The sequence below is a fragment of the Triticum aestivum genome, chromosome 3D, assembly GCF_018294505.1.
Source record: "Triticum aestivum cultivar Chinese Spring chromosome 3D, IWGSC CS RefSeq v2.1, whole genome shotgun sequence".
Classification (NCBI taxonomy): domain Eukaryota; kingdom Viridiplantae; phylum Streptophyta; class Magnoliopsida; order Poales; family Poaceae; genus Triticum; species Triticum aestivum.
The window spans coordinates 8906901-8978833 of record NC_057802.1 but is presented as its reverse complement, the minus strand read 5'-3'; the positions used below and the strand labels follow the sequence as shown (position 1 = coordinate 8978833).

General features: G+C 47.1%; 4 protein-coding genes across 5 annotated transcripts in view; 2 read left to right on the top strand and 2 right to left on the bottom strand.

The window, feature by feature from the left end:
* The first annotated feature begins 25181 nt into the window (after positions 1–25181).
* Positions 25182–29078, top strand: LOC123076846 (fructose-bisphosphate aldolase 1, chloroplastic). Its single transcript, XM_044498992.1, has 6 exons — positions 25182–25444; positions 26682–26951; positions 27061–27170; positions 27256–27346; positions 28022–28291; positions 28587–29078. Exons 1-6 carry the CDS (start codon positions 25301–25303, stop codon positions 28863–28865), a joined length of 1164 nt encoding a protein of 387 aa, XP_044354927.1. The 5' UTR covers positions 25182–25300; the 3' UTR covers positions 28866–29078.
* Positions 29079–29313: 235 nt separating this feature from the next.
* Positions 29314–34340, top strand: LOC123076845 (zinc finger BED domain-containing protein RICESLEEPER 2). Of its 2 annotated transcripts, none has more exons than XM_044498990.1 (5): positions 29314–29550; positions 30757–30896; positions 31003–33076; positions 33156–33209; positions 33831–34340. In XM_044498990.1, exons 2-3 carry the CDS (start codon positions 30761–30763, stop codon positions 32424–32426), a joined length of 1560 nt encoding a protein of 519 aa, XP_044354925.1. In that variant the 5' UTR covers positions 29314–29550; positions 30757–30760; the 3' UTR covers positions 32427–33076; positions 33156–33209; positions 33831–34340. The 2 variants fall into 2 exon arrangements, with proteins under 2 accessions (XP_044354925.1, XP_044354924.1); XM_044498989.1 differs by having other exon boundaries at positions 31000–33076.
* Positions 34341–62754: 28414 nt separating this feature from the next.
* On the bottom strand, positions 62755–64710 carry LOC123073700 (xyloglucan galactosyltransferase KATAMARI1 homolog). The gene has a single exon (XM_044496754.1). It carries the CDS (start codon positions 64698–64700, stop codon positions 62940–62942), a length of 1761 nt encoding a protein of 586 aa, XP_044352689.1. The 5' UTR covers positions 64701–64710; the 3' UTR covers positions 62755–62939.
* A 6417-nt stretch (positions 64711–71127) lies between these two features.
* Positions 71128–71933, bottom strand: part of LOC123073699 (xyloglucan galactosyltransferase KATAMARI1 homolog) — a 1930-nt gene continuing 1124 nt past the window's right edge. The window contains exon 1 of the mRNA XM_044496753.1: positions 71128–71933. This exon is cut by the window's right edge and continues 1124 nt beyond it. Within this exon, the coding sequence (XP_044352688.1) occupies positions 71386–71933 (548 nt within the window). The 3' untranslated portion in view covers positions 71128–71385.

Genomic DNA, 71933 nt, shown 5'->3' with positions numbered 1-71933 from the left:
CCGTGGGTAGATGCAGAGGTAGCGTGCCGACGGCGATCACATCGACCTTGGAACCATTCCCGACGCGCATCGTCACCTCGTCTTTTGCCAGTCTCCGTTTATTCCGTAGTTCCTGATTTGAGTTACAAATATGAGCAACCGCACCGGTATCAAATACCCAGGAGCTACTACGAGTACTGGTAAGGTACACATCAATTACTTGTATATCACATATACCTTGGGTGTTGCCGGCCTTCTTCTTGTCCGCTAAATATTTGGGGCAGTTCCGCTTCCAGTGACCACTTCCCTTGCAATAAAAGCACTCAGTCTCGGGCTTGGGTCCATTCTTTGACTTCTTCCCGGTAACTGGCTTACCGGGCGCGGCAATTCCCTTGCCGTCCTTCTTGAAGTTCTTCTTACCCTTGCCCTTCTTGAACTTAGTGGTTTTATTCACCATCAACACTTGATGTTCCTTTTTGATCTCCCCTTCCGCTGATTTTAGCATTGAATATACCTCGGGAATGGTCTTTTCCATCCCCTGCATATTGTAGTTCATCACAAAGCTCTTGTAGCTTGGTGGAAGCGACTGGAGGATTCTGTCAATGACCGCGTCATCCGGGAGATTAACTCCCAGCTGAGACAAGCGGTTGTGCAACCCAGACATTCTGAGTATGTGCTCACTAACAGAACTGTTCTCCTCCATTTTACAGCTGAAGAACTTGTCGGAGACATCATATCTCTCGACCCGGGCATGAGCTTGAAAAACCAGTTTCAGCTCCTCGAACATCTCGTATGCTCCATGTTTCTCAAAACGCTTTTGGAGACCCGGTTCTAAGCTGTAAAGCATGCCGCACTGAACGAGGGAGTAATCATCAGCACGCTGCTGCCAAGCGTTCATAACGTCTTGGTTCTCAGGGATTGGTGCTTCACCTAGCGGTGCTTCTAAGACATAATCTTTCTTGGCAACTATGAGGATGAGCCTCAGGTTCCGGACCCAGTCCGTATAGTTGCTGCCATCATCTTTCAGCTTGGTTTTCTCTAGGAACGCGTTGAAATTGAGGACAACGTGGGCCATTTGATCTACAATACATAGTGTAAAGATTTTTAGACTAAGTTCATGATAATTAAGTTCATATAATCAAATTATTTAATGAACTCCCACTCAGATAGACATCCCTCTAGTTATCTAAGTGAAACATGATCCGAACTCAACTAGGCCGTGTCCGATCATCACGTGAGACGGACTAGTCAAGATCGGTGAACATCTCCATGTTGATCGTATCTTCTATACGACTCATGCTCGACCTTTCGGTCCTCCGTGTTCCGAGGCCATGTCTGTACATGCTAGGCTCGTCAAGTCAACCTAAGTGTATTGCGTGTGTTCCGAGGCCATGTCTGTACATGCTAGGCTCGTCAACACCCGTTGTATGCGAACGTAAGAATCTATCACACCCGATCATCACGTGGTGCTTCGAAACGACGAACCTTCGCAACGGTGCACAGTTAGGGTGAACACTTTCTTGAAATTATTATAAGGGATCATCCTACTTGCTACCGTCGTACTAAGCAAATAAGATGCAAAAACATGATAAACATCACATGCAATCAAACAGTGACATGATATGGCCAATATCATCATGCTCCTTTGATCTCCATCTTCGGGGCACCATGATCATCTTCGTCACCGGCATGACACCATGATCTCCATCATCATGATCTCCATCATTGTGTCTTCATGAAGTTGTCACGCCAACGATTACTTCTACTTCTATGGCTAACCGTTTAGCAACAAAGTAAAGTAAATTACATGGCGTTATTCAATGACACGCAGGTCATGCAAAATAATAAAGACAACTCCTATGGCTCCTGCCGGTTGTCATACTCATCGACATGCAAGTCGTGATTCCTATTACAAGAATATGATCAATCTCATACATCACATATATCATTCATCACATCTTCTGGCCATATCATATCACATATATCACTTGCTGCAAAAACAAGTTAGACGTCCTCTAATTGTTGTTGCAAGTTTTTACGTGGTTTGTAGGTTTCTAGCAAGAACGATTTCTTACCTACGTATGACCACAACGTGATTTGCCAATTTCTATTTACCCTTCATAAGGACCCTTTTCATCGAATCCGTTCCGACTAAAGTAGGAGAGACAGACACCCGCTAGCCACCTTATGCAACTAGTGCATGTCAGTCGGTGGAACCTGTCTCACGTAAGCGTACGTGTAAGGTCGGTCCGGGCCGCTTCATCCTACAATGCCGCCGAAACAAGAAACGACTAGTAGCGGCAAGAAGAATTGGCAACATCAACGCCCACAACTTCTTTGTGTTCTACTCGTGCATAGTAACTACGCATAGGCCTGGCTCATGATGCCACTGTTGGGAATCGTAGCATAATTTAAAATTTTCCTACGCTCACCAAGATGCATCTATGGAGTCTACTAGCAACGAGGGGAAAGGAGTGGATCTACATACCCTTGTAGATCGCGAGCGGAAGCGTTCCAATGAACGTGGATGACGGAGTCGTACTCGCCGTGATCCAAATCACCGATGACCGAGTGCCGAACGGACGGCACCTCCGCGTTCAACACACGTACGGTGCAGCGACGTCTCCTCCTTTCTTGATCCAGCAAGGGGGGAGGAGAGGTTGATGGAGATCCAACAGCACGACGGCGTGGTGGTGGATGTAGCGGCTCTCCGGCAAGGCTTCGCCGAGCTTCTGCGCGCGAGAGAGAGGTGTTGCAGGGGAGGAGGGAGGCGCCAAAGGCTGTTGTGTGCTGCCCTCCCTCCCCCCCCCCCTTTATATAGGCCCCCAAGGGGGGGTGCGCAGCCCTTGGAGATGGGATCTCCAAGGGGGGGGCGGCGGCCAAGGGGGAAGGGGTTGCCTTGCCCCCCAAGGCAAGGGGAAACTCCCCCCCCCCCCTAGGGTTCCCAACCCTAGGCGCATGGGGGGGAGGCCCAAAGTGGCGCCCCAGCCCATTAGGGGCTGGTTCCCCTCCACTTTCAGCCCACGGGGCCCTCCGGGACAGGTGGCCCCACCCGGTGGACCCCCGGGACCCTTCCGGTGGTCCCGGTACAATACCGATAACCCCCGAAACTTTCCCGGTGGCCAAAACTGGACTTCCTATATATAATTCTTCACCTCCGGACCATTCCGGAACCTCTCGTGATTTCCGGGATCTCATCCGGGACTCCGAACAACTTTCGGGTTTCCGCATACATATATCTCTACAACCCTAGCGTCACCGGACCTTAAGTGTGTAGACCCTACGGGTTCGGGAGACATGCAGACATGACCGAGACGCCTCTCCGGTCAATAACCAACAACGGGATCTGGATACCCATGTTGGCTCCCACATGTTCCACGATGATATCATCGGGTGAACCACGGTGTCGAGGATTCAATCAATCCGTATGCAATTCCCTTTGTCAATCGGTATGTTACTTGCCCGAGATTCGATCGTCGGTATCCCAATACCTTGTTCAATCTCGTTACCGGCAAGTCTCTTTACTCGTACCGCAATGCATGATCCCGTGACTAACGCCTTAGTCACATTGAGCTCATTATGATGATGCATTACCGAGTGGGCCCAGAGATACCTCTCCGTTTACACGGAGTGACAAATCCCAGTCTCGATCCGTGCCAACCCAACAGACACTTTCGGAGATACCCGTAATGCACCTTTATAGTCACCCAGTTACGTTGTGACGTTTGGCACACCCAAAGCACTCCTACGGTATCCGGGAGTTGCACGATCTCATGGTCTAAGGAAAAGATACTTGACATTGGAAAAGCTCTAGCAAACGAAACTACACGATCTTTTATGCTATGCTTAAGTTGGGTCTTGTCCATCACATCATTCTCCTAATGATGTGATCCCGTTATCAATGACATCCTATGTCCATAGTCAGGAAACCATGACTATCTGTTGATCAACGAGCTAGTCAACTAGAGGCTTACTAGGGACAGGTTGTGGTCTATGTATTCACACATGTATTACGATTTCCGGACAATACAATTATAGCATGAATAATAGACTATTATCATGAACACAGAAATATAATAATAACCATTTATTATTGCCTCTAGGGCATATTTCCAACAGTGAGTTAGTGATGATGTGGATGCCATGGATCATTCAAGCAAAGAACGGCAAGGGCGGCGCCAGGGGCCCCCGATCCGGCGCCGCTAGCCCCTCCCCACTCCTACATCCCCAGCCGCTGCTACCGCCGGCAAGGGCCGTGTGGCGGCGGGCCCTGCACCGCAGATTCAGGGCGGGTGGTCACCGGGGCAGATCTGGTGAGGTGGAGGCGGCGTTTCACGTGGGGAGGCCGGGGTGGCAGTGAGGGCGGCGCCCTTGCCGCGCGGCGGTGATGGATCCTACATGGCCAGCGGTGTGGCGGCCGCGGGCACATGGGTGGCTCCGATGGCTGTGGATCTGGCGTCCTGTCCAGATCTGTCTCGGTACGGTCTTGGCTAGCCGGTGGCGCGAGGAGGACTGGTGAGGAGCGGCTGCAGGCTCCCTACCGGCGTGCCGATGGCGGACCTCGTCTCCACGGCGAGGCTCCGTTTGGTTCCAGCCAGCTGTGAGGTTGGGGGGACACGACTTCCGGTGAAAATTGTGCCGACTTCGGTCATGGCGGACGATGGCGGCGTCTATGACGGCGTTCCCTTCTCGATGCATCGTTGTTGCAGGCTGTGGCACCCCACTCGTTATGAACCCTAGATCTGGATCTACCGGATCGGACGATGATGGTACCTTTGATGCCGTTGTCCCTCTCGAGGGCATCGTTTTGGAGCAAGTGCTAGTTGGACCGGACAAGCGGAAGAGCGGTGTCTCATCCACCGCAAGGCCGACGGCGGATCCCGGTGGGCATGGTGCCGCGGAGGTTCGGCAACGGGCGCGTGTAGACGGACTCGTGAAGGATGGTGGAGTTTTCTGGCGTCGTGGTGGCGTCGACGGCAGGCCAGGCAAGGTCGATGGGTCAGTTGCTGCTCTGGAGATGGACCGGTGGAAGATGGCGGCGGCAGCCTCTGAGAGTCTGTCTGGTATGGGACCCAGTCCCGGTGTGTGGCTGGGCTGGGGCATCCGGCTTTAGATGTTAGGGTTTGGTGCGATGTCCGTTTGGTATTAGGCCCGGATATTCGGCACACCTTCATTAATGGGATAGGAGTAGCAACAGGTGTTGCCTAGATGGTGGCTTCAGGCTCACTGATGTATTACTTTGTCCGGTCTTTGTGAATAATTAATATGCATCGTGCAGATGCAGAGGCCGGGGTTTATCCTCCTTTTCAAAAAAAAGCAAAGAACGGCAAGAGTGTTAGATGACCATCACCGTGAGAGTGCTAGTGACGATGTGGATGCTGGAGGTCGGGATGGCGTTTTGAGGATTGTACTTGTAGATGATCTCTTTCCATGCATCTCTTACCAAGCGACCACGGTCGGTGTTTGTTGCTTTGAGCAGGATTTGTCGAGCTTACACAAACGGCTCTTGGCATCATCCAATTTAACCAGAGGGTTGGTTAAAAAACATGAATCTATAACAACTCAATTAGGACATAACAATAAAATGAAATAACATAGAAATGTAAAATGTACATAAAGTTGCGAGAAGGAATGCTTGCACATCATCTTGATACAGAGGGTTGGAAACCAACTAAAGTCTTGTAGAATCATATCTAGTTACTTGGTGTTTCTGTTGCGTTGTTGTAGTCTTAATCATTGTTGAAGTACCAACATCTTGGCGTTCCTTCACTACGAAAAAGGGTTTCCCCCCGCTTTATATATATAAAGCAATCAACACCGCAACATCCGAGAACACCGATACAAACACACGCCACCACCACACAAACACACACACAAACCAAGATATAAGGGTGCCGGACACCGACACACAACCCCAACGACTACGAAGCACACTACAAATAAGCAAAGAAGAACCGCTTTGAGCCAACGGAGACCATCATAAGTGCGATCCATCGAGGAGAGGTGATACGGCCAATGTCGGAGCGGGGACTCGAAAACGGTGCCTCCAAGAAGGGCATGACCACGGATAGCCGCCACCGTCTGATCCTCGCGGATCAAGCTTTTGCCCGGAGCAACACGAAGGGAGTAGAAGCACCGTGACGGAGCCTGCAAGGAGGAAACGACGACCGCAGTCGCCGCTGCCATCGGCCAGTCCAAGGACCGGGCACGTGATGGACCGCATTGCTCTGACCCATCCGACGCAACCCCTCTTCGACAACCACCTGCAACCATGCCGCCCGAGCGGCCATCTTTGCTCGCCCACAACCGAGTCGCACCCTGCACCCAGGCCGCCGCCCTGCACCCAGGCCGCCCTAACACCATCAAAGGGGAAGGCTTTGGACAGCTCCACCAAACCCAACCACCGCCGGAACCGGCAGCGACTGTCCCGCCTCAAGCATCGCAGGAAAGCAAACAGAAATACACCATGTCGGGGAAGGAGGAAGGGGGAGGAGCGGCACACGGCCACGACCGGCACCCCCTGTGCCGACGTCGGGCAGCTTGACCACATCGGAACCACACATCCCTCCTACCAGCCTTCCCATCGAAGCACCCTGCCTCGCCCCAACAAAGGTACTGGCACTGACCGACGAGAGACCACCAACAGCCGCCCGTCCGCCAAAGAAGGATGGTAGATCGGCCGCCACCGCCACCAAGGACGGGCCCAAGCAAGCCCTCCCGTGCCGCACGCCGTCGTCCAGGACAAGGAGCCCAGCCAGACGCCAAGACGCACACGCACCTCCACCATCGCAGCCACGCCACCAGCACCGCCAAACGATCCACAGCAGCACCGGTCACCCGTGGCCCCTGCTGGCCTCAGCCCTTGCCGCTGGACGGGCCACCGGCAGCTGATCCGGCCGGATCTGACCGGGCCGTCACCTGCGAACCACCCGAAGCAGATGTCCCCATCACCACCTTGGACCACTGCCCCAGTAGCCAACGCGCCGCAACCAAGCCGCCTGGAGAGGCCGCGCCGCCACCGGACGGAGCCACTGCTCCTGCGCGAGACCGACGCCGCACCGCTGAACACCGCCATAGCTCAGCGCCCCCGGCGGCCAGCCGTCCTGCACCGGCTAGGGGTTCCGCGCAGAGGGGAAAGGCGAAGCCCGGCGGCGCCTCTAGGAGGCGGCGAGGGAGGGGGCCGAGGAGAGGGACTGGGAGGCGGCGGCCGCAGGTTCCCCCGTCCGCTCGCGGGAGCGGCTCGGGGGAAGGGGAAAAGGTTCGAGTCCTGGTTAGCCCGACACCGGCGTTCCTTCACTAGGAGGAAGAACGCACCGCTTAGAGGTTCTGGTGTTCATGTCAAATGCCCACGGCGTACATTGCCCGCAATCTATCCAGTAGACAGAGTTGGGTATTACTCCCAAGGTGGCCTCAGCCTGCACCACCGTCGTGTTGTTCTTGCCGATGAACACGGAGTAGCCTCCCAAATCCTTCACCACATCCCAGCATGGCCATCGGTCTGGATAGTATCTGAGAACAAGTATCTCATCAGTAGACATGATGAATGCACTGCCTCCACGTACCTGAAACTTGATGGGGCCCCTTGTGTTCTGCCAAACTTGGAATAGGGTACCCATAAAGAAGAACAGGCGCTTGAAAGATATTATTTTGGCCAAGATGTCATAAGGCGGGTCGAAGGCGGCGGCAGCGGCGGAGCGGGGAGCCGGCAAGGGCTCGATGGTGTGTTCCTGCGTGCAGCCGCCTAAGGGGATGTGGAGAACTTGCACGTCCCCACGTTCATCAAGGCAGTAGTATACGTTGCTGCATCCGGCATCATATGCCAGATCAACCAGCTTTGCTCCATACACGTTGGTGACCGTCCATCCCGTGTCCCCGCTTCTCAGGAAGGCAACCTTGGTGCCATAGACATAATAGTGATTATAGTCCCAGATGGCCACAACGGTGTATTTATCGGGCCTAGGGTTCGGCCCAAGCAGGAGTCTGCGTGGCGGGTAGCCATCGTCCGGTAGAGGAAGGAGATCGATCTCATCGGCTGTGACGGAGTTTAGGAGCCCAGGACGCCGGTCTTTGACATCATTGGTGATGGTGATGTAGCTGGTGCTCGAGCCGGTGATGCAGCTGCTGTGGCACGGGAGCATGGAGAGGGGGAACGCCCGCTGCATCGGGATCGATAGGGCGTACGCATGGGTACTGTCGCGAAGGTGGTCATCGGGATGCACAAAGTTGTCGAGGACGAGGAGGTACGGGGACTGAGGGCCGGGAGGCAGCGCGGACCGCCACGCGGTGCAGACGCCGCGGACGGCGATGCAGTCTCTCAGCGATTCCAGGCGGTCCACAATGGGGAGGAAGAGATCGGCGAGAAGATCCGCCCAAGCCCTGAACGGCGGCGCCATGATGATGTATGTCCGTAACGCTTCGAGGCTAGCAGATCTACCCTGAAGGAGGAAAGGATGTGATTATTTCTGTACCCGTATGGCCGTATAAGAGCATCTCCAGCCGTTGTGCCCCCAGGAGGCGTTTTTTCCGCCTCCTGGGGTTGCCCTGGCGGAAAATTTGCACTGGGTAGGAAAAAAAATCCAATCGTCCCCCCACCCAGCCGGCACCATCGCGGCCGCGTGGGCGCAGCGAGGAGGCATGGCAGGCAGCAACGAGACGGCCCGGGTCAAGCCGGCCGCCGCAAACTCCGCCGCGGCCTCGATCACCAGCTCGTCGGGGGCCTCGCCGTCGGTGATGGGGTGGAGCGCGGAGCCGACGCCGCCGCCCGGGGCGGGGCCGTCGTGGTCGCAGTCGCTGGCGATCCGGCGTACCTCGTCGCACCGATTCCTGCAATTCTAGCAGGAGCTCAAGGCCGGCGCGCCCGTCCGCCCACCGAAGCCGCCCTCGCTGGTCGCCTCCTGGAGCTGCGGGAGCACGAGCGAGAGCCCCGGCGGCGAGGAGGCGGGGAGGAAGCAGAGCGCGCGCTGGTGTCCGGCCACGCAGGCGGGCGGGTGCGGGCGAGCTCCGCCACGCACAGGCGGGCGGGCGCGGGCGCGGGCCGCCCCGACCACAACGTGGGCGGACGGGCGCGGACGAGCTCCGGCTCGGCCACGCAGGCGGGCGGGCGTGGGCGAGCTCCGCCACGCATAGGCAGACGCGGGCGCGGGCGAGCTCCGCCCTGGCCACGCGCAGCGAGTGCAAGCTCCGGCCACGGCTCCTCCCCGTGCAGCTCCGCGTGCAGATGAGAGGAGAGAGGGGGTGGGCAAAAGGAAAAAGAAAAGAGAGGAGAGAGAGGAGGAGATGAGAGGAGAGAGAGGGGGTGGGTGGCTGACATGGGGCAATCAGATTGGTTAAGCAAAAGCGCCGGTGCTTCCAGATGCCCCCCGATGGCCTAGGTGTGGGCTGGGCTTGCCGGCTGTATTTTCGTCTAATCCTGCGAAAAGTGAGGTCCTGGGAGCTTGAGTGGGGCGTTTTTTGCTCGCTGGCACCCAAAAAGTGGTATGGGGGCATCTTGGGGCGCTACTGGAGATGCTCTAAGAACCATGGCCGTGAATCACAATTTTTTTTCTGACAAACAATCCACGATCCTTGTCATGGTGGTACCAGCCAATAGCAGCTTATCATTATTCCCATGCTCATCCGTGTCACCATCCAATCCAACGGTTTGGAATATCTCTGTTGATTATAACTCCATAAAGATGCAGATCAATCTCTCAATCTAGCACCAATTATGGAAGAGTACTCACGAAGGAATTAATCAAGTACTTTCTCCGTTTCTAAATATTTGTCTTTCTAGGCATTTCAAATGGACACAACATACAGATGTATATAGACATATTTTAGAATATAGATTCACTTATTTTGCTTCGTATGTAATCACTTGTTGAAATCTCTAGAAAGACAAAAATTTGGAAACGGAGTGAGTAGATCCAATTCGCCAAGCTTAAGTCGGTTTGGGTCCCTCTTGGGATGGCCTATAAGTACCTATATCCCGAGTCCTTTTTGCACACAAGGACAGGGATCCATCAAGCCGAGAATTCATAGCTTCACAAATCACAGAGGTGCAAGGCAAGGCATAAATCTCAAGCAGTAAATAATTTACATCCATCATATTCCGATTCCGAGCTTTGTAGGCCACTTCTTCTTCGATACAACCCCTCTAATTACAATAACAGTCCAGATCGTCCCGTACCCTTTCATTAAAAGGGCAGGATCGTGCAGGCACTTAAAAAGTCACCGCGCGTGTGACGGGTGCTGTACATATGTCGGGCGGGTGTATACGGCTGACAGGTGTTGTACGTACGTCAGGCTCGCGTGGAGGATAGGTCCATGCCCGTGTGGGGTCAGGCCCGTGTGGGGTCCGTCGATGCGAGACATGTCGCCAGGCCCGCGTCGTGCTGTCGGTGAAAGCAAGACGCGTCATGCGGTCGGTCAAGCGATGGTTCCCGATGCCGCCGTGCCGTCTTCTGAGGCCGATTAATGCCGGCATTACTTTGGCGCGCCCCAGCCCAACCCTCCCCGCCACCCTCTAGTGGACAAAAAACGTCCCGGCCGGCCCTCTCTCTCCCCGACACCTGCTCTTTCCCTCCCTTGACGCCCTCCTCCACCTTGACGCAGTTCTCCTCCACCCCAAAGAAGATGGCCTCAAGCGGCGCCGGCAGTAGTGGCGGCCCTCCGCCGGGCGGCAAGTGGCCGACGAGCTTGGGCGCGCCAGAGACGGACGAACTCATCCGCCTCAAGCTCCTGGTGCCGTCGGGCTGTCGGCTGCCGAAGGTCTTCAAGATCACGGCCGACGGGTACCCGACAAGGGGGGCCGGCGCGACGCCGGAGGAGCTCCGCCGCCACAGCGGCGGCCCCTGGAACCCAGTCGGCCGGCATGCCTTCTGGGACGGCAAAGACTTCTAGGACGTCGTCGCCGAGCGCTGGCGGGCGGCAAGGCGGCGGGGTCCGGCAACCGCGCCGGCCGCTGTCTCCCTCCCACCGTGGAGATCCCGGCCGAGCAGGTCGTCCTGCCCGAGGAAGGTGACACCGACGAAACCCCCGGCTACCTCCTTAGCCTTGCGGGCATCGCAGGCGGAGGTGGCCGTGGCGGCGACGGCGGCGAGGGAGGCCCCAGATCTGCAGTGGCGGTGGCGGCTGCAGCAGCAATGGCGACGGAGGATGCTCAGCGGCAATGGCGGTGGAGAACAGCGACAACGGCGACGCGGGCGACGACGGTGACGGCGATGCGGGCGACGGCGGTATGGACTGGTGGCGGCGTCGGGCCGACCCGTATGTTTTTTTTTCAAACGTGGGGGCCTACAGCAGGGGGCAAGCGCACGTGGATGGGCTACAGCAGCGGGCGGGCGTACGCGGGCGGGCGGACGCGACCGCCCCGTACGTCGGGCGGGTATGCCATACGCCTTGTGAAATGACCCCCTGCCCTTTATACATTTTGGGGACCGAAGCGCATGTCTTTGTAGCCATGCATGCTTCAATAGCTTTTTTTCGAAAAACTTTCGATCTATTCATCTTTAATCATGGCAGTACAACGAACACCAGAAATAATAAAAATTACATCCAGGTCCGTAGACCACCTAGCGACGACTAGAAGCACTGAAGCGAGTCAAAGGCGCGCCGCTGTCATCGCCCCTCCTTTGCCGGAGTCGGGCACAACTTGTTGTAGTAGACAGTCGGGAAGTCGTCGTGCTAAGGCCCCATAGGACCAGCCCACTAGAACAGCAACCGCCGCCGATGAAGGATAACATAGATCGAAACGATCCAATCCGGCGACACACGAACATAGACGAAAAACAACCAGATCCAAGCAAATCCACCGAGGATAGATCCGCCGGAGACACACCTCCACACGCCCACCAATGATGCTAGCACTAGTAGAAAATAGGGCTTTGGTTCGGCCAAAAAAGAGCATTAATCCCGGTTGCATTACGAACCGGGACTAATGTGAGCATTAGTCCCGGTTCGAGCGGCTAGGGCACCATACAGGCATTAGTCCCGGTTCAAATGGGACCTTTAGTCCCGGTTGGTGCCACGAACCAGGACTAAAGGGTGTGATGCCCATTAGTACCAGTTTGTGGCACCAACCGGTACTAAAGGTTAGACCTTTAGTCCCGGTTCGAGCCACCAACCGGTACTAATGGGGTTTGAGGCATTAGTACCGGTTCATGGCACGAATCGGTACTAAAGGTCCCATTTTCAAACTCTACCCCCCCCCCCCCCCGATCGCCTTTTCAGTTTTGTAACGGGGGCTAGGCGGAGAGACCTTTATTCCATCTTCAGAGAGCCGCCGCCGTCTCGTCTTCCTGAGCAGGACACAAACCCTAACAAATTTGAAAGGAACGACTAACAACGGAGCCCTCTCGCCGGCCCTTGCCAGGATCCACCTCGCCTCCATGGCCATCGGAGACGAGGCAGACCTGTGACGGAGCCGGCGAGAGGCACAAACCCTGGCTTTTTTGGTGGAGGAGGAGGAGGCGGCTGCGTTGGCCTTGTTCTATGCTTCAATAGCTAGCTTCTAGCTAGCCATGTGTATGATAAAATCGTGGTTTTGATGGTAAACATGAATGCCTCGGCATGTGTAGTGTATGTCTTGAGTATGCAATTGCATTTCTAGTTGGGAGTAGGCCTTTATTTTGTATTTCATGTAAGATTACAAGGACATCCGTGTATTCGATAAAATCCATTATCATTGAACTTTTGTATCGGTGTATTCTTCGAATGGCTCGCACTAAGGTGACGGCTCGGACATCCACTGGAGGAAAAACCCCTCGGAAGCAACTTGCTAAAATGATTGTACACGTAATGCATTGCACATTGTTCGTCATTCCTTTCAATGGCTTCCACTAGGAAGCACGGAAATTTAGTTCCTTGTACGAATTTTCTGATCACAGCAGAATTAATTTAGTTCCTTGATTTGATTGGATATGGAATTACCTATGGTCTTCAATAGTTTGTGTGAATGCTTTTATGTTGCAAGAAAGTCAGCATTTGATGATGAATGTTCAACTATCTATGGGATACTCAGTTAAACTAGCATATCTATTCGCCTTATGCATATTTATTAACAACTTAGTGAATGCCCACATTGTAGATGCAACCATATCCGATAGTAAGTAGCATAGTATATACTTCACGGTGGCCAAATGTTGCCTCCCCCGATGACTCCATCATTCTGCTCGCAATGCCCTCACACAGTTCTTGGCACTGACACCTTTTTTGCAGAAAAACTTCTGATCTATTCATCAAAAATCATGGTAGTACAAAGAACAGAAGAAGCAATAGAAATGATGTCGATGTCCCTAGACCACCTAGAGACAACTACAAACACTGTAGCGAGCCGAAGGCGCACCACCGTCATTGCACCTCCTTCTTCATCAAAGCCAGAAAAACCTTGTTGTAGTACATAGTCGGGAAGTCGTCGTGCTATGCCATAAGAAACAACGCACCAGAATGACAACCGTCGCCGTTGAAAAGAAGCGTAAATCGGAAGGATCCAACCTGTAGACACATGAACAGAGACAAACCAATATCGGATCCAAACAAGTTCACCGAAGACAACCACCAACCTAATCCAGCAAGATCCGTGTATCAAGATTGATTTTCGCTTACGTAGTCAAGTCAAGCGTCGAGCCGGCGGCTGTTTATGACGGCTTGCTCGGACGAGGTGTTTGCGGCGGAGATTTATACATATTGTTAATATGTTCTACTGAGTGAGAAAATTGTTCCTTATTCACTTTATGTGTCGTTTAAGGACAACGTCCTCACATTTGCGAGGGCCGCTGAGTTAATGCAGAATAGTATGATCCGAGAACCTCCAACCATGAATACTAGTTATTTGTTGTCTGCATATATACCGCTCCATCTAAATCCAATAGTTGGACCGAACATCTAAAACGCTCCGCACTCGTGACAGGACTAGATGGGTGGCTTAAAAACATAAATTGAAACAAATTAATTAGAACTTTACAATAAAACTAAAACTTAGAAGTGTGAAATACACATAAAGCGGGGAGAAGGGAACATGAGAGTAATCGATTTAGAAGTCCTCCAGACTCATGTCTCGTTATACAGCATTTCATTCTGTTATTTGTAGTCGATACTAGTTATCTTAGGCAGCACTAAAATACCAACATCTTGCCGTTCCTACACTAGTAGGAGGGAAAACGCATCGTTTGGAGGTTCTGGTGCTCATGTCAAACACCCACGGCGTGCATTGCCTGCAATCGATCCAATAGATACAGTTGGGCCTTACTCCAAGGGCGGCCTCAGCCCGCAGCACCGCCGTGTCGTTCTTGCCGATGAACACTGAGTAGCCTCCCAAATCCTTCACCACATCCCAGCACAGCCATCGCTCTGGGTAGTACTTGAGAACAAGTATCTCGTCCGTGAACATGGTGAATACACCGCCTGCCGGTAAATGAAACGAGATGTTGTCCCCGATGTTCTGCCAGATCTGGTATAGAGTACCCTCGCACAAGAACAGGCGCCTGAAGTATATTTTCCTTGTCACGGTGTCGTAAGGCGGGGTGAGGGTGTTGAAGCACGCACCGATGACACGCTCAACCAGCAGCAAGGGCTCAACGGTCTGCGTTTGGCCGTGTCGGGGGATGCGGTGCACTTGCACGTCCCCACGTTCATTGAGGCAATATGCGTGGCCGCGTTCGGCATCGTAGACAAGATCGACCAGCTTCGTTCAATCCACGCCGACGATCTTCCACCCCGCGTCCCTGTTGGTCAAGTAGGCGACCTTGGTGGCGTGCTCGTAATCGCAGATGGCCACGGCAGTGTAGCGACCAGGCCTTGGGTTGGGCCCAAGCACGACTCTGCGTGCGTAGGGGTAGCGGTCACCTTGGGTGCTGCCGCTGTATTGCACTTGCTTATATAGGTACATGTACAGAGAGCGCATGAGAGCGCGGGCGACGTGCATGGAGATCGTGTGATCATGCATGACGTGCGAGAGAGAGAGGGAGAGAGTGGGCTAACTGCAGACTACTAACACCCCGCCGCAGTTGGAGCGTCCGGTGGACGGACGCATAAACTGGACCGGAATTCTTCGAACGCCGCCGTAGGCAACCCCTTGGTGAGCACGTCCGCGAACTGCTGGGTCGTAGGGACATGCAACACGCGCAGCTGCCCGAGAGCCACCTTCTCACGGACGAAATGTATGTCGAGCTCGATGTGTTTCGTCCGGCGATGATGGACGGGATTGGCCGCCATGTACACGGAGGAGATGTTGTCGCAGAAGACCACGGTGGCGCGAGGGAGTGTGATGGAGAGCTCGCCGAGGAGTTGTCGAAGCCAGCAGCTTTCAGCACCGCATTGGCGACCGCGCGGTACTCAGCCTCCGCGCTGGACCGGGACACCGTGACCTGTCGTTTGGACGACCAGGAGACGAGGGAATCGCCGAGGAAGACGGCGTAGCCGGACGTCGAACGGCGCGTGTCGGGGCAGCCCGCCCAGTCCGCGTCGGAGTAGGCGACGAGGTCCAGCGTGAGTGAGCGGCGTAGATGGAGACCATGTGTCGAGGTGCCGCGGAGGTATCGCAGGACACGCTTGGCCAGCGCGAGGTGGGATGTGCGTGGGTCGTGCATGACGAGACAACACTGCTGGACGGCATAAGCGATGTCGGGGCGTGTCATGGTCATGTACTGGAGCGCGCCGACGATGCTTCTGTACTCGGAGGCGTCGGAGACAGGAGCGCCGTCATTGGCTGACAGCTTCGAGCGCGAGTCCACCAGCGTCGTCGCCGGCTTGCACGTCTGCATGTTGGCTCGTTCGAGGAGCTCCTCCGCGTACTTGGTCTGAGAGAGGAAGAAGCCGTCCACGGTGCGAGTGACGGCGATGCCGAGGAAGTAGTGTAGCGGGCCGAGATCTTTCATGGAGAACTCGGCGAACAGGAGCTGTTGGAGGTGGCGAAGTAGCGTGGTCGACGACGCAGCGAGGACGATGTCGTCCACGTACAGCAAGAGGTAGGCGGTCCCGGCGCTGGTGGAGAAGATGAAGAGCGACGGGTCTGCCCGAGAGCTGCGGAAGCCGATGTTGCAGACGAACGTGGCGAACCTCGCGAACCAGGCGCGCGGGGCTTGTTTTAGTCCGTATAGCGACTTGTCGAGGAGGCACACATGATCAGGGTGGTCGGCGTCGACGAAGCCAGCAGGCTGTTGGCAGTACACCTGCTCGGCGAGACAGCCGTGGAGGAAGGCATTGTTCACGTCCATCTGGTGGACAGGCCACTGGCGCGAGGCGGCGATCGTGAGGACGACCCGGATCGTGGCGGCCTTGACAACGGGCGAGAAGGTTTCGTCGAAGTCCACGCCGGGACGTTGAGAGAAACCACGAAGCACCCAGCGGGCCTTGTAGCGTTCCAGGCTGCCGTCGGAGTTGAGCTTGTGGCGGAACAACCATTTGCCGGTGACGATGTTGGCGTTCCGAGGGCGCGGCACGAGTGTCCACGTCCGGTTCTCCATGAGCGCCCTGTATTCCACCTGCATTGCAGCAAGCCAACATGGATCCCGCAAGGCCGTACGCACACTTTTTGGAATGGGTGAGATTGGCGTGGTAGTGGAGACGGAGAGGTTCTGCTCATATTTAGGGTTTGGGAAGAACTTGCCAGCTTGGCCGCGTGTGCGCATGGGGTGGGTGGGGGCGGGTGGTGGAGGACGTCGTGGAGGGGAGGCAATGACCTGGTGTGCGGGGCTCGGTTGCTGGGGGGGCGAGACGATCGTGGGGGAGCTGATCTCGCCGGTAGGGGACGGTGCAGACCTCGCAGGAGAGGAATCGGTGGTCACGGCAGTGTTTTGGGTGGAAGGGGAGGCGGGAGGCGTTTGGTCTGCCATGGCAGCTGGTGTAGCTGTGGTGACACGAGCAGTTGGGCGAAGGTGTGGCTGTGGGGGAATGGGTGGTAGGTCGTCAGCGAGATCGTTGATGGGAGGTGTGGCCTGTTTGTCGGTGCGAAAGGGGAAGGTTTGCTCGTCGAAGATGACATGACGTGAGATAATGACACGGCCCGTGGTGCGGTTTAAACAACGGTATACTTTGTGGTCAGTAGAATACCCGAGAAAAACACACTGCGCAGACCCGGGCGCTAGTTTGTGAGGGGCTGTTGCGGCTAGGTTGGGAAAGCATGAGCAGCCGAAGACGTGCAACGCTGCATAGCTAGGGTGCACGCCGTGGAGTAGGAGGAAGGGGGTCTGATCGTGGCGAGGACGACAGGGCCTGCGGTTCAGCAGGAAGGTAGCTGTTTGGAGAGCCTCAACCCAATACGGAAGAGGCATATGGGCATGGATGAGAAGTGAGCGCGAGATGTCATTCAGTGTGCGGAGCACACGTTCGGCGCGCCCGTTCTGGGGTGAGGTGTATGGGCAGGACATGCGCAAGGTGATGCCGAGGGACGCGAAGAACTGCCTCGAGGCATTGTTGTCAAATTCTCTACCGTTGTCAGATTGGATAGTTAGGATGGGGAGGTGAAAGTGATTCTGCACAAAGGCAGAGAACGTGCGCAGTGTAGGCAAAACCTCGGATTTGTGACGTAGTGGGAATGTCCAAGTAAAATGGCTATAATCATCAAGCAACACAAGGTAGTACTGATAACCTGAAATGCTAGCGATCGGAGATGTCCATACATCACAGTGAACAAGCTGAAATGGAAAGTACGATACATGTTCGGACGAGCTAAAGGGTAGACGAACACTTTTGCCTAACTGACACGACGAACAGAAACTGGAAGATGCGCTGGTGTGGGCGAGCGAGGACGACCGGAGTGTGCGTTCCAGAGCTTCGTCGCCGAGGTGACCAAGGCGTTGATGCCACAGATCGCGAGAGGCCGCGGCGGTGAGGGCATGATGAGTGCGTGTGGGGGACGACGGGGACAGCGGGAAGAGCTCATCGTCATCGGAGTTACATCAGAGGATCACCCTCCTCGTTCTTCGATCCTTGACAGAAAAACCAAAGTCATCAAACTCCACATTTACAGGGTTATCACGTGCAAGCTTTTTGACGGAAATGAGGTTTTTGATGAGGTGAGGGGAGACGAGTACGTTGTTGAGGGAGAGAGATGATGTGGTGGTCGGAATGCTGGTGTGGCCAGTGTGTGTGGCAGGGAGCGAGGAGCCATCGCCTACTACAATGTTAGTGAAATGACAGGGGCGGGAGGAGGAGAGCATACCGGAAGAGGACGCCATGTGCGAGGTGGCACCACTGTCGAGGTACCAGGTGGAGCTCGGCGCCGTGGGCTGCTGCTGCTGCTGCAGGGTCATGGCATTGAGAGCGTGCACAAGCGCGCTCTCGTCCCATGCCGACGTGTTGGAGCTGGGGCCGCCAACGGGAGGTGCCTCGTAGAGAGGATGGGGCGGCACGACGCCGGGCTGCCAGACGGTGGGCGGCCCGTAGGGGTGCGGGTGAGGTGCGCCAGCGTGGTGAGTGGCCACCCCGGCGAATGGTGATGGCGCGCCGGGGCGGGGGCCGAGGATGCCGCTGCCGGGGGCATGTGGGCGCCACGGCATAGGCCATGCATGCACCATGCCCGTCCACGGGGCCGGCGCAGGAGCGGGTGGACGGGGCACGGCCACCCCGCTGGTGTGCGACGAGCTCCCCCCGCCGTTGTGCCAGGTCTGTCCGCCACCGCCACCAGAAGCCTTGCCCTTGCCCTTGTTGCGCCCGCCCCCGCGGGAGTTGCGGTCGCCACCGCCGTTGTTGGAGTTGGCAGGCACGCGGCTGACGTTGAGTGCTGTCTTGGTGGAGCGCTCGTCGGATTGCCGGCTCTCCTCGATCAAGAGAAAAGCGCGACAACGGAGGAACTAGGGAAATGGAGTCTGCATGGTGAGGATGGGCACAGCATAGCGATAGCGTGGATGAAGACCATGGAGCATGTTTAGAACCTGATCGCGGTCGCCGACCGGTGCGCCGAGGTCGGCAAGGCGATCGGCACACTCCTTGAGCCGGGCGAAGTAGGCGATGATCGAGGAAGAGCCCTGCTCGATCCGGCGAAACTCCGTGGAGAGAAGCACCTGCTGGTGCTCGCGATTCTCTAGGAACAGCGAGCAGATGGACGCCCAGACGTCGGCGGTGGTGGCGCCGCGCTGATGGATGAGGCCGAAGATCTCCGCGTTGACGCGGTTGTAGAGCCAAGTGACGACGTGCGCATCATCTTGGAGCCAGACGGGATCAGCTGGGCGAGGTGATCCGGCAAGGTGGTCGGTGACGGCGTACTTCTGAAACATCACCTCAAACAGAGTGCGCCACTGGGAGAAGTTTGGTGGATTGAGGGAGAGAACCAGGGGCACATGCTGGTTGATGAAAACGCCGGAGAGAGGTGAGAAAGTGGGAGCCGCCGAGGACGAGGCGCTGAAGTCCGGGAGGAGGAGAGGACCAGTGCGAGCGAAGGCGGAGGGCGTGAGCAGTGACTGTGTCTGCTGAGGGCGGGCCGGCGTCGCCGGTGAGCCAGTGCCGGGGCCGGCAGGGTTGGGAGGTGGAGGGGGTGGAGGAGGTGGGGGTGGAGGGGGTTGAGGTGCAGCCATGGCGAGGTGGGGAGAGGGAGGAGTGCAGCGGAAGGGAGGGTCACAGACGGGGAAGGTAACCGGCGTCTGATACCATGTGATTTGGGGAAAATGAATGGCTATCACACATTGGGTGCTGCCGCTGTATTGCACTTGCTTATATAGGTACATGTACAGAGAGCGCATGAGAGCGCGGGCGACGTGCATGGAGATCGTGTGATCATGCATGACGTGCGAGAGAGAGAGGGAGAGAGTGGGCTAACTGCAGACTACTAACAGTATGGCAGAGGAAGGAGCCTGATCTGCTCGCCGCTGACGGGGTTCAAGAACAAGACCCGACGACAACCGGCATCGACATCGGCGACGGTGAGGTAGCCCTGGGTGGAGCCGGTGACGCAGCTGCTTCGGCACCCGAGCATGGGGAGGTCGAACCTACACTGCATGGGGATGGATAGGGCGTAGGTTCGGGTGTTAAAACAAGGGAAGCCAAGGCGCCGCACCGGTGTTGAACTTGAAACGGGAGGCTGCAAGTCGTGGAGGAGGAGGAGGCACGGCGACGCGGAAGATTAGCTAGCGGCGGCGGCTTAGGAGCAAGCGGCCGGGCGAGGACGCTAGATTAGGTCGAGGTAGGCTAATACCATGTAGAGATTATGGTGTAACGATACATCGGGTGCATATGCACGTACAAATATATAGCTACAATGGGTTAGCCATGTCCTCAACTATACATGACAGGAGGAGGGCTTGTTGTACAAGTAATAGACATGCAATATACATACTGTTGCTTTGAGCAGGATTTGCCAAGCTAACTCAAACAGCTTGGTATCATCCAATTTAGCAAGAGGGTTGGTTAAAAAACATAAATACATAGCAACTTAATTAGGACATTACAATTTAGCCAGAGGATTGTTTAAGAAACATAAATCCATATCAACTTAACCAGGACATTATAATTAAATTAAATAACTTAGAAATGTACAATATGCATAAAGTGGGGAGAAGGGATGCATGCACATCATCTTGATGCAGAGGGCTGAAAATAACCAAAGTCTTGTAAGAGACCAAGAAATAATACTTTAGACATGCAAATAACATGAGAATAACTGATTTTATGTCTTCGTGATTCATATCGTTGCTCGGTGTTTCTGTTGTGTTGCTGTAGTCTCAGTCATTGTTAAAGTACCAACATCTTGGCCTTCCTACGCTAGGAGGAAGAACGCACCGCTTAGAGGTTCTCGTGCTCATCTCAAACACCCAGGGCGTGCATTGCATGCAATCTATCCAATAGACACAGTTGGGCCTTACTCCCAGCACGGCCTCAGCCTGCACCAATGCCGTGTTGTTATGGCCGATGAACACAGAGTAGCCTCCTAGATCCTTCACTGCATCCCAATATGGCCATTGCTCTGGGTAGTACCTTAGGACGAGTATCTCGTCCGTGGACATTGTGAATACACCGCCAGCCGGTAACCGAAACCGCATGGTCACCCCGGTGTTCTGCCACACCTGGTATAGAGCGCCCTCGCAAAAGAAGAGGCGCATGAAAGATATTTTGCTGGACACGGCTTGGTAAGGTGGGGCGAAGGTAGGACCGACACGGTCCGCCAGCAAGGGCGTGACGGTGTGTTCCTGCATTCGGCCGCATTGGGGGATGTGGAGAACTTGCACGTCCCCATGTTCATCGAGGCAATATACACGGCAGCGTTCGGCATTGTAGATCAGATCGACCAGCTTCGCTCCATTCACGCCAACTTTGGCGATCGTCCACTCCGCGTCCCCGCTGGTCACGTAGGCGACCTTGGTGGCGTACTCATGGTAGAAGATGGCCACGGCGGTGTAGCAACCAGGCCTTGGGTTCGGCCCAAGCACGACTCTGCGCGGGTAGGGGTAGTGCTTGTACGGCAGAGGAAGGAGCTCGATCTGTTCGCCGGTGACGGGGTTCAGTAACAAGACCCCAGGACGACGCCGGTCGACGCCACTGGCGATGATGAGGTAGCCTCTGCTGGAGCCGATGACGCTGCTGCTGTGCCACCGGAGCATGGGTAGGTGGAACGTGCGCTGCATGGGGATGGATAGGGCATATGCACGGGTGTTGTAAAGAGGGAAGCCAAGGCACTGCACCGGTGTTGGAACGGGAGGCTGCAAGTCGTCGAGGACGAGGACGCACGGCGACGCGGAAGGCAGCGCGGACCGCCATTCGGCGCAGACGCCGCGGACGGAGACGTAGTCCCTCAGCGATCGTAGGTGGTCCACGATGGCGGTGAAGAGATCGGCGTGGAGATCCGCCCAAGGCCTCAACGGCGGCGCCATGAAGGTCAGGTTTCGAGCTCCTTCGGAGAAGACGGGATTACGTATGGGTTTGTTTTTACATACCCGAAACATACGGGATTTATTTTGGCTTACCGTGCATTGCCCAAGAAGTTGTTCTCTGGGATACCAGGGGCCACGCCAGGTTTTGGGCCAGCCTTAACAAAGCCCGGTCTAAAATGCCTAGCCCAGCCCAAAATGGATGATCAGCGATTTTTCTATTTAATTTAATTGTTTTTTATTTTTAAATACATCATTATACTTTCAGGTCGGGATTCAGATTTTTCTTTTTGAGAAATGAAACACGCTTAGAATGGCGAATCCACTTAGAAAGTAGCGAAGGGAGGATGGTTTCAGCGCCAAATAGGACCTGGCACAAGATGAAGTTGTTCTCCAAGCTCCTGTTACAATCACTCCGTCAAACAATCGAGCATACACACAGAGGCCCTCCCATTGGTCGGCCATGTAGCCAGCAGCACATTACAGCGAACCAATACACACGCAAGTACGCAACAACCGTACACTGTAGATGATTATTTTCTTATTTGAGAAAATGATTATTTTCTTAAAGCACACCCTTTTCAAATACGAACATTTTTTGAACCTTTTGGACATCATTGGAATGTTTTTTAGTTCCAAATAATTTTTTTTGAAATTGGAAACATTTCTTGAAAATTCCTAAATTTTTAAAAAATATGAAATTTTCTGGAATACCCGAACATTATTTAATTTGTTAAGAAATTGGAAAACTAGAACATTCTTTGGAAATCCAAATAATATTTGAAATTTTTTACATTTCTTAAATGCAAACATATTTGGAAATTCCAAAAACAATTGACAATTTTAAAAATAGAAAAGGTTCTAACTGGAAATAAAAGCAGGGCAAAAAAAGAAACCATAAAAAGAAATAACAAGAAAAGAACACACAAAAAAGGGAGTTGAACCAGACAGAAACCTTATAAAAGTTTCCCAAAACCGAGATTTGTAGAACGTAAAACGGGCTTGCCCAAATAAGTCGATCCTACGTCAGCTCTGTGCGGTAAGGTGGCAGTTTGCCGCACAAAAGCGGAAATTAGAATTTGTCATTGTTCTCACGCTCAGAATTGTACCCGAGGCTAAGCTGAAATGGAATGATTCAACTCTAGAAGAACCTAACTGAGGATCTCTCTTGAATTGATTGTTTAGAAGGTATAATACTTTGCAAATCTTAAAGTACATTATATCATGGTTATGGTTACTCTGTGCTATATTGAGATCGATCATTGTCATGGTCGAGCAAAGCATGCTCGCGCAATGTGTGCTAACAAGTCAATTGGGATCGGTGACGCGGTGCTTAAGCTCATGCTCTTGCACAAGCTTATTCTCTGATTGGATGTCGCTCAAGGGCGGCAGCTTCCTGGGGCCTAGCTCCGCCTAGCCTCGCTTGATAGCACCATCTCCCGCCATTCACATGGGTCAAGGACTATGGGTCCAACAGACTGTTCTTCCACCTCCAGCGTCGTGTCGCAAGTAGTAAAAAAAAACATAATCATTCACTCCTCGTGGGTCAATCACCTCCCGCTTGTGGGCCAGCCCAATAACACACTTTCATGTTGTTTTCGGAAGCTTCTATGGACTGGTTTTAGAAGCTTCCACGTGGTTTTTATTTCTGTGTACTTTCCCCATCATATTTTTTCATATATTTTTACTTTTGTGTGTGTTTTTTCTCTTGGTTTTCTTCATCTTTCGAATAGATGTCGATTTTTTTAATACATGTCGAACATTTTTTGTATATAGGTTGAACATTTTTTGTATATAGGTTGAACATTTTTGATACACATTAAACACTTTTTAAATACATCATAAATCATTATCTGAAATACAGAATGCACACTGAACATTGAACATTTTTCAAGACCTAGTGAACATTTCTAAACACATGTTGCACATTGTTTTTAAATTTCATGAACGTTTTCTGCAAAACATGTGAACGGTTGTTAAATGTTTAGGACCAAATTATTAAATGACACAATCATTTTTATATGTTATGAACATTTTTTGAAACTTATGTGAACATTTTTGTTATTAATTTACATTACAAGTTAAGTGGACTTCAATTATTACTCGATTGTGTCCGTGCTATCTATTCTCTACATGGGAAATTTAACATGCATTATGTATATATAACTTCAGCAGCATATTTCAAAAGCCCGTGACAACGCACGTGCATTCTACTAGTAACAACAATATCCGGGACATGCCTAAGGGAGGTACTAACCACATCAGACATCACCAGTCACCAATCAATATCAGGGACAAGCCAAAGGAAGTTATTTAAATTATAACACAATACCATGAAAATTCTAAAAGTGTCCACATATTTAAATAAATATTAACATAACTTTTGTAAAATGGTTATGTGTATTAAAATAAATTTTCCATGTATTTGATAAAGTAGATGTATTATATAAGAGTGTTCATGCTTTAGTAAAATGGTTATGTTGTTTTAAAAGCGTTCATCTGTTTTACACAAAAAATAAAATAAAAAAATAGGAGGTATGGAAAAATACATACAAGCCTAGTGTGTGCCTTGAGATTTTACATCCTCAAATGAATACATGAATATTTTATAAAACAATATTTTTTAGAAAATATATTTAATTATAAACATTTAAACTACACTAATATTTTTATTAAAATGTGAACACTTTTTAAAATTCTAAAAGGTAACCAACATGTTTCTTTTCTTTAATCTAAAAAAAGAACTATGATGTGAAAATGGGCCACAGTGGAGTGGCTAGCTCGGCTATGCCACCTTGTTAGGAGACATTAGGAGGAGGTATTTTTTCTTACGGGGTGACATCAGAAGGAGGGTGCGTGTTCGGGTTTGTTTAGTTTTTTGATTCCGTTTTTCATTTGTGCTGTGTGCTGACAGATGTGTCCTGACGGTAAGCTTTGTCTTGCAAATGCAAAAACAATAAAGTATGAGTTTCCTTTATATTTTTGCGAAAAGCGTTGCGACCGCGCGGGTATGGCCGCCGATAGTGGCCCCATGTCGCGCTTCACGCCTCATCAAAGTCTTGGGCATACACACAAACGAGACACTAAAGTGAACATCGACGACAACTTCAAGCACCACTGGTGCAATTACCTCCATATTTGAAGGAATTCCATCAGCCTAATATATACAATCTGGTGAATGGAGGTAGTAGGAAGAGAAGGGGCGTTGTCGTGAGTCCGGGAGAAAAGGAGGGGCGTTCTCGTGATTTCCAACGTGGGCATCTCATCTGGCCTCGGCGGATCCGCCCAGCGGCGGAGAGATCCACGGCCAACATAAAAAAACGAAACTATCTCACTCTGGCCCCTCACCTATTGCCGTATCACGCCAGCCACCTCGGTCCGTCGAGAAGAGGGTTGGTCAGGGGCTCCGTTGAACATACTTAGCAAATGGAGGGCCAGGATGCATAAAACCGCGGTCGTACTTCCTCCGCCAGCCACCAACCCACTCCCTCTCCCTATTTCTCGCCGTCGCGTCCAAACGCAGAACGCATCGACCGATCGAACCAATGGCGATGGTGACGGCGAAGCTCAGCTCCCCGGCCGCCGCCCGGCTCGCCCCCGTCCGGTCCGCGCAGCCCGCCCGCCGCGCCTCGCTCGTCCGCGTCCGCGCCTCCGGCGGCTCCTACGCCGACGAGCTCGTCTCCACCGCGGTGAGCGCCCCCGCCGACCAACCCTACGCCTCCCCCCCTCTCCGACCCCCGTAGCCTCGCCTAGGTCTAGGAGCCGGTGGCCCGCGGGAGGATCTCGCCTTGGGGCGTTGCATGCGGCGATCTGTGGTGGTGGCTCTGTTTGTTTGTTTAGTTTGGGTTGGCGTCTAGCGATCCGTGATGGGGACTGCTGTGTGGGGTTGGGGAAAACGGGGCCGTCGCGTGTGATTTTCCCAGCGAATTAAATTTCGATCGGGAACGAACCTTTTCTGCATGCATCAGGAGCGAGGAGGTCACAATCTCTTCCGTGCAATCGAATTTGGGCCGCTAGATGTGTGTATATATGCCGTGTCCATGGATTTCTTCTGTTATTTTAGATAGGGATAGCAGGTTTCACGATCTCAGTTACTCTGTTGCGTCTGGTACTTGCATCGGTCCCAGATCAGGCCACGGTAAATCTGGCGGTACATTTGGCTGTCTTTGTTAGGGTTGACTTGTAAATTGAGTCGCAAGACGATTGTCCCAGTAGCTATGGAAGTTGGCCATGTGATGCTGGTGTTGCTCTGAAGATAAACTCTCGCTTCCAAATACCATCGAATTGTTTCTAGGCAGTGTGGCCTTCTGTTACTAGTAGCTTGATGGGTTGATCTTCTGACGTACGATTTCTCTGCAATAATTGCCTGCGCGGAAAGCCTACTAGCAGTAGCAGTTTTAAGTTATGGTTTTGTTAGGATTTAATCTTGGCTCTTCAGCTTCGGTGAAAAGGATTTGCTTGTTTTCACGTTGGCATGATGGGTGGACTTGCTGACGTACGATTGTTCTGTAATAATTGCCTGTGCTTAAAACCAACTAGCAGCATTTTAAGTTCTTGTTTTTGTTAGAATTAATCTTGGCTTTTCCGCTTCGATGAAAACGATTTGCTTGCTTTCACGCTATCTGCTCTGCGTCATGTGTATATTAGATTTTATTTTGTTTCAACTGTAATGTTCTGTTGAACTGTTGATTTGCCAATTAGTGTGAAGCATGCCCTCATGCAAATGAACCATGCCTTTAGGTTTTGAACCACCGCAAGTCTAAAACTAACACTGATGATCGTATTAATTGTTTGATGTTGGGTATGCCAAACTGGTCTTGTAAGCTATTTCCTGTTTATTTTTCTTCAGTGTTCCTTCCTTCACAGCTGCAATGCATTCTCTGTTATGTTTCATGACTGCAAATCTAATAGTTCGTCCCATTGCAGAAAACTGTTGCTTCCCCTGGCCGTGGGATCCTTGCGATCGACGAGTCGAGTGCAACATGTGGAAAGAGATTGGCATCCATTGGTTTGGACAACACGGAAGTTAACCGCCAGGCTTACAGGCAGCTGTTGCTGACCACTGCTGGTCTTGGTGAATATATCTCTGGTGCTATTCTTTTTGAGGAAACTCTCTACCAGTCCACTACAGATGGCAAGACCTTTGTGGACGTCTTGAAGGACCAGAATATCATGCCTGGTATCAAGGTTGACAAGGTATGCATGCCATGATCTGACAACCGTTGATTTATCGTGATGTTGTAGTCAGCAAGACAGCTCTAGCATTCTAATCTTATTACTTGATTTATTTTTTTCTGCCCAAAAGGGTTTGGTTCCATTGCCCGGATCCAACAATGAATCCTGGTGCCAAGGTCTTGATGGTTTGGCCTCAAGGTGTGCTGAGTACTACAAGCAGGGTGCACGCTTCGCGAAGTGGTCAGTTCATACCCTTGTGCATTTTCTGACTTGTTTTATTCTCCTGTCCTTTCTAAACTTGCTATGCTATATTGATCTTCTATAGGCGGACTGTTGTTAGCATCCCTTGTGGTCCTACTGCATTAGCTGTCAAGGAAGCGGCATGGGGACTTGCTCGCTATGCTGCTATTGCTCAGGTAATACATGCTCTCAACTGCTGAACATTTTGGAATGAAGAAGTGATCCTTTATTTAGTTTGATATTTTACTCATGGAGAGTTGATGAACAGCATAATCATTTTTATGCTCATATTTGATATCTTATTCCTAGAAACCTGTGCGATGACATAACCTATCCTACAGTATAATCATCCATTGAACACTATCTCATAGCAAGTAGGGAGAACTAATTAATACGTAGAAAAAGTAAATATCTGTATGCTTGTGTAGGTATGCTGTTATTGAAATCATATATACCAATGAACACTAGCATGGTGGTTCTGTTCTGACACCACCAATCGGAACATTTTTCCCTTTGAAATTTCCAAATCAGGTTCTTCTTCGTAAGCTGATACTAGAATTTGATGAAATGAATGCAAAAATAGTACTCCCTCTGTTCGCAAACATAAGATGTTCTAACTTTTTTCTGAATCGGATGTATATAGACACGTTTTAGTGTATGGTGAAAGATTTAGTCCATATCTCAGTCCGTATGTAGTCCAATTGAAATACCCAAAACATCTTATATTTGTGAATGGAGGTAGTGTACATTATATGATTCAATAAAATTTATGCAACCTACACTATAATCTCTACTATTTTGGGCCCCTCTTTATCTTTACTTATCTTGTTTCGAACTTGAATAATCTGCAGGACAATGGTTTAGTGCCAATTGTGGAGCCAGAGATCCTTCTGGACGGTGACCATGGCATCGAGAGAACTCTTGAGGTGGCAGAGAAGGTGTGGTCAGAGGTGTTCTTCTACCTGGCCGAAAACAATGTTCTGTTTGAGGGCATCCTGCTGAAACCCAGCATGGTTACCCCTGGTGCTGAGCACAAGGAGAAGGCTTCTCCAGAAGCCATTGCGAAGAACACCCTCACAATGCTGAGGAGGAGAGTACCGCCCGCGGTCCCTGGAATCATGGTATGGTCTTCAACCTCTGAACCATTTTAGCTTCTGCTGATTATTTTTCTTCAGTCCATTTCCGGTGGACATATACTCCCTCCGTTCCTAAATATAAGTCTTTGTAGACATTTCAAATGGAATATAATATACGGATGCATGTAGACATATTTTAGTGTGTAGATTCACTCATTTTGCTCCGTATGTAGTCACCTGTTGAAATCTCTAGAAAGACTTATATTTGGGAACGGAGGGAGTACATAATAAACAGAGTAAGAAACAGTAGCAATAACCCCGATCGTCCCTTTCCCTTCAGTTCCTTTCCGGCGGACAGTCCGAGCTGGAGGCAACCATGAACCTGAACGCGATGAACCAGTCCGCCAACCCGTGGCACGTGTCCTTCTCGTACGCCCGGGCCCTCCAGAACTCGGTGCTGAAGACGTGGCAGGGGCAGCCCGAGAACATCGAGGCGGCGCAGAAGGCCCTGCTGGTCCGCGCCAAGGCCAACTCGTTGGCGCAGCTCGGCAGCTACACCGGCGAGGGCGAGAGCGACGAGGCCAAGAAGGGCATGTTCCAGAAGGGCTACACCTACTGATGAGGCGGCGGCAGGATGATTTATATATGAGATGCACGTCATTTTGCGGGGTTTTGTTTTCTAATTATGGGTGTGAATAATCAATCACCAGCGTGTTGGTGCCAACGACTGTTAGCTGTATTGGCAGTGCGGAAACTCTAGAGTTGCCTGAAGTTATATTTATGAGAACAAACAATTACTGTATGCATACCTACCCTGAGAAAGTTGATGATAGCTCACTGTTCAAAATGGGAATGGGTCGGGTCGGCCCGCTGGGTCATTGACCCGGCCCGAAATCTCGAGGCCAATGGGCCAGGTGGGTTGGCCTCGAATCATAAAATGGGTCAGTGGAGCCGGCACCGTGTGACCCGATGGACCAGACGGGTCGACCCAGCCGTCTGATCGCGCTGCCCTAGTCCATCTCTGCCGCCGCCCACCACGATCTCTGTAGGCTGCTCCCGACGATTTCTGCCGCCGCCGGCAGCTGCTGGCCATCTTTGCCGCCCTCGGCCTCCCCTGACCTTCTCTACCAGCCGCCCCCGACCATCTCTGCCGCCGCCGGCTGCCCCTGAACATCTCTGCTGGCCTGCTGCCGCCGGCGTTCCTCCCGCCTCTCGTTCGTCGTATTGGTCGCCGTCGAGCTCGCTGACCTGCGGTCCCGTCCACCGTCTACCTCGCCGTTCCGGTCGCCGTCATCATCTCGCAGGTGAGACTCTTGCCGGCTTCCTCCCTGTCCCAGCGCAGCTGCAATGCAAGCACTGGTCTTGTTTTGGTTCTTGATCAGTGTTGTCTGCAATTGTTTCAGTATTGATTCTGCTACTTTCGGTCAGTGTACTTTGTAGCCATGGGATCAGTCATTCAGTCGGTGTTGGTCCCTGTCATTCATTCAGTCAGTGTACTCCCAGGTCATGCCTTACTTTCAGTGTTGGTTCTGTAGTAGTTCTACGGTGTTGGTCCCTGTCATTCAGTCAGTGTACATGAACAAGTAACTAGATCATATTTGATTGGAAATGTTTTATATGAACAAGTACATGAACAAGTATGAACTAGATTTCACAGGATCAGAAACATTAGGTCCAAGCTGATGGAAAATTTCCTATGGCGAACGACATGCGCGCGGATAACTGTTCCCTGCATTTTTCGCTAACTCGCGTGCAGACAAGGATGGGAAAAGAAATAAAAAAGTTGAATCAAATCTGTGTCCAGTCCCTGGATCCATCTTGATCCATCTTGTATTTTAATTGCCTGCACTATCTGGATCCATCTTGCCTTCTCTCCCTGGATCCATCATACGGAGTAGTATGCTATTGTGTATTCAGGCTCCATGCACTAGCAGCCAATTTGTATTTTAATTGCCTGCACTAGCCCGTGTGATGAGTTGATGATTGCCTGCACTAGTTGCTCAGTTCATACTCCAGTTACATGATAATATACTATGCTGGCAGGGTCTATATTTGCACTTTGTATATACTTCCTCCGTAAAGAAATATAAGAGTTTTTAGATCACTAAAGTAGTGTTCTAAACGCTTTTATATTTCTTTACAGAGGGAGTATAATTGTTAACATTATTAACCATAAACCAAATGACATTATTTCTTTATGTTTCCTATGTGTGTTCCTATCCCCTGAACCAAATGACATTTAGTTTCCTATTCCTATAGTCTGAGCATTCATAGGATTTCAGATGCATGCCACCTCATTTCCTATACTTTTCCTATTCCTATGAAATTCCTATCCTATGAACCAAAGGAGGCCTAAGTGTTTGGATTCTCAAACCAAATTCTGTTAAGTTCATATACAAAATTTGTTGGTTGTCCTACACTAGTACAAGTAAATGAAATTTGGGTATTACATCTGCTGTTGATTTTGAAAGTTAATGCTCTCTAATGTTCCTATATTTCCCTCTGGTCAGAAAAATGGAAGAGGAAGAAGGGGACCATGAGGCATACCAAAGTGGTGGTTCATCGTTGATATCCGGTGCGACAATGAGAAGGGCTCAACCACCCCCAGGGGTGTCTCCTTCTTCGATAAACATTTGTAGAGCTTATCATGGTGAGTATTGGTAATCTTTCTTTTTCTAGGGATGCAAATTAATGATTGCTAAAATAAAAAAATACTCGTAATTGCAATGTTAACACTCGTGTCCTTTGCTCAGCAGGACGTTCACAAGACACTCGTATGGTTGATTGTGAAGAAGATGAGGCTGATGAAGAAGATGTTGACTATGAAGAAGAAGAGGAAGGAGAAGAAGATGAGGATGATGAAGAAGAATATGATGATGATGAAGAAGAAGAAGAAGAAGAAGAAGAAGAAGAAGAAGAAGAAGAAGAAGAAGAAGAGGGAGATAATGTGGATGAAGAGGGAGGGGTTGAGATCATTGACATGGGTTCATTTTCTGAACCGGGAAGAAAGTTTTTGTCTAAAGTGTGGAAAGAATATGAGCCTATCCGTGTTGATGGCATAGTTGTAGCTGCTGAGTGCAAACACTGTGCAAGGAATATTTGTGCTGAGCGTAAACATGGAACAAGTTCATTGCGCAAACATTTGAAGAGATGCAGGGAAAGGAAGAAGGTTCTTAGAGTTTCTGGACAGCTGAGTGCTTCTATCGTGAGTCCTGATGGAGTTGCAATGGGGCTCTGGACATTTAATCAGGCATTAGCACGCCGAGAGCTAATGAGGATGATTGTGTTGCATGAATTGGCATTCTCATTGGTGGAGTACGATGGATTTAGAAGATTTGTCTCTAGTCTAAATCCTAGCTTCAAGATGATATGTAGAAAAACAGTGAAGGAGGACTGCATGAAAGCATTTAAGGAAGAGAAGAGAATTCTGCAAAGGATGTTCCAAAACTCCAAATCCAAGATTTCTTTGACTACGGATCTGTGGACATCAAATCAGACAGTGGGGTACATTTGCATCACAGCTCACTTCATTGATGAGGAGTGGAAGCCGCAGAAGAGGATAGTGAAATTCGCAGCTATGGAGACGCCGCACACAGGAGCTGCAATGTTCAACGTCATGGTGAATTTCATAAGAGAGTGGAACATTGAAGATAATCTCTTTGCTGTGACGCTAGACAATGCATCAAACAATGGTGCAATGATGAAGCTATTGAAGGCACATCTCCTGCTTAAGAAGATGTTACCTGGTAGTGGCAAGTTGTTTCACCAACGTTGTGCTGCCCATGTCATAAATCTGATATGTCAAGCAGGATTGAACTTCCTTGGTCCAGTGATCAACATGATGCGTGAAAGTGTCAAATATATTCGAAGCTCACCAAGTCGAAAGGAAAAATTTCAAGAAATCGTTGCGCAGCATGGTGTATCATGTGGGAGAACTCCAAGTCTTGAAGTTCCAACTCGCTGGAACTCAACCTACATGATGATTGATATAGCGAAGGAGTATCGCGGAGTGTTTGACTCTTTGGCCATTCACGATAAACAATATACCTTCAAGCCATCTTTTGAGGATTGGGAAAATGCCGAAGATGTTTGCAGGCTACTGAAGGCATTTTATGAAGCCACTAATGTGATATCGGGCACAAAATATCCAACTGCTAATTTGTATTTCCATGAAATGTGAAAAGTGAAGCTGACCTTAGAGCAACAACATTATGAAGAGGATTCTGAGATGGGTACAACAGTCAAATATATGAAGAGAAAATTCAGAAGGTACTGGAAGATGACATGGTTGAGCCTTTGTATTCCAGTGATTTTGGACCCACAATTCAAGTTGAAATATATTGAGTTCCGATTTGGCCTAGAGTTTGGGAACGTAGCTGCAGCAATGATTGCTAAAATAAAAAAATGTGTTCCAAGGGTTGTTCAAGGAATACCTCCAATTGAATGACAATGGCTCAGATCCCATGTCACAAGGAGGTGATGATGACATGGCTATAAGTGGTGAAGATCCTATGGCTGATTGGGACCAACATGTCACCCTCACTGCTCGATCAACAAATTTGGATTCTACTGAACTTGATTCGTACTTGTCAAAGGTACCCATCCGTCGAAGTGATCAATTCAATATCCTTGCATGGTGGCAGACGAACTCAGGTGAATACCCAACGCTGAGTCGCATGGCAGTAGATATCTTGGCGGCTCCTGCCTCTGCGGTGGCATCCGAGTCCGCCTTCAGCACAGGGGAGAGAGTCCTATCAGATTTTCGAAGTCGAATGACCGCAACGACACTTGAAGCTCTTGTTTGCTTACAAGATTGGATAAGGGCCACCGGTAAAGCCATACAACACAAGTTTCTTCTTTGTTTCTTATCAATACTTCAAGTTTACAAGTTTCTTTTTTTTTTCTGCAGCTAATACTCAACGTAGCTTGGCTTCAGTTCATGACATTTTACTAGACTTACAAGGTATGAGAAACTTTCTGATGTATGTAGTGCCATGTATATGAAAGTACACTTAAAGTATGATGTCTGCTTTTTAAAGAGGGATTTCATATCTACAGTTTGTTCCAGGGAACTATTTGCAAGATGCAGCCCAAACATGTAGATGAATATATAGTGTTTTACACACAGAACTGCACCAGTTCGTTTTGGCCTAGGTTTAGAACTATCTTCAACGGTTTGTGTAGCCATAAATTCTATTTAATCATTGGTGTTGACTTTGTAGTGCTTTTAGTTTTGGTTTCCCCAAGTTATAGTTGATCTCTAATATATATTTCTTTTTTCTCTCAGATATGAATGTGTAGTTCAGATTCATTTTTTTCATCGCCAAACTATATTAAAAATATGCATTGCTAACTAAATCTTGATTAGAATATGTTGCGGAGTGGATGACGGGTAGTGTATAATGGATATTTAGAAGTGTATTTTCTTGCAAACCTGATCATGAATTGGTTTTCTGGAACACGCATTTGCTACTAAGCATATTCCTCTGTTCATAAATATATTATTTAGTTTTTTTGATGGATAAATATACTATTTAGTTGATGTGCACAGAATTACTCTTGTAACATTTCTTTGTAAATACAGATATCGAGGACTGATGCTTGTTGGAGCAATTGATGTTAAACCTCAAGCAGATGGTGAAGCAAAGATATGTCAGCTTTCTCTATAACCTACTGGATGTGAAAAGATTAGCATGTTGAACCTGTAATATTTTGATCTTGTATGAGTCTGTTGGATTGAGGTCATTAGCTTGACGTTCTTTGAAACTTGTAATCTTTTGATCTTGTTCGAATCTATTGGATTGAGGTATTTAGCTTGATGCTCTTTCAAACATGTAGTCTCATGATCTTGCCATTTTACTAAACATTTGCTAAATTCTGTGTCGGCCTCATGTACCCAATGGGTCAATGGGGCCACAAAATTCTGATAAAATGGGCCGGCCCGTGGCCTCATATTTTGACCTTGGGGCCACGGGGCCAGGGCTGGGTCGGCCCATTCCCATTTTGACTCACTGTAGGCGGATGCCGAGAACAGCTTGGGTTGTGGACCTGAGAAGCTCTGGCGCACACGGAGAATTTACCCGGAGTATCTGGTTTCTACAGACTGTACAACTTTCTTAAATTTCTGGAAAATTCACATAACGTAGATGCAAAAATATGTATAATTTCTTGAAAAAACAATTCAAAGTTCAGCCTATAGCCCTAGAAAAAAAATAGTGATGATAATGGGCCAAATCAAGAGTCCAACTTTACTAGTATGCATTTTTTCCTGTGTTGCGTTTTCGCTAAGTAGTACATGCATATTGCATATGTGCTCACAGATTATCAGAAATTTTAGGGTGCATTATATACCGTGTATATATGGTCTCACAAAATTTCTGAATATTTATTAGGAACACTGCAATGTTCTAGTAAGCCTGATATGGGGATCCTATGATCATCTGCTGCTGCAGACCGCCAAATAAGCTCTCCCAAGGAGTCATTTGGTTTCAGTTGTAGGGTAACGCAGCAGAAAACAAAAATTTTCCGACCTACACACCAGCCCAGGACCACTATGGAGACTGCATACATGGTTTGATCTTTTTCGTTACCGACTCGTAGCGCAGCGGGAAGTAGAGTCGATGACGATCGGCGGTGCAGATCCCCGCAGCTAGGATTTACAACCTCCCAACCGCGAGGATGTATACCCTCATCTGCTCCTCAGACAGCCCTCCAGGAGGCGGTCGAACAGCCCCCCGGACGGTGTCGCGGACAGCCCTTCGGGAGGACCTTCGAAACTCGAACGGTCACTCGGACAGCCCTTCGGGAGGACCTTCGAAACTCGGACGGTCACACGGACAGCCCTTCGGGAGGCACTCACGAACTAAGACCGAAACTACAATCTCTCTACAGAGTTGCACACATACGGTGTCATCTATCCGGCAGGGCTTCGCCGTCCAGAACTAGTTCCCGCCGGAACCCAGACAGCCTTACGGCTCTACGAAACTCTTTTCGTGGGAGGGAGAGAAGAAGCCAGATAATGCATGGCATGTGTATGAGAGCAAGGGATGAGTGTGGAGGGCTGCCCCTCCACCTCTATTTATAGGAAATCCCAAGGGGGTAGGGTAGTTTCACAAAAAACCCAAAATGCACATGAATGAAGTCCTTCCACAAGGACCTAGGAGTGAAACCAAGGAACAAGAGGGTCCCCAAGGGGGGATACCCCATGTGGCCAGCCACACCCCCATGAGGGGCCCAAAAAATGGCTCCTATCCATCCATGTCATCCCCAAGATCTTTTGGAGCAAAGCCCCAAAAGGTGGCTTTCCATAAAGTAACCATAAAGCTGATTTTCACTATTCACGACGACATTTTTCAGCGTCTGATCGAACTGAAAATATTTATGTGGGCTAAGAACATTTCCAGTACCCACTAAAATGATTTTCAACGCGTTCCGAAACAATTCCGGTTTTAGTGATTTTCATCTGCGAAACGCATCTGAAGTGGCTCCGGCAGCTCCGGAACATTTCCGGTTTTTATCTCAGAAAATTCCAAAAAGCTTCCAGAATGATTCTGGCATCCTCCAAGAATTATCAGGCATGTGCCGAAACCAATTTGACTTAATGGTGTATCCCGAAACAACTTTTCGGTATCATCCCAACTTATCCGATGACCTCTCTCTGCGATACGATTCCGCTGTCCGAAACTTTTCGGTGTCCGAAACTTTTTCGGTGATTTTCTCTCAGACTCCCTGTCTAGTATTCAGCAGATAGATGACCCTTAAGCGTGTGACCCTATAGGTTCGGTGAAGTATAGACATGACCCGGAACCCCTTCCGATCAATGATCAACATCGGAGCCGTGGACACCCATATTGACCCCTATACCCACACGAATAAATATTCGAGTGAACCTCCAGTTGCCGTGTGCTATTCCTGTTGCTTCGCGATATGTTACAAATACCCGAGGTGAGACATGTTGGCATTCCCGTCGATCAACAACTTGTCCACTATGCTAGTTACCTCGCTACCGGTATTGTTCTCTTTTCTCGTTATCGTGTTCCGGCATCCCCGTGATAAAATCACAAAGTGTCTGGCCAGACGATGATGGATACCGTAACACCGAGAGGGCCTAGAGATATCTCTCCATCGTCGGAGGAGCAAATCCCAATCTTGAGCTATCAAGTTACTTGACACACTTTTCCATGAACCCGTAAGCCGCCGTAATAGCCACCCATTTACGGATGACGTTTAACAAACCCCAAAGTTCATGAAGCAAGCATGAAGAAACTCGATACTCTCATGGTCTAAGGAATCATGCAAACGTTAACCATCTCTGTGTTATGTACCAATAAACTTGTGACGAATGAATCTCATAGCATAACATCATGCCGGGTCGATTCAACACAAATATTCTCTTAACATTATGCCCTCAAGGTTGCTGACATAGACATGCCCATGATCAGGAAAACATAACCATCATGCAACACTTGAGCTAGTCTTAGAGGCCAGACTAGGAATACATTTTACCGTTTATTATTCCACACGTGCATATGAGTCTTCCTCCGAGCCTCGTGGTTATTGCAGACTCGAGAACCATAGCAGTTATAGCATGGAACATAAACATAATTCTGAACTCGGAGATAAATAATATCATTTATTATTGCCTCTAGGGCATATCTCCTACAGACTCCCACTTGCACTAGAGTCAATAATCTAGTTAATGCCAATGCACTTTACACCTGTGGCACACCGGTGTAAATATGCTCCGCTTGTGGTATAGCCTGATGTCCAACGGATCTGACGACTTCAGTTCCGTGTGTATCTTTGCATGTCCTCGTGTTTTCACGTTTTCACAAAATTCATATTTTGTGTGGACTTGGCTTTGTATGTATGTGAATCACAGGTCGAACCTGGATTCCTTAGACTGAGTTTTGGAGCAACTACCTGCAGTAGTGTCCCATTGTCAAAAGCCATCTTGGAACTATACTAAGTTCATGAATGAACTATATGATTCAACATCTTCTTTGTGGCTTCTAAAGCGTCAACATACTTAGCCCTTGTTATAGAATTCGCCACAGTAACTAGTTTGAACAAATTCCAACTAACTGTGCCACCACATTGTGTGTTACACAAAACCCTTAACTTAAATCAAAAATCGCACAGTGAAAAGATGAAGACTATCGATGTAACATTTTACAACGAACTCTTCATGATCTCCGCTTGCAAGAAAACATATCATCAGTACTTACTCTAGTACTCAATGACATTTTTCACTGTTGTCCCACGATCAGTACTTTGATCACTTTAGTATCCATACTCGCAACACCTTGGGAGTATCGGACATATCTGGTTGTTTTACATACCATGGAATACATGATTAATCCAAACACAAAAGTGTGTGGAATCTGCATCATGTATTTTACTCATCAGTGTTTTGGGACACCGAGTCTTGCAAAAACTCCTTCCATGTGACTTTGGCAAGAATCACTCCTTGGCGTTTTAAATGCTAAAAGGTTTTAGCATCTTGTCAATATGTATTCATTGCTTAGCCCCATTAGGTAAATCTATCTCCATAGATCATCATGCATAATATTGAGGCTATTTAGCCTAAGCACTTCATCGAAAAACTATTTTCAAATGAAGTCCTAATTCGTGTCAAGAAATTTATTTCCAATTACCAATGTGCCAAGCACATAAGGTTTTTAGAAATATTATTACGCTCCCACTTACTTTCTTGAATTACAAGCATCTTCGTTACCCATTGATGAAGTCAAAACCCCTTTGACCATTTCATCAAAACACGAAGATTCCAACTCCATTTTGCTCTCTTCTGTCCATTGCTGGAACTATGAAGTTTGCTTACCTACTAGCATCCTCTGGATCGACAAATTACTTTGGACTGTATCATATACAAGTCCTAGCTTTCATTTCCATCAGATGGAAATCCTTTTATCATCCATGTTTCATATCTCATGATTGAAATATGTATTAATTGCTAGTTCAACCCGAACCGACTTTAAGCATCGCTACGATGAAAACAACCTCATCGTAGTCAACTCTTGAATTTGTTATTTTAACAAGTCGAGCTTTATGGATAAAACATTTTATCCGTATCAGTTTTAAGTTCCATAAATATTCGTTAGACTCTAAGTCTTCCGAAAGGTGTATCAAGGTTTTAATCTTGAATCACTTATATGGAAACTAACTTGGGTTGTATTGGCATTTAGCCAATTCCGGAGTCAGGGCCCATCAACGCTTCCTTGTGTATCGTAGGTATAATGTTGTCTAACAACAATATCTCGTTTGCGCACCTGAGAGGTTTGCACGAGCCTTGCCTACGTGGTTCAGCTGCAAGTTCGACCGAAGTTCATACATTTTATTGTAGAGACTTCCGTATCAGTCGCAGTAGGAAACTCTGGAATTACTTCCAAGGTCTCTTTCCTTTGATCTGATGACGTAGATACTGTTTATCTCGTCGAGTTGCACTATTCTCCCACTCACCTTTTTGAAAGAACCATTCTCTTTAAAAGCACACCGTTTCGCGGCAAAACTATTTGCCTCGGTATAGTGAGGGAGGAATAACCAACATTTTGGTATAACCTACAAAGTAGCACTTGTCTGATTTGGAATAGGTTTGTAACCTTTTACACAAGCCCCATATTCCAAATGTTAAGAAAAGATATAACATGGTTGGGCGTACCATACCATGGCTTCATTTCAACAGACCCGATGTAGCTCTTTTCAGTGTAAAATCCGCAGTCTCTAAAGCATCACTTTAAAAGGGATAATGGCAAATTTATTTATGTCATCTTTCACCTTACCATGTCATAAATGGTTTGATTACATCTCCACAGACTTTCCACTTGCAGTGGTGTTCCGGGAGGTGCAAGTTATGAAACCCCTTTCACAACTCATCAGACATTCGCTAAACATGTAACTCAAATATTCCTTTGTGCAATCAAATTGCAGAAACATAATTTTCTTGTTACAATAACTTCTACTTCATTTTTGAGAACCTTTCGAATGATTTCAAAAGATCCAGACTTACGTCTCATCAAGTAAATATCCATATATCTACTTGAGTCATTTCTGAAGATAAATAAATCCACCACTAACAACACTTATCGGACTACACACATCAAATGTATGATCACTAATAAGTTTGTTGTCGTTCCTTATGGCCTGTGAACGGTATTTTAGTCACTTCACTTTTCGGAGGAAAGTTGCAAGTGTCAGATGATTCAACATCAAGAAGACTTCAAAATCCATCATAATGGAATTTTCCATGCGGTTTCTCCAATGTGACCAAATGTAGTGCCACACTTGTGTGGTATTCTTTTAGTCTTGCGACATTTAGCGTCAGTGTTATGGATGTATCATATTACCATCAATATTCATAACATACATGCCATCTTGGATGGAAGCATGGCCCTTCATGTTATTCATAATACTTAACAACAATTGTTGTTTTTATGAACAACTCTTTTGCAACAAACATTGTGCAATGGGCTAGAGTGTATGAAACTCTAAAATGAATTATGAAAGTAAACCCAGAGGTATTGTATTATTATCAATATTCATAACATACATCTCATTCATAATGAAAGTATGGCCCTTGTGTTATTCATAACATCGAACATAAAAAGTTCTCTTATGAACAACCTTCTTGCAAGATACCTTATGCAATGGGATAGAGTTTGTAAAACTCTAAATGAATTATGAAAATAAATACAGATGGCAATACACCGATGGAAGGTATAGTAACATTTACTATGTTCCCTGTGTATACCTTAACCTCATTTCTAGCTAGTCTTTCAGGCCATAGTAGTTCTTACATCGAGTTGCAACAGAATGCAATCGAGCGGGCAATTTTGTGATGAACTCACAATACCCAAGAATTAGTGATTAACATGTTTAACCATAATTCGCAAGAACTATATCTTTGACCAGCCTTCTATACATCAAAAACTTGTATGACATTCATACATGAGCTGGATATTCCAGTCTTCTTTCCTTTTGCCTTTATACTTCTAACAGTTTAACTTTTAGTATTTCTCCTACTCTCAGAAGAAGCACCCAACTTAAGAGTGGCATTAGCCCCGGACTTCCTAGGCGTGTAAGTCATACTAACACCCTTTGGACACTTCCTTTCTCTTTAAGTTGTTGTTTTATTCACCTTTCATTATATGACAGGCGTTCTTCTGGATCCCTTTCCCAACAGTCAAATGCATAGTAAACACTTTTACTAATACTTGCAAACAAACATTGCTTTGTTTGTATCTGAAAATAATTTTCAGTTCCATGAATATCATATAACTAACCCAACTTTCGAAGTCTGGGTTTCATGGAAGCAACCATATTCCACTTGACCGTAACAGAATTCTAGCTTTTGGATCGAAGGACGAGAGTCACATGATCCATAACATTAGCGGGAGGATACGGAAAGCATGCGATAGGACAAAGTCCTTCTCGGCACTTTTGAGGACAATCCTCATATTACGTTACCAATCGTAAAGTTTTAACCAGATATTTAACAGCTATTCAATTTTAATAGGGAAGGTGGAAATGCGAGCCATTATTCTACAACTATTATGCAAGAAACACTTAGACAGTGTTCATAATTAATTGCACTGAGAATTTAAACATGTTAATTCAACAGTGCGCTCCCACTCAAATCAATATCTCTCACAATTAATTTTGAGTGATACAAGATCCAGACTTCAATTCATCGCCATAGAATCATCATCTCATAACGGGAATTTTAATCGGTAGGCCAACTTGCCGATCACATCTCTATGTGACTCTTGCTCATCTTTCGATGCGTGTGTTCCGAGCTCAGGACGATCCTGCCATGAACGTCAAGACAACCAAGTGATCTTGTTGCGAGGTCTGACCTCACCCGCCTCACACTTCTCTAATCGTTCGTACCCATGCATCCATGGCGCACCCCGAAAAGATAGGTGCCGTGACGGTGCTACACTTGGGAGAACACTAACTACTTGATATTTTAAGTGAGAGATCACCCTAATAAAAGCGACTACCGCGCAATCAAGAAGGGTGCATCATAAGGGATAAACATCTCAGGCAATTCATAATAGCATGATATGGTATAGCCCTTTCTGACGGAGAAGTATTTCATTTCTTCGTCTTCGGCATTCGCGTTGGTGGTCACCTTCACGAAGATTGCCACCACCTTGTCGATGCACCAGATAATATTGCTATTTCTATAGCTAACAAAATAATGCATTACAACAAGGTTGACACGCAGGTCATTAAAATGCAATCATATGGCTCCAGCCATCATGCCGAATCATGACACACAGGTCATGTTAATCAAATTACATCATATAGTCATCTCATACATAATCGAATTAGTATGAGCACTGCTATACCACATCACATGCACATCCTGCAAAACCAAGTTAGACGCCTCTAATAGGTTTATGCAAAATTTTATTTTACGTGGCTTCTAAGGTTTTGACTTAAACCGCAGCTACCAACGTTTTATCATCAAGTATGATTATTCAGGTTGCTAGATTAACATCTCGGGGTGTATGAAACACGGGATAATTAAATCTCGAGCCCCATACTAAACTTCGTCATACGCATGACCCCCGTGCAGATCATATCTGCAATGCCCTTTCATCTGCGAATTTCATCTTTCTTTTGACTATGGCAGAACCCAAAGAACTGATAGCACTTCCATGATCAATCAGGATCACGGATTGCCAGAACTTTGTCAAATTCCACCATGCTGTCTCGAGATTGAGCAAACGCAAATTCTAGGGAAGCAACAAGAACCTCGGGTAACAGATTTCATCTGTCACCCGCATAAATAATTTTCAGCAATAGATCTCATCTACTACCTAATTATATTATGCAATACCCATACATCTCCATGTATTCTAGATCGAAACCTGCATCTACGCATAGCACGGCTCTTGATGCCACTGTAGGGTAACGCAGCAGAAAACAAAAATTTTCCGACCTACACACCAGCCCAGGACCACTATGGAGACTGCATACATGGTTTGATCTTTTTCGTTACCGACTCGTAGCGCAGCGGGAAGTAGAGTCGATGACGATCGGCGGTGCAGATCCCCGCAGCTAGGATTTACAACCTCCCAACCGCGAGGATGTATACCCTCATCTGCTCCTCAGACAGCCCTCCAGGAGGCGGTCGAACAGCCCCCCGGACGGTGTCGCGGACAGCCCTTCGGGAGGACCTTCGAAACTCGAACGGTCACTCGGACAGCCCTTCGGGAGGACCTTCGAAACTCGGACGGTCACACGGACAGCCCTTCGGGAGGCACTCACGAACTAAGACCGAAACTACAATCTCTCTACAGAGTTGCACACATACGGTGTCATCTATCCGGCAGGGCTTCGCCGTCCAGAACTAGTTCCCGCCGGAACCCAGACAGCCTTACGGCTCTACGAAACTCTTTTCGTGGGAGGGAGAGAAGAAGCCAGATAATGCATGGCATGTGTATGAGAGCAAGGGATGAGTGTGGAGGGCTGCCCCTCCACCTCTATTTATAGGAAATCCCAAGGGGGTAGGGTAGTTTCACAAAAAACCCAAAATGCACATGAATGAAGTCCTTCCACAAGGACCTAGGAGTGAAACCAAGGAACAAGAGGGTCCCCAAGGGGGGATACCCCATGTGGCCAGCCACACCCCCATGAGGGGCCCAAAAAATGGCTCCTATCCATCCATGTCATCCCCAAGATCTTTTGGAGCAAAGCCCCAAAAGGTGGCTTTCCATAAAGTAACCATAAAGCTGATTTTCACTATTCACGACGACATTTTTCAGCGTCTGATCGAACTGAAAATATTTATGTGGGCTAAGAACATTTCCAGTACCCACTAAAATGATTTTCAACGCGTTCCGAAACAATTCCGGTTTTAGTGATTTTCATCTGCGAAACGCATCTGAAGTGGCTCCGGCAGCTCCGGAACATTTCCGGTTTTTATCTCAGAAAATTCCAAAAAGCTTCCAGAATGATTCTGGCATCCTCCAAGAATTATCAGGCATGTGCCGAAACCAATTTGACTTAATGGTGTATCCCGAAACAACTTTTCGGTATCATCCCAACTTATCCGATGACCTCTCTCTGCGATACGATTCCGCTGTCCGAAACTTTTCGGTGTCCGAAACTTTTTCGGTGATTTTCTCTCAGACTCCCTGTCTAGTATTCAGCAGATAGATGACCCTTAAGCGTGTGACCCTATAGGTTCGGTGAAGTATAGACATGACCCGGAACCCCTTCCGATCAATGATCAACATCGGAGCCGTGGACACCCATATTGACCCCTATACCCACACGAATAAATATTCGAGTGAACCTCCAGTTGCCGTGTGCTATTCCTGTTGCTTCGCGATATGTTACAAATACCCGAGGTGAGACATGTTGGCATTCCCGTCGATCAACAACTTGTCCACTATGCTAGTTACCTCGCTACCGGTATTGTTCTCTTTTCTCGTTATCGTGTTCCGGCATCCCCGTGATAAAATCACAAAGTGTCTGGCCAGACGATGATGGATACCGTAACACCGAGAGGGCCCAGAGATATCTCTCCATCGTCGGAGGAGCAAATCCCAATCTTGAGCTATCAAGTTACTTGACACACTTTTCCATGAACCCGTAAGCCGCCGTAATAGCCACCCATTTACGGATGACGTTTAACAAACCCCAAAGTTCATGAAGCAAGCATGAAGAAACTCGATACTCTCATGGTCTAAGGAATCATGCAAACGTTAACCATCTCTGTGTTATGTACCAATAAACTTGTGACGAATGAATCTCATAGCATAACATCATGCCGGGTCGATTCAACACAAATGTTCTCTTAACATTATGCCCTCAAGGTTGCTGACATAGACATGCCCATGATCAGGAAAACATAACCATCATGCAACACTTGAGCTAGTCTTAGAGGCCAGACTAGGAATACATTTTACCGTTTATTATTCCACACGTGCATATGAGTCTTCCTCCGAGCCTCGTGGTTATTGCAGACTCGAGAACCATAGCAGTTATAGCATGGAACATAAACATAATTCTGAACTCGGAGATAAATAATATCATTTATTATTGCCTCTAGGGCATATCTCCTACATCAGTGGATCCTGGCCTTATCCCTGGGAAAGAAGACATGGGCCAACTTCACCCGGGGCAGCCCACGGCGCCATTTGGTAGCCCACTGTCGGGAGGGACCTCTACCCTTTCAACGGCCCTTCCCTGGGAGCGTTTCCCTGATCTCTTTATGCTGGGAAGGAAATCCTCCAGAAGCAACGACATAGACTCGATCCTCCCGAGCTTCCCCTGCCCCTCCGGCCAAGCGCTTCTCTCTCCGTCGGCGACTCCACTCCCTTCCTCCTGCCAAGATCCTCTGCCCGGTGATGACGATGGCGATGAGGTCTCCTACTTCCGCCGAGATCGACTACCCCACATGGCTCATGTCTCCTTCGACGAACAACAACGTGTTGGGATATCCTCCTCATGCGGGCTGTGAGGAGATGACCACTTGAGGCCATTTAGGCAGCCCAAAGAGGTGCAGAAGCCCACTACCCATTAGGGTTATGACCTAGGGTCATTTTGGTCTTTGCACATAAGTGGATGGGATGCTTTACTCTCCATCCAGCAGCCACCACCAAGAGTGATGAAGATCAGTTCATCCTCCAAGGGAGAAGAAGAGAGAAAACCAAGAGAGCAAGGGAAGAAGAGGAAGATTGAAGGAAGAAGCAAGGGAGCTCCTCCCCAAGGTTGTGATGGTCTAGATCCACTACCTTGTCTCCTTCAAGCTCCGGTTTCACCATCTTTCGTGAGATTGTTCCAATCTCTAGTTCTTGAGCCGCAAATCTTATTGTGTTCATCCAAGATTCAGAAATCTTGATGTATGAGATCCTCTAGTGCTATCTAGAGAAGAACTTGTTGTATCCCACATTTGATAATAGTGGAAGAGGATTTGGGTCGCTTCGGCCCGTGGTTTTTCCCCTTCAAGTTGAGGGGTTTTCCACGTAAAAATCTGGTGTCTCCTTGTTGATGCTTGCTGCTGTCCAGAAACTTACTCCTACCACAAGACACTAGGCTGAGGAGTGTCTTGCCTGCTGAGTAACATTTTCTGCCTCCATATATGCTGTTGCATATGTTTCCTTCCATGCTAAGCAATGATCCTTGAGTTAGTACATGATGTGGTGCTCAGATTACTTGTTTCCGCTACAGTTTTCAGTTAACCACAAGTGCATTTATGTGCTAATTCCCCAATAGAGTGGTATCAAAGCTTTGGTTGCTTAGAAGGTTGCAAATCTCAGTTGCTTGATTGTTGCTGGAAGAGCTGCTCACAATGCCTTTGGAAGAAAGCACTACTACAAGTGACATGATAAAACTTGATTCTTCGAATTACTCATTATGGAAGCCCATGATGGAAGACATTCTTTATTGCAAGGATTTGTATGAGCCAATTGTGATAGACAACATACCCACTGGTGTCACAGAAGAAGAATGGAGAGTATTGCACAGAAAGGCAGTAGGTATGATTCGGTTGTACATCAACCACAATATTTTCCACCATGTTGCAAACGACACAAATGCTTATGAGATGTGGCAGAAGTTGGAGTCCATGTACGAGAGGAAGACATCAATGAACAAAGCCTCGGTGATCAAAAGACTTGCAAAGTTTGAGTACTGAGATGACACAAGTGTGATTGAGCATTTGAATGTCTTCCAATGCGATATAAATCAACTTTCAGCCATGAAGACCAACCTTGAGGATGAGGTGCAGGCATTGTTGCTGCCGAGTTCCATGCCTGATAGTTGGAACACGCTTGTTGTGTCACTTAGCAATTCAACTCCGGATGGGAAGTTGACTTTGGAGATGGTGAAGAACAGTATGCTGAATGAAGAAACCAGAAAGAAGGAAAATGATGATGCCCCTTCTTCTGATGCATATGTGGCTGAAACCCATGGGAAGAATGAGAACCGTGGACGCAACAATACAAGATTTCAGCAAGGCAAAAGCAAATCCAGGGGGAGATCAAAGTCAAAACAGAGAAAAGATATTACTTGCTTTCATTGTGGCAATCCGGGACACATAAAGAGCGAGTGCAGGAAGTACAAAAGTGAGCTTGCAGAGGGGAAACTCACAAAGAAAACCGAGCAAAAGGCTGAGAGCAGTTCAGCCATGACCGCAACAGATGAGGACTATCTAATCATTGAAGATGAAGATTTCTATAGTGTTGTTCGTGATGATGCTATGAGTTGGGTTGTGGATTCAGGTGGGTCCTTCCACATCACATCATATAAGGAGTATTTTCACATCTTACACTAGTGGTGTTACTGGCCAAGTGATGATGGGAAATAGTGGTTCGTCAGCAATTGTTGGCAAGGGCTCTATATGCATTGAAACAAACACATGTTGCAGATTGGTGCTCGATGATGTGAGGCATGTTCCCGACATAAGGCTGAATTTGTTGTCAGTGGGCAAGCTTGATGATATCAAACATCCTAGTTATTTTGGTGAAGGAAAATGGAAGCTCGCCAAAGGCTCTATGATTGTGGCTCGAGGAAGTAAGCAAGGTAATCTCTATGTGACTAAAACCAAGTTGTGCAATGAGGTGTTGAACATTGCTGAAAAAGACACTTCGGTTGAATTGTGGCACAAGAGGCTTGGGCATATGACTGAGAAGGGCATGCACGCTCTTGCTCGCATGGAGTACCTCCCTGAGTTGAAAGGTATATCCTTGAAACCCTGTGCACATTGTTTTGCAGGTAAACAACATAGGGTTGCATTTCGTACACTCCCTCCACATCGTGCAGAAAATGTTCTTGATATTGTGCACATTGACGTTTGCTCCATGACTGAAAAATCTCATGGTGGAGCATTATACTTTGTGACTTTTATTGATACTTTGTGACTCCCTCCACATCGTGCAGAAAATGTTCTTGATATTGTGCACACTGACGTTTGCTCCATGACTGAAAAATCTCATGGTGGAGCATTATACTTTGTGACTTTTATTGATGACCATTCCAGAAAGGTTTTTGTGTATGTGCTGAAACACAAATACGAGACGCTTGAAGCCTTCAAGGAGTTCCATGCCAAGGTTGAAATAGAAACTGGCAGGAAATTGAAGTGCGTGAGATCAGACAATGATGGTGAATATAGAGGTCCTTTTGAAAGGTATTGCAGAAAGTTTGGCATCAGGCTTGAGAAGAGTCCACCAAAGACACCTCAGCTCAATGGTCTTGCAGAGAGAATGAACAGGACACTCACAGAGAGGGTCACAACTATGCTCTCTCGTGCTCATTTACCTAATTCCTTTTGGGCTGAAGCTTTGATGAATGCTATGTATGTGGTTAACCTATCTCCCTCAGTTCCTCTTGCAGGTGATATTCCTCAGAGAGTTTGATCAGGGAAGGAGGTATCATACAAGCACTTGAAGGTCTTTGGTTGTAGGGCATTTGTACATGTTCCAAGGGATGAGAGATCCAAGCTTGATAGCAAGACAAAGCAGTGCATCTACCTCAGCCAACCAAGTGAAGAGTTTGGGTACAGGTTGTGGGATCCAGCAAATAGGAAGATTGTGAGAAGCCGAGATGTGGTGTTCATTGAAGATGAAACAATAAAAGATATTGGGAAACCAGAGAAGCCAATGACCAGCACACCTCAGGTTGACATGGATCCAATCCGTCCTCCTCTCGTGCATGAAAATCATGGGGGAGATGATGACACTGAAGACAGTGGAGATGCAACTGATCAAGACAGTACAAGTCAAAGTGACGAGCAACCATCAAGTGATGATGATGAAGAAGTTGGTAATGATGATGCCAACAAAAATCCACCTGATTCACCACCAGTGCAACAGCAAAGAAGAAGTGAAAGAGTTCACATTCCTTCTTCTAAATATACACCACATCAATATGTGTTGATGACAGATGCAGGTGAGCCCTCATGCTATGAGGAGGCAATGTATGATGAGAACAAAGAAGAATGGTCAGAAGCCATGCAGGATGAGATCAATTCCCTATATGAGAATGATACTTTTGAGTTGGTGAATCTGCCAAAAGGCAAGAAAGCACTCAAGAACAAGTGGGTGTACAGAGTGAAGACTGAATAAAACACCTCACATCCAAGGTACAAGGCCATATTGGTTGTGAAAGGATTCAGGCAGAAAAAGGGCATTGATTATGATGAGATATTCTCTCCAGTGGTCAAGATGTCTTCGATCCGAGTTGTGCTTGGCATGGCTGCCAGCATGGACTTGGAAACTGAACAACTTGATGTGAAGACTGCATTCTTGCATTGTGATCTAGAGGAGGAGATATACATGGAGCAGCCAGAGGGTTTCATGGTTGCAGGCAAGGTTGTCAGAATCGCGATTTTGAATCGGATCGGACCTCCGATGGTAGGATCGCAAAATCATAGAATCTTCACTATTAGGATCATAGAAACGTAGATTCTATGAAGTAAAATCGTAGAATCAGAGGGGTTAGTTTGGATCGTAAAGTCGTAGAATCGTATAATAAAATCGCGATTTTGACAATATTGGTTGCAGGCAAAGAGCACTTAGTTTGCAAATTGAAGAAGAGCTTGTATGGCTTGAAGCAAGCTCCTCGGCAGTGGTACAAGAAGTTTGAGTCTTTTATGACTGGGCTTGGTTACCATAAAGCACAACCTGATCACTGTGTCTTTATGAAGAGGTACACCGAGGGTGACTTCATTATTCTCTTGTTGTATGTTGATGATATGCTGATTGTTGGAAATGGCACAAAGAGGATTGATCTCCTGAAGAAGGCATTGAGTAAATCATTTTCCATGAAGGATTTAGGACCAGCTAAGCAAATACTTGGCATGAAGATCTCCCGTGATAGATCAAAGAAGCTGCTTTGGCTCTCACAGAAAAGATATATTGAGAAGGTACTTGAAAGGTTCAATATGAAAGATGCAAAATCTGTTATCTCTCCGCTTGCAGGCCATCACAAACTGAATTCAAAACAATGTCCTACAAGCAAGAAGGAGAAAGAAATGAGGAAAGTACCTTACCAATCTGCTATGGGCATTTTGATGTATGCCATGGTATGCACTAGGCATGACATTGCCTATGCAGTTGGAGTTGTTAGCCGGTTCATGACAAATCTAGGTAAAGCTCACTGGGAAGTAGTGAAGTGGATTCTCAGGTATCTCAAAGGAACTTCTACATCTTGTTTATGCTTTGGAAGTGGTAATCCTGTATTGCAGGGTTATACAGATGCAGATTATGCAGGTGACAAGGATCGTAGGAAGTCCACATCCGGATACCTGATGACTTATGCAGGGGGAGCAGTGTCATGGCAATCAAGATTGCAGAAATGTATTTCTACATCAACTACAGAAGATGAGTACATTGCAGCAGTTGATGCTGGCAAGGAAGTTTTGTGGATGAAGAACTTCTTGCAAGAGCTCGGCATGAAGCAAGAGAAGTATGTTATATTTTGTGACAGTCAGAGTGCTATTCATCTTGCCAAGAATTCAAGCTATCACTCTCGAACCAAGCACATTGATGTGAGGTACCATTGGATTCGCGATGTTGTGAGTTCCAACTTGCTGAAACTTGAGAAGATACATACCAACGATAATGGTGCGGATATGATGACCAAGATATTGCCAAATGAGAAGCTACAAGCATGTTGCAAGGTAGCGGGTATGGCGGTGCCCCCCTCATGAGTCGGAGGGGGAGATTTGTTGGGATATCCTCCTCATGTGGGCTGTGAGGAGATGACCACTTGAGGCCTTTTAGGCAGCCCAAAGAGGTGCAGAAGCACACTACCCATTAGGGTTATGACCTAGGGTCATTTTGGTCTTTGCACATGAGTGGATGGGGATGCTTTACCTGTTGGGGAACGTAGTAATTTCAAAAAAATTCCTACGCACACACAGGATCATGGTGATGCATAGCAACGAGAGGGGAGAGTGTTGTCCATGTACCCTCATAGATCGAAAGCGGAAGCATTAGCACAACGTGGTTGATGTAGTCGTACGTCTTCAAGATCCGATCGATCAATTACCGAACGCACGACACCTCCGAGTTCAGCACACGTTCAACTCGATGACGTCCCTCGAACTCTGATCCACCCGAGCTTTAAGGGAGAGTTCTGTCAGCACAACGGCGTGGTGACGATGATGATGTTCTACCGACGCAGGGCTTCGCCTAAGCACCGCTACGATATTACCGAGGTGGATTATGGTGGAGGGGGGCACCGCACACGGCTAAGAGATCCAAGGGATCAATTGTTGTGTCTCCAAGGGGTGCCCCCCTCCCCGTATATAAAGGAGTGGAGGAGGGGGAGGGCCGGCCCTCTCTATGGCGCGCCCTAGGAGGAGTCCTACTCCCACCGGGAGTAGGATTCCCCCCTTCTAGGTAGTAGGAGTAGGAGTCAAGGAAAGGGGAGAGAGAAGAGAAGGAAGGAGGGGGCGCAGCCCCTCCCCCTAGTCCAATTCGGACTAGGCCTTGGGGGGGGGGGGGCGCATCCTCTCCTCTCTCTTTCCCCTAAAGCCCAATAAGGCCCATATACTCCCCGGCGAATTCCCGTAACTCTCCGATACTCCGAAAAATACCCGAATCACTCGGAACCTTTCCGATGTCCGAATATAGTCGTCCAATATATCGATCTTTATGTCTTGACCATTTCGAGACTCCTCGTCATGTCTCCGATCTCATCTGGGACTCCGAACTACCTTCGGTACATCAAAACACATAAACTCATAATATAACCGTCATCGAACTTTAAGCGTGCGGACCCTACGGGTTCGAGAACAATGTAGACATGACCGAGACACGTCTCCGGTCAATAACCAATAGCGGAACCTGGATGCTCATATTGGCTCCCACATATTCTACGAAGATCTTTATCGGTCAAACCGCATAACAACATACGTTGTTCCCTTTGTCATCGGTATGTTACTTGCCCGAGATTCGATCGTCGGTATCTCAATACCTAGTTCAATCTCGTTATCGGCAAGTCTCTTTACTCGTTCCGTAATACATAATCCCGCAACTAACTCATTAGTTACAATGCTTGCAAGGCTTATAGTGATGTGCATTTCTGAGTGGGCCCAGAGATACCTCTCCGACAATCGGAGTGACAAATCCTAATCTCGAAATACGCCAACCCAACAAGTACCTTCGGAGAAACCTGTAGAGCACCTTTATAATCACCCAGTTACGTTGTAACGTTTGGTAGCACACAAAGTGTTCCTCCGGTAAACGGGAGTTGCATAATCTCATAGTCATAGGAACATGTATAAGTCATGAAGAAAGCAATAGCAACATACTAAACGATCGAGTGCTAAGCTAACGGAATGGGTCAAGTAAATCACATCATTCTCCTAATGATGTGATCCCATTAATCAAATGACAACTCTTTGTCTATGGCTAGGAAACATAACCATCTTTGATCAACAAGCTAGTCAAGTAGAGGCATACTAGTGACACTCTGTTTGTCTATGTATTCACACATGTATCATGTTTCCGGTTAATACAATTCTAGCATGAATAATAAACATTTATCATGATGTAAGGAAATAAATAATAACTTTATTATTGCCTCTAGGGCATATTTCCTTCAGTCTCCCACTTGCACTAGAGTCAATAATCTAGTTCACATCGCCATGTGATTTAACACCAATAGTTCACATTACCATGTGATTAACACCCATCGTCATGTGACCAACACCCAAAGGGTTTATTAGAGTCAATAATCTAGTTCACATCGCCATGTGATTTAACACCAATAGTTCACATTACCATGTGATTAACACCCATCGTCATGTAACCAACACCCAAAGGGTTTACTAGAGTCAATAATCTAGTTCACATTGCTATGTGATTAACACCCAAAGAGTACTAAGGTGTGATCATGTTTTGCTTGTGAGAGAAGTTTAGTCAACGGGTCTGCCACATTCAGATCCGTATGTATTTTGCAAATATTCTATGTCTTCAATACTCTGCACGGAGCTACTCTAGCTAATAGCGCCCACTTTCAATATGTATCTAGATCGAGACTTAGAGTCATCCAGATCGGTGTCAAAGCTTGCATCGACGTAACTCTTTATGACGAACCTTTTGTCACCTCCATAATCGAGAAACATATCCTTATTCCACTAAGGATAATTTTGACCGCTGTCCAGTGATCTACTCCTAGATCACTATTGTACTCCCTTGCAAAACTCAGTGTAGGGTATACAATAGATCTGGTACACAGCATGGCATACTTTATAGAACCTATGGCTGAGGCATAGGGAATGACTTTCATTCTCTTTCTATCTTCTGCCGTGGTCGGGCTTTGAGTTTTACTCAATTTCACACCTTGTAACACAGGCAAGAACTCTTTCTTTGACTGTTCCATTTTGAACTAGTTCAAAATCTTGTCAAGGTATGTACTCATTGAAAAACTTATCAAGCGTCTTGATCTATCTCTATAGATCTTGATGCTCAATATGTAAGCAGCTTCACCGAGGTCTTTCTTTGAAAAACTCCTTTCAAACACTCCTTTATGCTTATCAAGCTCATTGAAAAACTTATCAAGCATCTTGATCTATCTCTATAGATCTTGATGCTCAATATGTAAGCAGCTTCACCGAGGTCTTTCTTTGAAAAACTCCTTTCAAACACTCCTTTATGCTTTGCAGAATAATTCTACATTATTTTCGATCAACAATATGTCATTCACATATACTTATCAGAAATGTTGTAGTGCTCCCACTCACTTTCTTGTAAATACAGGCTTCACCGCAAGTCTGTATAAAACTATATCCTTTGATCAACTTATCAAAGCGTATATTCCAACTCCGAGATGCTTGCACCAGTCCATAGATGGATCACTGGAGCTTGCATATTTTGTTAGCACCTTTAGGATTGACAAAACCTTTTGGTTGCATCATATACAACTCTTCTTTAAGAAATCCATTAAGGAATGCAGTTTTGTTTATCCATTTGCCAGATTTCATAAAATGCGGAAATTGCTAACATGATTCGGACAGACTTAAGCATAGATACGAGTGAGAAACTCTCATCGTAGTCAACACCTTGAACTTGTCGAAAACCTTTTGCGACAATTCTAGCTTTGTAGATAGTAACACTACTATCAGCGTCTGTCTTCCCTTTGAAGATCCATTTAATCTCAATGGCTCGCCAATCATTGGGCAAGTCAATCAAAGTCCATACTTTGTTCTCATACATGGATCTCATCTCAGATTTCATGGCCTCAAGCCATTTTGCGGAATCTGGGCTCATCATCGCTTCCTCATAGTTCGTAGGTTCGTCATGGTCAAGTAACATGACCTCCAGAACAGGATTACCGTACCACTCTGGTGCGGATCTCACTCTGGTTTACCTACGAGGTTCGGTAGTAACTTGATCTGAAGTTACATGATCATCATCATTAGCTTCCTCACTAATTGGTGTAGTAGTCGCAGGAACAGATTTCTGTGATGAACTACTTTTCAAATAAGGGAGCAGGTACAGTTACCTCATCAAGTTCTACTTTCCTCCCACTCACTTCTTTCGAGATAAACTCCTTCTCTAGAAAGGATTCATTCTTTGCAACGAATGTCCTGCCTTCGGATCTGTGATAGAAGGTGTACCCAACAGTTTCCTTTGGGTATCCTATGAAGACACATTTCTCCGATTTGGGTTCGAGCTTATCAGGTTGAAGCTTTTTCACATAAGCATCACAGCCCCAAACTTTAAGAAACGACAACTTTGGTTTCTTGCCAAACCACAGTTCATAAGGCATCGTCTCAACGAATTTTGATGGTGCCCTATTTAACGTGAATGCAGCTGTCTCTAATGCATAACCCCAAAACTATAGTGGTAAATCGGTAAGAAACATCATAGATTGCACTATATCCAATAAAGTACGGTTATGACGTTCGGACACACCATTACGCTATGGTGTTCCAGATGGCGTGAGTTGCGAAACTATTCCGCATTGTTTCAAATGAAGACCAAACTCGTAACTCAAATATTTTTCTCCGCGATCAGATCGTAGAAACTTTATTTTTCTTGTCACGATGATTTTCCACTTCACTCTGAAATTCTTTGAACTTTTCAAATGTTTCAGACTTATGTTTCATCAAGTAGATATACCCATATCTGCTCAAATCATCTGTGAAGGTCAGAAAATAACGATACCCGCCGTGAGCCTCAACACTCATCGGACCGTATACATCAGTATATATTATTTCCAATAAGTCAGTTGCTTGCTCCATTGTTCCGGAGAACAGAGTTTTAGTCACCTTGCCCATAAGGCATGGTTCGCAAGCATCAAGTGATTCATAATTAAGTGATTCCAAAATCCCATCAGCATGGAGTTTCTTCATGCGTTTTACACCAATATGACATAAACGGCAGTGCCATAAATAAGTTGCACTATCATTATTAACTTTGCATCTTTTGGCTTCAATATTATGAATATGTGTATCACTACGATCGATATCCAACAAACCATTTTCGTTGGGGTGTATGACCATAGAAGGTTTTATTCATGTTAACAAAACAACAATTGTTCTCTAACTTAAATGAATAACCGTATTGCAATAAACATGATCAAATCATATTCATGCTCAACGCAAACACCAAATAACACTTATTTAGGTTCAACACTAATCCCGAAAGTATAGGGAGTGTGCGATGATGATCATATCAATCTTGGAACTACTTCCAACACACATCGTCACTTCACCCTTAACTAGTTTCTGTTCATTCTGCAACTCCCGTTTCGAGTTACTACTCTTAGCAACTAAACTAGTATCAAATACTGAAGGGTTGCTATAAACACTAGTAAAGTACACATCAATAACATGTATATCAAATATACCTATGTTCACTTTGCCATCCTTCTTATCCGCCAATTACTTGGGGTAGTTCCGCTTCCAGTGACCAGTCCCTTTGCAGTAGAAGCACTTAATCTCAGGCTTAGGTCCAGACTTGGGCTTCTTCACTTGAGCAGCAACTTGCTTGTCGTTCTTCTTGAAGTTCCCCTTCTTCCTTTTTCCATTTTCTTGAAACTAGTGGTCTTGTCAACCATCAACACTTGATGCTTTTCTTGATTTCTACCTTCGTCGATTTCAGCATCACGAAGAGCTTGGGAATCATTTCCGTTATCCCTTGCATATTATAGTTCATCACGAAGTTCTAGTAACTTGGCGATAGTGACTAGAGAACTCTGTCAATCACTATCTTATCTGGAAGATTAACTCCCACTTGATTCAAGTGATTGTAGTACCCAGACAATCTGAGCATATGCTCACTGATTGAGCTATTATCCTCCATCTTTTAGGCAAAGTACTGTCATAGGTCTCATACCTCTCGATACGGGCATGAGTCTGAAATGCTAATTTCAACTCTTGGAACATCTTATATGCTCCATGACGTTTTAAAAACGTCTTTGAAGCCTCGATTCTAAGCCGTAAAGCATGGTGCACTAAACTATCAAGTAGTCATCATTCCGAGCTTTTGTCAAAACATTCATAACGTCTGCATCTGCTCCTGCAATAGTTCTGTCACCTAGCGGTGCATCAAGGACATAATACTTCTGTGCAGCAATGAGGTTAATCCTCATATCACGGACCAAGTCCGCATCATTGCTACTAACATATTTCAACTTAGTTTTCTCTAGGAACATATCAAAATAAAACAGGGAAGCTAAACGCGAGCTATTGATCTACAACATAGATATGCTAATACTACCAGGACTAAGTTCATGATAAATTTAAGTTCAATTAATCATATTACTTAAGAACTCCCACTTAGATAGACATCCCTCTAATCCTCTAAGTGATCACGTGATCCAAATCAACTAAACCATGTCCGATCATCACGTGAGATGGAGTAGTTTCAATGGTGAACATCACTATGTTAATCATATCTACTATATGATTCACGCTCGACCTTTCGGTCTCAGTGTTCCGAGGCCATATCTGTTATATCCTAGGCTCGTCAAGTTTAACCTGAGTATTCCGCGTGTGCAACTGTTTTGCACCCGTTGTATTTGAATGTAGAGCCTATCACACCCGATCATCACGTGGTGTCTCAGCACGAAGAACTTTCGCAACGGTGCATACTCAGGGAGAACACTTATACCTTGATAATTTAGTGAGAGATCATCTTATAATGCTACCGTCAATCAAAGCAAGATAAGATGCATAAAAGATAAACATCACATGCAATCAATATAAGTGATATGATATGGCCATCATCATCTTGTGCTTGTCATCTCCATCTCCGAAGCACCGTCATGATCACCATCGTCACCGGCGCGACACCTTGATCTCCATCGTAGCATCGTTGTCGTCTCGCCAACTTATGCTTCTACGACTATCGCTACCGCTTAGTGATAAAGTAAAGCATTACAGGGCGTTTGCATTGCATACAATAAAGCGACAACCATATGGCTCCTGCCAGTTGCCGATAACTCGGTTACAAAACATGATCATCTCATACAATAAAATATAGCATCATGCCTTGACCATATCACATCACAATATGCCCTGCAAAAACAAGTTAGACGTCCTCTACTTTGCTATTGCAAGTTTTACATGGCTGCTACGGGCTGAGCAAGAACCGTTCTTACCTACGCATCAAAACCACAACGATAGTTTGTCAAGTTGGTGCTGTTTTAACCTTCGCAAGGACCGGGCGTAGCCACACTCGGTTCAACTAAAGTTGGAGAAACTGACACCCGCTAGTCACCTGTGTGCATAGCACGGCGGTAAAACCAGTCTCGCGTAAGCGTACGCGTAATGTCGGTCCGGGCCGCTTCATCCAACAATACCGCCGAACCAAAGTATGACATGCTGGTAAGCAGTATGACTTATATCGCCCACAACTCACTTGTGTTCTACTCGTGCATATAACATCTACGCATAAAACCAGGCTCGGATGCCACTGTTGGGGAACGTAGTAATTTCAAAAAATTTCCTACGCACACACATGATCATGGTGATGCATAGCAATGAGAAGGGAGAGTGTTGTCCACGTACCCTCGTAGACCGAAAGCGGAAGCATTAGCACAACGCGGTTGATGTAGTCGTACGTCTTCACGATCCGACCGATCAAGTACCGAACGCACGACACCTCCGAGTTCAGCACACGTTCAACTCGATGACGTCCCTCGAACTCCGATCCAGCTGAGCTTTAAGGAAGAGTTCCGTCAGCACGACGGCGTGGTGACGATGATGATGTTCTACCGACGCAGGGCTTCGCCTAAGCACCGAATGACCGAGGTGGATTATGGTGGAGGGGGGCACCGCACACGGCTAAGAGATCCAAGGGATCAATTGTTGTGTCTCCAAGGGGTGCCCCCTCCCCGTATATAAAGGAGTGGAGGAGGGGGAGGGCCGGCCCTCTCTATGGCGCGCCCTAGGAGGAGTCCTACTCCCACCAGGAGTAGGATTCCCCCCCCCCCTCCAAGTAGTGTAGGAGTAGGAGTCAAGGAAAGGGGAGAGAGAAGAGAAGGAAGGAGGGGGCGCAGCCCCTCCCCCTAGTCCAATTCGGACTAGGCCTTGGGGGGGGGGCGCAGCCTCTCCTCTCTCTTTCCCCTAAAGCCCAATAAGGCCCATATACTCCCCGGCGAATTCCCGTAACTCTCCGGTACTCCGAAAAATACCCGAATCACTCGGAACCTTTCCGATGTCCGAATATAGTCGTCCAATATATCGATCTTTACGTCTCGACCATTTCGAGACTCCTCGCCATGTCCCCGATCTCATCCGGGACTCCGAACTACCTTCGGTACATCAAAAAATATAAACTCATAATATAACCGTCATCGAACTTTAAGCGTGCGGACCCTACGGGTTCGAGAACAATGTAGACATGACCGAGACACGTCTCCGGTCAATAACCAATAGCGGAACCTGGATGCTCATATTGGCTCTCACATATTCTACGAAGATCTTTATCGGTCAAACCGCATAACAACATACGTTGTTCCCTTTGTCATCGGTATGTTACTTGCCCGAGATTCGATCGTCGGTATCTCAATACCTAGTTCAATCTTGTTACCGGCAAGTCTCTTTACTCGTTCCGTAATACATCATCCTGCAACTAACTCATTAGTTACAATGCTTGCAAGGCTTATAGTGATGTGCATTACCGAGTGGGCCCAGAGATACCTCTCCGACAATTGGAGTGACAAATCCTAATCTCGAAATACGCCAACCCAACAAGTACCTTCGGAGACACCTGTAGAGCACCTTTATAATCACCCAGTACGTTATGACGTTTGGTAGCACACAAAGTGTTCCTCCAGTAAACGGGAGTTGCATAATCTCATAGTTATAGGAACATGTATAAGTCATGAAGAAAGCAATAGCAACATACTAAACGATCGAGTGCTAAGCTAACGGAATGGGTCAAGTCAATCACATCATTCTCCTAATGATGTGATCCAATTAATCAAATGACAACTCTTTGTCTATGGCTAGGAAACATAACCATCTTTGATCGACAAGCTAGTCAAGTAGAGGCATACTAGTGACACTCTGTTTGTCTATGTATTCACACATGTATCATGTTTCCGGTTAATACAATTCTAGCATGAATAATAAACATTTATCATGATATAAGGAAATAAATAATAACTTTATTATTGCCTCTAGGGCATATTTCCTTCATTACCCTCCATCCAGCAGCCACCACCAAGAGTGACGAAAATCAGTTCATCCTCCAAGGGAGAAGAAGAGAGAAAAACCAAGAGAGCAAGGGAAGAAGAGGAAGATTGAAGGAAGAAGCAAGGGAGCTCCTCCCCAAGGTTGTGATGGTCCAGATCCACTACCTTGTCTCCTTCAAGCTCCGGTTCCACCATCTTTGGTGAAAATGTTCCAATCCCTAGTTCGTGAGCCCCAAATCTTGTTGTGTTCATCCATAATTCAGAAATCTTGATGTATGAGATCCTCTAGTGCTGTCTAGAGAAGAACTTGTTGTATCCCACATTTGATAATAGTGGAAGAGGATTTGGGTGGCTTCGGCCCGTGGTTTTTCCCCTCGAGTTGGGGGGTTTCCACGTAAAAATCTGGTGTCTCCTTGTTGATGCTTGCTGCTGTTCAGAAACTTACTCCTACCACAAGACACTAGCCTGAGGAGTGTCTTGCCTGCTGAGTAACATTTTCTGCCTCCATATATGCTACTGCATATGTTTCCTTCTATGCTAAGCAACGATCCTTGAGTTAGTACATGATGTGATGCTGAGATTACTTGTTTCCGTTGCAGTTTTCAGTTAACCACGAGTGCATTTATGTGCTAATTCCCCAACACAACGAGCCATCTATTGGAATCTTGGAGCTCTACCACCATTCTCAAATTAACGGTGAACACAATCTATTCCTTCCACTCCTCTTACCTAGATGATATAGATTTCATTGCTTCAGTTCTTTGTTTCCCGGTTTGGGCTTCCCAGGTCTCACCGTCCGCCAAATGATGATGTTGATTTTCCATGGGATTTCAGTGTGCACAAGATGATTTCACCCGGTGACTTATATTTTAGGCCACCATCATTTGGGTGACTTATATTTTCCACGGGATTACGGTTTGCAAATGAAAAAATCTCCTCGCATGAGTCACTTATATTTTAGTCCATCAGAAAAAACTACTCATGAGTGACTTATATTTAAGGCCATCACATCAATATACAAACGGTTAGGAGTGCGTCACTATTATTCATCTTCTTTCCCTCGCATGTTCTTTCTCCTTCCCCGCGATCTACTCAGGCCTAACCGCTCGCCTGCGCCCCCGTGGTTGGCGGTTGTTGCCGCCTCGCCAGCCCGCCCTCCGCTCGACCTCGCCCAACGCTATGCTAGCCATCGCCCCGACTATCCCTCTAGTGCCGTCTCGATGATCAACCCCTTGCACACCCCAACCCCTCCCTCCCCATTAAGTTTCTTCCTCACCTCCACCTGAGATGCCGCAGCTCGCTACCGCTCACGTCATCGTCTCCGGCAAGGTCCGAGCTCGGCCTCAGCGTGGCCGACGCTCGTCGTTGTCGCTCCTCTCCTCATCCCTGTTTTCTGCCTTGTGCTGTGCGGAATCGACTGGCACATGAAATTTTTTGAGGCGCGTGACAAATAGCAAAACTGCACAAATAAGGGCCCGTTTGATAGATCAGTTTTTTCCAAGTATTATGAGAATACTGCTGTTTTCAAAAATACCATGGTTTAATTTACGGTGAGCTGTTTGGCAACCACAAAATACTTTAGTATTAATACTGTGGTATTGTCAAAACCATGGTATTTTCTCTTCATTAAAAAAAGAACCCCAGACATCTTTTTTAAAAGCAGAGCATGCGAAGAAAACGAGACTGTTGGTTATCAGAGCAACTCCAATGGGGCGACCCATTTCGTTCGCCGCCGTCCGTTTGAGTCGGCTTGGACAAAAGAGGAGGCCCAACGCGTGGACCCAAACCCAAATCGAGTCCGCTTTGCGTCCGCGGCGACGCATTTGCGGCCCAAATTTGCGCCCCAAATGCGTCGGGGCGGACGCGGAACGGACGCCACGCGCGCCTTCTCGGTGTCCGCCGCGTCCCCACCTGGCGGTTGTCCAACTGCCCGCGACCTACCGGGTCGGCTTAATTTATGATCTCAGGCCCACGCGTCAGCGACGGCGGCCATCATTTTTTAAGCCGACCGTGAGGTGGGGCCGTCCTCATCCGCTTCCAGCCAGCCCCCGTCCCCATCGAGCCACACTCTGCTCCCCCGTCGCCGGCAAACCCTAGCCACCCCAGCAAACCCAGATGGGGCTCTTCTCTGGCGCTGGCAGCAGCAAGGCCAAGGGCAAGTCCCCCCCCGCCATTCCTTTTCCCTCGGAGTACCTCCCGCCTCTGCCGGCGCCAGCTCGCCGGCCGAGGCAACGCGTCAACGTGCCAGTGCACCAGGTGGAGTAGCACTGGCAGCACCGCGTGCCTCTCCTGTACCCCGACGCCACACTGTCGTACGACTGGCACCTGAATCCGGAGAGGATCCCAGTGCCGGCGGCGCCACGGTCGGCTAGGGCGCACGCGGGGAAGGTGCGGCACAGGCGGATGCTCCTGACGCCGGAGCAGCGCCGCGACCCCGCCTACGCAACCGACTCACCCAACTGGGCTCGCTGGTTCACCTTCGAGCACGAGGAGGCGAGGCGACGCGGAGTTCGCGAAGTCGACCGCACCATGCCGCCGCCCCCGCTCGTCGCCCGCGAGGAGGACCAGGCAGCGGAGGCCGCCTACTAGGCGGCCCTTGCGGCGGTCTACCGGGAGAGCAAGGAGGACGAGCTGCGCAGGGCGGCGGCGGCCGAGGAAGAGGAGGTGGCGTACGAGGCGGCCATGGCCCTCTCCGCGGCGGGCGACTGCGTCCTGCCGCCGGTGGCCCCACCTTCCCCTGTCAAAGCCGAGCCGGAGCCGTCCCCCATCGAGTGCTACTCCTGGACGGGAGTAGTGCGCGAGTGGGTCAGCGCGCCATCGATCCGGTTGGGGGTGACGTCGGCGCAGGAGGCGGCGTACCTCGAACAGTGGCGCCAGCGACAGCTGGCCGAGGAGCGCCGCCACGGCGAGTACCTCGAGATGCTCGAGCGCGACACCGAGGCCGAGGAGGAGGCGCGCCAGGCCGCGGCACAGCCTGCGCCCGACATGAACGCCCTCTGGAACACGGCGTTCCCCTGGGCCGGCCCTGCGCCGATGCACATCGACCTCACGGACCCCGAGGACGACGACGACGACGCCTAGGGCAGCGCGCTGACTTGTAGTTTAGTTTGTTTCTAATTTTTTTTAATGCAAATATGGACGCGTGGACTCTCGCCAGTCTTCGTGGCCGGCTTTAATGTTTAATTAATATTGTTTTTATTTCAAATATGCATGTATTCTTTTTTTTCCTCCCGCCGTCAAAATGCATCGGGCCAGCGTTGGACGCATGCGCCGACCCAAACGCGGAAGCGGACGTTCGTGTCCGCCTGACCGACCGTGTTCGCCTGACCGACCCAAACAGACAAAAAAGGGACAAAATCGACGTCGGTTTGAATCGGCCCGTTGGAGTTGCTCTCACCTTCCTCGCTCCCAAGCCGTCACCGCCGCCTTGAAGATCGGCAACCATGGAACAAGCCAAGAGAAGGCAATGGAAAGAAAAATGGTGTCTTCCCACTCCCACTTGCGCTTCTCCTCTCCTCGTACGCGTTGTGCGTGCATCAGGTCGGCCCCCTGGCCACCTCATGCCCAGATTGCTCGGAACTGGCTCCTCTACCGTGGTGAAGGCACGGTAGGGTGCTACAGTATCCTACCTTTGGGCCACCTATCAGCCTTCAGATCTAGTATGAATGGCTCAAATTTCTTACTATAGAACATAAACAGTATAAATGCTACAGTACGAAAACAGTACATCTTGCTACAGGGTTCAGACAGCAAACCCGCTACAGTGTAATACCTATAGACAAAAATACTGCAGTTTTTCAATACTATAGTTTATGCAATAAGTACTTTGCTGTCAAACACACCCTAAACAGTTAGCAGAGGAAAATAGCCATGCATGGTTTCTTGTGAGCACTTTATTGAGTGAGAAAGTAATACTCACTACTCCAAAGTCCAAATCAATAAAAAAAATTCAAAATCTGCTTGATATTTATATATTCCCCTTTTCATAAAAAAAGTCCAAATCAAAAGGTGATTTGAAGCTGACTGATTTATAGTTGGACAAACAAAAGTAAATATGCTGTTACGTGTTGATGTATGGATCAAACTCGTGCGGAGCCAACATTTTCTCCCTATCCTGTGCCAGGTCGTACTTCCAGCTAAATTTCCCGTCGATGCTGTCCACGTACTCCCGTCCCTCGGCGGCGGCGCGCCGGCGCTTCGCCACACGGTCGATGACGCGCTCCAGAGCGACGTCGAACGCGTCCTTGAACGTCACGCCCTTGGCCGCCGGGTGCCGGTACAGCACGGTGGGGATGAGCCGGATGACCTGCTCCCGCATCTGCGCCACCTTCGCCGGCGGTATCCTGCTCAGCACCTCCTCGATGCTGGCGTTCCGCTCGACCACGTCGCCGTGCGGGATGAAGACGGAGTAGCTCCGGTGGTCTCTCGGCAGGTGCCATATGTACTGGAGGTAGGCGGAGACGGGGTGGAAGAAGACCGGGATGCAGCCGGCGAGGATGGTGTCGAAGGTGGACTTGCGCGTGTACCCGTCGCCGCGCGGCTGCACGCAGAACTCGGCGCTCTCCAGCAGCCGCATGGCGCGGCCCGGCGCGTAGTGCCCCGGCGCCGGCACGCCGAGCAGCGCGCACCGGCTCGACCTGCCGCACTGCTCCATGATCTGGGCGCGCACCGTGCGCTGGCTGCCGTCGCGGGCCCCGCCGGCGAAGCCCCAGAGAAACGGGCGGTCCATCTCGTACACGCGGTCCTGCCAGCCGGTGACCTCGGCGTCGGACGACGGGTGGAAGTGCGACGGGAACGGCACGGCGAAGTCGTTGCCGTGCCACGGGCTGGCCTCGGTGGTGAGGAACGTGGCGTTGAGGATGGCCGGGAAGGTCATGAGCGCGTTGCCCCAGCCGACGGCGTCGGGGTTGACGATGAAGTCCCACGTGCCCCGCCCGGACACCAGCAAGTGGTCGCGCCCGCCCATGGCGCGCCACTCTGGCCGCTGCGCCAGCCAGTCCACCACGTCCCGCGACAGGGCGTCCCGCGCCGCGAGGTCTTTGCTCCCCAGGTGCATCGCCGAGTCGAGACCGGCGTAGAACGGGACGTACACCACGGCGGCGGCGGCGGGGTCGGCCGTGAGACACTCGTGCCGCCGCATCCGGGCGTGGAAGATCAGGCCGAGCATGTACTGGTCGGTGTCGTAGGCCCCGCTCTCCGGCAGCGACCCGGCCTCGCCGCCGCCCTTGATGGGCGGGCCGAACCCGTCGTTGGCCACGTCCTTGCACACGTCGGTGGAGCCCGAGATCCGGCGGCACTCGCGGACGAGGTCGGCGTTGAACCGAGGCGGCAGGTCGTACATGTACACGTACCGGCCGGCGCACGGGTCGCGGCGGAAGATGCGGGGCACCGAGAAGAAGGCCGACGGCTTGAGCTGGAGCACGGCGGGCGCTGCCACCGCCGCGCTGACCGACTGTTGCATGCTGGTGGAGAAGTGGTGGTAGAACACCAGCGCCCAGAAGACGACGTAGAGGAGCGCGAGGTAGAAGAGCCGGGACGGCCGCCGTGCGCCCCTCTCGGGGTTCTGCTTGCCGCTGCCGTCGACGGCGGAGTACTGCTTGCCATCGTCGTCGTATTCGGCCGCGGCGTCCAGATCTCGCTGGAGGCTCCGCGAGAAGGGCTTCATCGGCGGTGTGCTGCCGTGCTGATGCTGTGGCATGCAGCTGCTCCAGTGAGTGTCAGTGTATGCGAGCAGTAAGTGTCGGCAGGTACGGTGCAATATAATTTCATTAGCTAGGGCATTCATCGAGGTTACTCGTATTGCTCGTCGAGTTGACTTCATTAATGGCACTGCACTGCACTACGAACGCCAAAAGAATTCTCCTGTACGATCCTTCGAGCAGCTTTGGATCGCGCGCGCCTATACGCAGTTTAATTACTAATTAACCTGTGGCGAGATGCCGGAGACTTGGCCATCTTGGAACCGTCGAGCAGCTTTGGATCCGATCCCGGCCTGTTTACACTGTCTTCGACGTTTCTCAGGCTCACAGACGCATGCACCTTTAGCTGTGATCAGTGCTATTTGCCCTCTGTTTCCTTTTTACTGCGTATCAGATTTGTGTGGAGTTAAACTTTAAATAATTTTATAAATAAAATTTCAACATTCATCACAATACAAAATCAAAGTCATCGTTAGATGTCATGGAATTATTTTTTATATTGTATAACTTTACTATTATAGATGTTGATTTTTTTAAATAAATTTGGTCAAACTTTACTAATTTTGATTTGAGATAAATCTTGTATGTGGAGTAAAAATAAACATAGGGGTAGATGTGACCTTTCGCTTAATATTCGAATACCACTGACACAACCTGCCAATACATGAACAGTACCGGATCTATACTAGTACTTACCTTTGCTAGATTCGTCCGGTCAAAGTGAGAGAGTGTGGAAGAGGGAAACTGGGAACTCACAGTTGCATGCAGAGGGATCTTTTGGGTGATTAATAATTTTCTTGTTCAAACTTTGTATGGATATATTTCAATCCACAGCGAGAAGGTCTTCAGAAGCAAGATCAATCTTGGATGTATTTGAACTAGTTTTAGTTTCACTATTTAATAATCTTTGAAACCAGTTTCATAAACATTACACTGTCTCAATTGATATTAAACACACATTTCACTTATTTACTCAGCTCCAGAAAAAATAATAACGCATCCGATTATTTCACCCAATATTTAAAAATTAACACATATTGCACATACATTCAGATGTATGTTTATTTTTTCACATGCATTATAAAACTGAACACACATTTTCAATTATTTCACTCAACATTCGGGAAAAAATGAACAAATATTTCAGTTATCTCACTAAATTTCAGAAGTTGTATTGCACATACATTTCAATTATATTTCAATTATTTCACACATATTTTAATTATTTTAAAAAATACGCACATTTCTCTTACTCCCTATATTTTTACATACAAGGCCACAAACTCATATTACAGACACCAATGTAAAATGACTGCTTCGCAAGATAGCTTTTCTTTTCGTTCATTGAGATCATTAATACGCCGCATGCATGGAAGAAAACTGAGTGGAGGAAGTAACTGACTGTCATTATGACTACATGCATAGAAGTACAAAATAGGTTGCTAGTACGAGAATATATTCTTAATTTGTCCTCGCTTATTGTTGGAGGCCTTGTATAGATGCAAAATGTATATTCTATAGTGGCCTTGTATAAGTAAATGAAGGGAGTATTTCATTCATCATTTTTAGAAAATATTTAACAAATATTTAAGACAATTGAAATGATGAAACTGAACACATATTATAAAATAAATATTCATGTTGTTTCACTCTATTTTGGAAAATATTTAACACATATTCCAGTTATTCCACGGAGAACAAGATTGAGTGAAATAATTTAAAATACTTACTACATCTTTATGCAATTTATTGAAATATAACCAAAATAAATTAATTTCGAAAAACATTTCCCATACATTTACACTATTCCACTCAATCCTACAAATCATTTATCAAACTAGTTCAAAGTTTGTATATATATATTTGAATTCGCAGTACTAAGACGTTCAGAAGGAAGATCAATCTTGGATGCATTTCAACCAGTTTTAATTTTACGATTTGAATAATCTTTGAAATCAGTTTCATAAACATTGCATTGTCTCAAATGATATTAAATACATATTTCACTTATTTTCTTAACTTTATAAAATACATAAGATTATTTCACCCAGGATTAAAAATTTCACATATATTTCAATTACTTCACTCAGTTTCGGAAAATTTTGCACAGAGATTCAAATATATGTTTATTTTTTCACATATGTGTTAAAAAAACTGAACTAACATTTTCAATTATGTTACTCAAATTTTGAAAAAAAAATTGAACACATATTTCAGTTGTTTCACTCATTTCAGAAGAAGTATTGCACATACATTTCAATTGTATTTTAGTTATTTCACACATATTTTAATTATTTTAAAAATATAGACATTTCTATTATTGTATTGATCAATTTTAGAAAATATTTAACACATATTTTAAGACGATTGAAATGTTCAAACGGAACACATATATTATAAAATAAATATTCATGTTGTTTCACTATATTTTGGAAAACAATTAGCACATTTTTCAACTATTTAACGGAGAACAAGATTGAGTGAAATAATTTAAAAATGCATATTACATATTTATGCAATTTAATGAAATATAACCGAAATAAATAAATTTCGAAAGACAGTTGCCATACATTTCAACCATTCCACTCAATCATACAAATCATTTAACGCATATTGCAGTTTTCACTCAATTTTTTTAACATATATTTGAAAAAATATTGAACACATTTTTCGTCATTTTTATCCACGAGAGTTATTTTGAATTGCATAGTATCCCAACTTCCATCTTGTATCAATTTAACCGAGGTGTTTGTGGTGAAAGTGATATTTTCTTCTTCCATGTATATTTGGGCTCCATGTCAAGTCGGCTAGGTTAAACTGAACACGGATGGTTTGTATGCTGAAGACGGAACCTCATGAACATGCATGGTTCTTCGAGATCTCTCAGGGCACATCATCTTCACCTCATGTTGGCATTTGTTATCATGTAACGATATGTATTGGTGTCCGATTTATCAACCTTGATGGAAGGACCTGCCCAAGCACTCCAATGGAGCAGCCTGCCAATCCTTATTAAGAGTGGCTACATGGAAGTTGTGAACTTCGTGAAAAGCAAGAAATGAGATTGCTCATGGTACTTATTTTTATCCTTGAAATGCAAGAACACATGGCCCCATAGTTGTATTACTCATAGTTGAGGTTATCAAAATTATTTAAGGCACTCCCTTGCAAATTTTGGTAGAACTCAGGCTCAGAACGGTTTGCTTAGGGTATGTGTAAGATGACGTCGTTCATCCCATGCTTTGATATTGTAAAATTTTATTTTATTGACTAATATAAGTGGTAAATTCGCAAAAGACCGCTTTCTCTAGTTTCTTTTTTCCGTAATTATAAGATCGCTAGATACGAGACCATTTTTTAAATAATCATAGTGGATCTTTTTTTGTAAAAGGTTAATTTAACTACTTGGCAATGCTGCAATGTTTCGGAAAGTTGGCTACGTTGTGTGTTTTGAACAACAGTTCCATAATGTCCCTTTTTTTGTTACCTTCAACAACATGTTTAGTCACTTTGGTGCCTGGGCAATATTGTAGACAGATGATTGTCCGGCGACAAGAAGGTATCTAGCCTCCAGAGGGAGATGCTGGTTGTGTTTGGGAGATGTTTTGCGACCTTTGCTAGAAGTGTCCCATGATACTTTGTTTGAGCTACTTCCTATATTTTGTAATAACTGGAACTGGTCGTAGCCTAACTTCGGTTGTATGCCGCCCTATGTATGTTTTGGAGGTTTCTTAAAGATGGGTTCTCCATAATCTTATAGTCATATGACCAAAGGAAAATAAAATGAAGAGAATTAGCGATGAGATGGAATCCTCTAGTGTGAGCTTCCAATGAACCCGGATCTTTGTTGAAACTTTGAGCTCTCTCGTTGATTTCCATTAAGAAACCGCTAGTTTGTACAATGAAATAGGGCAAGGAAAGCAAAACAAGGCTAGAGATACTCAAACTAGAAAGCAAAAAGAAAGTATAAGTAGCAACATAATGAACAACACCATGTCTCAAATAAAATAAAATAATGAACAACACCAGCCAGCCGCGCGGGACTATTACATCACAAGTTTGAGTTTTCTTGTAAAATTACTAGGAACCTCAATTTCTTTGCAACACTCATTTTAGTAGAATGTATCAGGAACAACCCTTTTTTATTAAGATCAAACAAGCTAGCTAGGTGCGAACAGGGGCGGACCTAGAAATTATTCTAAGTGAGGGCAAACTATAGGAGCGGGGCCACACTTTGTACAAATTCACATAGTTTTGGCAATTTTTTTTCTGAAATATCATTGAAGTTTCATATTTTGAGTGGGGTCCTAGGCCCCCACTCCCATGAACGTGGGTCCGCCCCTGGGTGCGAAAGAGGCATCAACGAGGGAGATCTGCTCACACGTGTCTCCTCATGAAGACTCTAACTTTTGTAGATAATAAAAGGTGCATGCCTAGCCTTAAATTGAGGCCCTTAAATTCATACATAATCGCCACAAACAATGGGAACAAATAAAAGAGGTTCCAGATAAGCTCACAAGTGACTCAACGATAGCTGAACTCTCAAAGAGTAATACAAACATATACATTGGATGAGTGTAAATGTATACACACAAATATTACGAAATATCTACAAAAATTACGCTATTAAATGATTATTGTCTGCATATACAAACAGGAAAATGCAATTTTAGAGCAAAGTTGTGTGCAAGTTTTTTTTAGAAAATCGTTATATTTCTTCTTAAAGCGTAGTACTAATGCCACTAGTTCATTTTTCCTTATTTAATTTTTTTATTTATCATTTCATTTTCTTTCTTCTTCAAGCGTATACAGCCACAAATTCATTCTTTCATAGGATTTGATTTTTGGAAGTTTCACTATTATATGTATATTCTTGCATATTTTTGGTATATTGTCAAATTTGTCATCGTTTACTTTAAATTTTATTATTTCCATAGTTCTTAAAGGGTAATACCAATGCCAATAATCCATTCTTCCTTAAAAATCCTCATTATTTTGATTATTTTTCTTGAAGGGTAATACTGATGCCACTAATTCATTCTTCGTTCGAAAACCTCATTATTTTTATTTTTTCCCTTAAAGAGTAATACCGATGTCACTAGTTCATGCTTTCTTCTTTAGAAAATCTCATTATTTTGATTTTTTTTATTTTTCTTTCATTTTTTCTTAAAGGGTAATACCAAAGCAACAAATTCATTCCTTTTATAAATATCCATTTTTTGTTTTATTTTAGTTCCTTTCTTCTTTAATGGTAATACCAATGCAAAAAATCATTTCTTTATATGAAACTTCCCTTTTTTGTTAACTTCCATTATTATATTCTTATTCTTGTATATTATAAAAATGCATGATTTATATCTACTTTTTTAAACAATTCATTATTTGTTTATTGTCTTAGAAAACTTCATTATTTCTATTTTGTTTAAGTTTTCATCCCATTTTCTTTCTTCTTTAAAGTAGTAGCTAGCATTGCCACTAATTCAGTCCTTCTTAAGAAACTCCTTTTTTTTTGCTAAATTTCACTATTATATGCTTATTCTTGCATATTATAAAAAAGCAATATCTCTGCAAATTGCATGCATGTTTTGTAATGATTTGCTTATTTCTCCCTTCTCTTTCTTCTTAGAGGGTAATACCGTGCGACTAATTCATTCCTCCTTGGAAAACTTAATTATATTGATTTGTTTTAGTTTTTATTTCATCTAATTTTTCTTGAAGATTAATACCAACACCACTAATTAATTGCTTCTTAGAAAATCTTCTTCTTTGCAAAAATTCCACTATTATAAGTTAATTCTTTCATATTATGAAAACCGCTATTCTTGCGTAAAATTGTGTGTAAATTTTGTCTATTTTATTTTTAAAGGGTAATCCCAACGTTGAAAATTCATTTTTTTCTTACAAAAATTCATTATTTTGACTTTAAGAAGTAGAGACCTCATGAATCAAATACCAATGCCACTAATAGATTTTTTTTTATTTTTTCACTGTTGTATGTTTATTCTTGCATATTATAACAAAGCATAATTCTTGGATCCAACCGTCCTTAACCACTCCCAGCAGTGTTGATAAAACTCAATGGGGAATTTGTTAGGTCCAGGGGCCCTATTAGAGTCCATAGCAAACAAGGCATTTATAAAGGTCTAGTCAGAGCAGCATTGCCATCTTCACTAATTTTCTTATTGTCACCCCACAAGTCCGGAGATCTAGGAAAGAGATTACCAGGAGCAGGACCAAAAAGGTTCTCATAATAAGCAATTGCATGATTAATCAAATCATCAGTACCCTCAATCAGACCATCACTACATTCAAGAAAGTGATCAATTCTTTTTCTTTTGCTAGCATTAGCTAATTAATGAAAGTAAGCACTATTATCATCCCCTTGGAGCAACCATCTCTCACTAGTCATTTCAAACCAACGAAGTTCCTCATCAGCATACATATATATTACGCAACTCAACCAGGATTTCAACTTTTTCCCTCAAAGTCTCAGGATCATGAACAATAAGTTCCTAGAGACTCCCCGGGAACTTGCAATTCTTGCCTCCTCTTTATTATGCCCAAACACATTAGCAAATTCTGCCCACTCTATGGAAGGAAAAAGAGGAGGTGCACGAGGTTGAAGATGAACAGTAAAAGGATGACATTCCTTGAATTTGCATCGTATGGCTTGGATAGAATCAACCAAAACATTTTCTTGTTTTCCATCTCTACTAAAAAAAAAAGTAAATCTATCTAAAAAAAACCACCCATGTAAATCAGTTCAAAAAAAGAACGAAGTACTGGAGTAAACTAATCTGCGCGCGGTTACAGATATTGATCAAACTCATGGGGACCTACCTTGGTCTGCCCATCCTCTAGCAAGTCGTACTTCCAGCTATCAGCTCCGTCGACGCTGTCCACGTACTCCCGTCCCTCGGCCGCCGCGCGCCGGCGCTTGGCCACCCGGTCGACGACACGGTCAAGGGCGACGTCGAACGCGTCTTTGAACGTAACCCCCTTGGCCGCCGGGTGCCGGTACATCACAGTGGGTATAAGCTGGATGACCCGCTCCCGCATCCGCGCCACCTTCTCCGGCGGTATCTTACGCAGCACCTCCTCGATGCTGACGTTCCGGTCGACCACGTCGCGGTGAGGGATGAACACGGAGTAGCTCCGGTAGTCCCTGGGCAGGTGCCAGGTGTACTGAAGGTAGGCGGAGACGGGGTGGAAGAAGACCGGGATGCAGCCGGAGAGGATGGAGTCGAAGGTGGACTTGCGCGTGTACCCGTCGCCGCGCGGCTGCATGCAGAACTGGGCGCTCTCGAGCAGCTGCATGGCGTGGCCGGGCACGTAGTGGTTGAGCTTGCCGAGCA

What these genes read in the sequence shown, in the direction of transcription:
- LOC123073700 (XM_044496754.1), bottom strand. Translation starts at nt 64,700, where the DNA reads ATGAAGTCAACTCGACGAGCAATACGAGTAACCTCGATGAATGCCCTA.
- LOC123076846 (XM_044498992.1), top strand. Translation starts at nt 25,301, where the DNA reads ATGGCGATGGTGACGGCGAAGCTCAGCTCCCCGGCCGCCGCCCGGCTC. An exon ending in CTGGTATCAAGGTTGACAAG is followed by an intron (nt 26,952 to 27,060) that starts GTATGCATGCCA and finishes TCTGCCCAAAAG; the next exon opens with GGTTTGGTTCCATTGCCCGG. An exon ending in GCTATGCTGCTATTGCTCAG is followed by an intron (nt 27,347 to 28,021) that starts GTAATACATGCT and finishes AATAATCTGCAG; the next exon opens with GACAATGGTTTAGTGCCAAT.
- LOC123076845 (XM_044498989.1), top strand. Translation starts at nt 30,761, where the DNA reads ATGGAAGAGGAAGAAGGGGACCATGAGGCATACCAAAGTGGTGGTTCA. An exon ending in CATTTGTAGAGCTTATCATG is followed by an intron (nt 30,897 to 30,999) that starts GTGAGTATTGGT and finishes TCCTTTGCTCAG; the next exon opens with CAGGACGTTCACAAGACACT.